This window comes from Zeus faber, assembly GCF_960531495.2.
Source record: "Zeus faber genome assembly, chromosome: 16".
Classification (NCBI taxonomy): Eukaryota; Metazoa; Chordata; class Actinopteri; order Zeiformes; family Zeidae; genus Zeus; species Zeus faber.
This window is the reverse complement of record NC_137202.1, coordinates 2,402,689-2,474,777: the sequence shown is the minus strand read 5'-3', so window position 1 is coordinate 2,474,777 and position 72,089 is coordinate 2,402,689. Positions and strand designations below refer to the sequence as shown.

Below are 72,089 nucleotides of genomic sequence, written 5' to 3'. Positions count from 1 at the left end.
GGTGACCGCATGGGGCCCCCTGCTGGCTGGGTCCGGGTCCTGGCAGCTTGCACCTGGTGCTGGTGCTTCCAGGGCCGCTTGGCGGCTACTCGCTGTTGTGGGTGTAAGATGGGGTGCGGGAGACGGCTAATGGCCTTGCTTGATGGTGGGGGGGCACTCAGGGGTGGAGCATCTGGCTGGTTGCGGTATGGCGGGCCTCATATTTGCGTGGGGTATTGGTGGGGCCCCATCAGCCACAGGACTTGTCCGGCTACAGGCCAGGGGCGGACGCTTCTGGCAGGGTGTCGGTTGGTCAGTGTGGGGCCTGGTTCCGGGCCTGTGGTCTGTGCCTGGGATCCGTCGCCTGGGTTCTGTGCTTCTGGGTGTGTCTAATGCTGCACATGGGGGTGGGTTGTATGTGAGCGCTTCAGGGGTGCAGGGTCTCCTCACGCTCTTTAGGACTGCTCTATGTAAAGCCCACGGCCTCCCAGCGCCACTAGAGGCTGCTCTTTCCTCATCTGCTGCTCCTCCCTCCGGCAAACTCCACACACACACACACCTGAGACCTATTCTGATCATCATCAACCACTGTATTTATTCTCCGGCTCCCCAGTCAGTCATTGCCAGATCGTCAGCTTACTTACCTGAGTTTGTATCTCTTCTGGCTCCTTCCTAGTCTGTAGGTCTGTAAGTCTGTATATCCAATTATCTCGTCCTTGTCCTAACCTGCCTGTCTCCTCTCCTCGTTCAAGTCTTTCCATCCTACATCATCCAGCTCGGTTCTCCGTCCCTCCACCAGGAACCACCTCCACCTGGATCCCTCCTTCCCAGTCCTAACCGGTCCTTTCCTATCCTGCTCCACCTGGTCCAATAATCCCGCCGGCTCGGACCCGTTCCAACCCGACTGGACCCCTCCTGTCGTCTCCACTGTGTCTCCAAATAAACCCCCTTAATTTACCCCTGTCTGCCTACCATCTCTGTGTCCTGCATTTGGGTCCTTCCTAGCCTTGATCTGGCAGTACGATCTGGCCAAAACATATGGACCCAGCTGACACAGGCGTTCCGCTGTACACTCCGGGACCAGGGGGTGCTCTTAGGGCAGCATGACCAGGCTCTCCGGGACATCAGGGACCACCTCCGGACCATCTTGGTGGCGGTGAGTAACCTCCACATCCAGCTGGCACCACCAGCTCCACCAGCTCCCGCTCCACCCCCCACCTTGGCTCCCAGCTCCTCCCCCGTCCCGAGTCCCACGTCCTGAGCCTGACGACTTACGACAGCAACTTTGGGACCTGCTGTGCGTTCCTCGTCCAGTACGTGGTGGTGTTTGAACAACAGCCGTCGTCCTACTCCTTCCGCCCGTTCCTACGAGCTCTTCACCCACGAGATGAGGAGGATCTTTGACCACCTGGTTCGCGGCAAGGAAGCCGCAAAGAGGCTCCCCTCCCTCCGTCAGGGTCCCCGCAGTGTCGCCGCACTCGTCGTCGAGTTCGGGACTCTAGCCGCGGAGAGCAGCTGGAACAACGGAGCCCTTCAGGACATTTTCCAACATGTCCTGAACGATGACTTGCGGGACGTGTTGCCGTGGCGGGACAAGCCTGCCTGATCCGGCCGGAAGGGCCCGACAACTCGTTGGAGGTACGCTCCAGTCAAACCAAGTTTCCAGTCCCCCCTCCCGTCCTTTGATTTCGGCTGCCCTCACCTGGAGGGGACTGACTATTCCACTTTCTGCTCCGATAGACTCCGGTGCGGACGAGAGCTTCTTAGATCAGAGAGTGGCGTGCCAGCTGGGCTTGATGCCTGTTCCTCTCCCCGCACCGCTGGAGGTCAAGGGACCGATGGGGTCACACCTGACCCGGATTGAGCACCAGATGATCCCCCTCAAGCTGCTACTGTCCGGGAACCACTGTGAAACCATGGTGTTTTACCTAATTAACTCCCCCCAAAACCCTCTGGTTCTGGGATACCGCTGGCTCCGGGTCCACAACCCCCAGATTGACTGGCCCACCAGTAGTATTACAGCCACTGCGATTGCCTCGGCCCCCTTGTCTGACACTCCACCAGCTTCCCCCGAAAACCCAGATCTGACCTCCATTCCAGAGCAATATCGGGACCTGGTTCCGGTTTTCAGTAAACAGGCTGCACTGTCCCTACCGCCTTACTGCCCCTACAACTGTGCTATCGACCTACTGCCAGGCGCCCCTCTCCCCTGCAGTTGACTATACAACCTCTCCTGGACTGAGCAGGAAGCCATGGAAACCTACATTCGGGAGTCCCCCGCCAGCGGGATCATCCGATGAGATTCAGATTTTTTCACAGTCCTTCACTGAACATGAGAGGCACGTGTGCCTGGTCCTGCAGCGTCTCCTGGAAAACCGATTGATCGTGAAGGCCGAGAAGTGTGTCTTCCATGTTCCATCTGTGTCCTTTCTAGGTTTCATTATTGCCCAAGGGAAGATACAGATTGACCCTGAGAAAGTGGCTGCAGTGGCAGAGTGGCCAACCCCCAACAGCAGGAAACAAGTCCAACGCTTCCTCGGCTTCGCAAATATTACCGCCGGTTCATCCGGAACTTCAGCCGCATCGCCGTTCCCCTCTCAGCCCTAACCTCCACCACTGTTCCGCTCATGTGGACTCCCACTGCCGAGGCCACATTCAACGCACTTAAGAGCCGCTTCACGTCTTCCCAGGTTCTGGGTCAGCCCGATGCCAATCCAATTTGTGGTGGAGGTGGACACTTCAGACATGGGGGTAGGAGCCGTGCTGACCCATCGCTCGCCAACAGATGGTAAGCTCCACCCCTGTGCGTTTCTCTTGAAAGAAACTATGACGTGGGCAATCGGGAGCTCCTGGCGGTTAAATTGGCACTGGAAGAGTGGCGCCACTGGCTTGAGGGAGCGAACCACCCCTTCGTCGTCTGGACGGACCACAAGAACCTGGCCTACATCCAGTTGGGCACTATTCTTTGGCCGGTTCATTATCTTTGTCAATTTTTCTTTGTCTTACTGCCCAGGTGCCAGGAACACCAAACCCGATGAACTGGCCCGCGTGCTCACAGCAAAGGAGAACAGTATAGACTGTTGACCCCATCCTTCCCCCCAACTGTTTTGCCGATACACTCACTTGCGAGATCCAGTCGCTGGTAACCCGAGCACAGGAGCACCAGCCCGACCCAGGTACCGGACCTCCCAACCGTCTGTTTGTTCCAGACTCAGCACGTTCCCAGGTCTTGCAGTGGGCTCACGCATCCCGCCTCACCTGTCACCCCGGGGTGACCTGGATGTTGGCCGTCATCCAACAGCACTTCTTGTGGCCGACCCTAGTTCCAGACACCCGGTCCTTCTTTTGCCACCTGCCCCACCTGCGCCCGGAATAAGACCACCATCCGACCACCCTCCAGTCTCCTGTGTCCCCTACCCATCCCTGGTCGCCCTTGGTCCCACATCGCCCTGGACTTCGTCACCGGCCTCCCACCATCCAGCGGCACCACCACCATCCTCACAGTGGTGGACCGTTTTTCGAAGGCGACCCACTTCCTTGCCTTGCCCAAATTGCCGTCGGCTAAGAAGACCGCTGATCTTCTGATGGCTGAGGTGTTCCGGTGACGCGGCATCCCACCAACGTGGTGTCAGACAGAGGTCCACAATTCATCTCCCAGGTCTGGCGTGCCTTCTTCTTGGTCCTGGGAGCGCAGGTCAGTCTATCTTCTGGCTTCCACCCCCAGACCAACGGCCAGACCGAGCAGGTGAACCAGGAGGTGGAAGCCATCCTCCGCTGCCTCATGGCTACCAACCCCTCCTCCTGGAGCGACCAGCTTCCGTGGGCCGAATACACCCACAACACCCTGGTCAACGTGTCCACCGCCCTATCCCCATTTCACTGATCCCTGGGCTATCAACCCCCTCTGTTCCCCTCCCAGGAGGAGGATATCATGGTGCCCTTGGACCAGGCCCACATCCACCGCTGTTGAAGAACGTGGAACAAGGTTTGTTCTGCCCTGCTCCAGGCTTCCACCCAGTCCCAGCAGCAAGCGAATCAGCGCTGGGTTCCTGCACCAGCGTACACCCCCGGCCAGAAAGTATGGCTTTCCACAAAGGACTTGCCCCTCAAGGTGGACTCCCTTAAACTCGCCCCCAGGTATGTTGGTGCCTTTGTCATAGGGTCTGTCATCAACCCCTGGGAGGGAGACGAAGACGTACGGTCTTCGTCTTCCTCCCTCCCTCCCTCCGTCTTCACCCCACCTTTCACGTGTCCCTGCTCAAGCCAGTGGTCTCCAGTCCCCTCCTGCCCAGGCCCCACCCGCCCGTTGCACCCTCGATGACCCCCCCGCCTATACAGTCCTGTGCCTGCTGGACGTGCGTCGCCGGGGGAGGGGCCTGCAATAGCTCGTGAACTGGGAGGGGTACGGCCCAGAGGAACCTTCCTGGATCCCTGAAGACACATTCTGGACGCCTCCAATGGCCTCCCAGCGCCACTAGAGGCCACTCTTTCCTAATCTGTTGCTCCTCCCATCAGCAAACTCCACAAACACCTGAGACCCATCATCATCATCATCATCATCATCATCATCATCATCATCATCATCAACCGCTGTATTTATTCTCCAGCTCCCCAGTCCCTCATCATCAGCTAACTTACCCAAGTTCGTATCTCTCCTGGGTCCTTTGTAGTCTGTTTATCCAAGTATCTCGTCCTTGTCCTAACCTGCCTGTCTCCTCTCCTCATTCAAGTCTTTCCGTCCTGCTTCATCCAGCCCAGTTCTCCGTCCTTCCACCCGGAACCCGGATCCCTCCTTCCCAGTCCTCACCGGCCCTGTCCTGTCCTGCTCCACCTGGTCCGATAGTCCCACCAGCTTGGACCCGTTCCAACCCGACCAGACACCTCCTCTTGTCTCCACTGTCTCTAAATAAACCTCCTTTGTTTGCCCCTGTCTGCCATCTCTGTCTGCCATCTCGTGAATTTGGGTCCCTCCAAGCCTTGATCATAACAGTTTATGCTCAGCGGGGCTGTGCATTGGTGTTGCTCCGCGGGCTCCCAGCTTCTCTGGGGGGTGGAGGGTCTTCTGTGGCTGCTGGGCATGGGGCTCGGAGCTTTGCTGCAGTCGTGGAGGGTCTATACGGCTGTGGAACTCCACTGCTTGGAGGCGCTACGATATAATTCCGACCTCATACACCTGAATAATCGGGACAAGTCCAGTGCACTCACCGGTAAACACATCACACACACACACACACACACACACACACACACACACACACACACACACACACACACACACACACACACACACACATACACACGTACACACGCACACTCCAAAGAGGGGGATTAGTGGCAGTTTTGTGAAACAATGTGCTGTCATTCCACAGGTCATCCACAGGACAGAGATAGATGGACAGAGTTATTGCAGCAGTTCTTGATGATTAAATAATGAATAAAGAGTGGCATTTTCAGGTTGAGAAGTTGAACTCCACTTGCAGACTCAGTCTGTCCTAGAAGCAATGGTACTCTGTGTTGTATGCCAAGCAAACAAAAAATAAATGGCTGAAATACATTTCAGATAACAAGAAACAACAGCACGTATAATTATTTGATGAGGCTACATTTGGTAATTGGCACCATGACAGGCAGACCCTCAATTAAATAGGCAATATTTGACAATTCAATAACTGAAAATGATGTGTTTTTAAGAGAGCAGTGTCTGAGTCATAATGATTAGACAAAAAGCATTGTAAGGACAGACAAACAAACGAATAAACCGAATGTCAAATCAATCCCCTGACCCAGTAGATTTCCACCTCCTTCATTCATCAAAGAACATGATGTTTTTGTTCTACTGTCCAGGACTACTGTATAGCCCCTTTCCCACTTGCACTGAAAGCCATAAATCTACTGGCAGCATTCCGTATTGGCGTCATGTGGGAATAGGAGTCAGTCTCAATGTTCCGTAAAAGTCGTTCCGTAAAATTCCCCATTCTCAAGGTAGTATAATTTCTAGCAAATTGCCAGAACGGCTGTGAATGTAGGTATGAGCCGAATCAAGCAAGGACGAGGTCTTTATATTCTTAAATTTTATTATTTTTCTTCATGAAAATATTACTCAGACCCTAGATGTGTATTTTACAATTTGGGTGCTGTGTGGGGAAATCCGACATAAGTACTCCGCTTGCCTGCTGGCTGTACCACAGTGCGGCGCCAGAAAAGGAGTGAGTGGACAGGGGGAGGTAGAGTGGGTGGACAACATCTTTCTCCGGAGGAAGAAAGAGTGTAGGACAGGTTGAAAATGATCACACTGATTTAATAACATTGGGTTCGGGTTATTGCGTCTGGGGACGAGGGTTTTGTCCCCTCTCAGTCAGCGGAGGGAAGAGTCCGCGGGGTGGGGAGTGAAGCGCTTGTCTAAAAACCGATTCTCTTTCTTATTCTCGGGTGATATAGATACCTCTCACGTGAGCATGATGTGATGTATCCGGAACAGTCGTCTAAGTGGGAACAGACTTGATACAGAACTTCTCAGTAAAGGAGTCTATGGGGGAACTACTACCTAATGCCTTTGCCTTTGTTATGGATTCCATGTGGGAAAGGGGCTTAGGACAGTGTTCCAAGAAGACATATCTCTCTATACACTCTATGCAAATTTTACGAGGAAAACTGTCCTAATACTGGGTAGAGTTTGCTCTCAAAACAGCCTAAATTCTTCTTGCCATGGATTCCACAAGATGTAGGGAACATTCCTTTGCGATTCTGGTCCATGTTAACATGCTTGCATCACGCATTATCAGCTGCACATTCATGCTGCGAATCTCTAGTTCTATCACATCCTGAAGGTGTTCCATTGGATTCAGATCTGGTGACTGGGAAGGCCGCTGAAGAACATTAAACTCATTGTCATGTTCATGAAACCAGCTTGAGAAAACTTTTGCTTTGTGACATGGTGCATTATCATGATCAGCAACAATACTCAAGCAATGATTGATTGGTATTAACGGGCCAAAAGTGTGCCAAGAAATAATTACACACACCATTACACCACTGCCACCAGTCTGGACTGTTGAAACAAGGCAGGTTGGATCCATGGATTCATGCTGTTGGTGCCAAATTCTGACCCTACCATCTGTGTGCCTCAGCAGGAATGGAGATTCATCAGACCAGGCTATGTTTTCCAGTCTTCAACTAGTCCAGTTTTGGTGAGCCCGTGCCCACTGCAGCATCAGCTTTCTGTTCTTAGCTGACAGAAGTGGAACCCAATGTGGTCTTCTGCTGTTGTAGCCCATCCGCCTCAAGGTTCCACGTGTTGTGAATTCAGAGATGCTTTTCTGCTCACCACAATTGCACAAAGTGATTTTCCGAGTTACCAAAGCCTTTCTGTCAGCTCCAACCAGTTTGGCCATTCTCTCATCAACAAAACATGTACCCGTCCACAGAACTGCCGCTCACTGGATGTTTTTTGTTTGTCATACCATTCTGGGTAAACTGAAGAGACAGTTCTCTGTGAAAATCCCAGGAGATCAGCAGTTACAAAAATACTCAAGCCCCAGACTGGTCTGGCACCAAAAATCATGCCACGGTCGAAAACACTGAGATCACATTTTTCCCCCATTCTGATGGTTGATGTGAACATTAACTGGAGCTGCTGACCCGTATCTGCATGATATCATGCATTGCACTGCTGCTACACCATTGGTTGATTAGATAATTGCATGAACAGGTGTACAGGTGTTCCAAATAAGTTGTTCAGTGAGGGTAGGTGTTTTTTGCTATCTCAATCATTGAAATTGCCAACATGCCTGTTTCCCATATATATACACTGATCAGCCACAACATTAAAACCAGTGACAGGTGAAGTGAATAACATTGCTCATCTCGTTTCCAGTGGCACCTGTCAAGGTGTGGGATATTTTAGCAAGTGAACAGTCACTTCTTGAAGTTAATGTGCTGGAAGAAACAAAATGGGCAAGCATAAGGATGACGAGTGATTACTTTGACAAGGGCCAAATTGTGATGGTTAAACAACTGGATCAGAGCATCTCCAAAACGGCAGGTCTTGTGGGGTGTTCCTCATGCAGTGGTTAGTACCTACCAAATGTGGTTCAAGGAAGACCGGTGAACCGACGACAGGGTCATGGTTGCCGAAGGCACCCATTATTGATGCACATGGGGAGCAAAGACTAACCCATATGGTCCGATCCCATAGTAGAGCTACTGTAGCACAAATTGCTGAAAAAGTTAATGCTGGCTATGATAGAAAGGTGTCAGAACACACAGTACATCTCAGCTCGCTGCGTATGGGGCTGCTTAGCAGCAGTCTGGTCAGAGTGCTGAACCCTGTCCACCGCCGAAAGCGCCGACAATGGGCATGAACTGGACCATGGAGAAATTGAAGAAGGTGGCCTGGTCTGATGAAACATGTTTTCTTCTACATCATATTGATGGCCGGGGCCAGTCTGATCGAGCATCTGTGGGATGTGCTGGAACAACAAGCCTGATCCATGGGGGCCCCACACTTTGCAACTTCAACCGATTTTACACCAAAATTAGCAGGTTTACCCAGATTTTTTAACCCTAGGGAGCGGAGATGCTCCTCCGGTTCAGAGATCGGCTTGGGGCGGTGCTGGATTGGCTTGGAGCCCGGCGAGGAGTGTGGGGGTTCTCCACTGTGGTCCCCACACGCAAATGTGGTGTATACCACACTGAGCACATTTTACTGTATTCTCATGTTCACACATTGTTACTTGATTCTGTACCATACGTTCACATTTTTCTTAAAAAAGGTTTGCTGTTCTCATCCACTTGCTAGTACACGCTTCGTGACCGTACTTTTTCTATTTCCGCGAATTACTATTATCTGATCTAACCTTGATCTATCACTTTTCTTCTTTCTAACAACACTTCTTTTCTGATTGTTAATTTTTATTCATTATGTCTTTGTCTATTATTTTACTAAGCACGAGAGGGTTAAGAAACCATTTGAAACGTAAAGCTACATTTCTATATTGCAAGTAATATAATACTGACTTTGCTTTGTTAAGAATCTCACTCAACTAAACAAGATGTTAATTTCCACAGCTGGGATGTGATGGCTATATGTAATTATATACAGTATATACATATATATATATATATATATATATATATATATGTTAGCCATGGAGGCAGCAGAAGTTGCTTCGAGGTGGCTGTGGATCAGGAGAGGAGAGCCACGTGTGGGGTAGTGCTACTTGGAAACAAGTCGGGGCTTGATCAACCCCGCCTGGGTTGCCTGGGTGAAGATGTCTGATTGTTGAAAGACCTGAAACACCCAATGAACCCAGGCAACATCACTGATTATGTGTCCAAGTGCATTACAAGACGATGTATGTCACAAGTATATTTATATAATGTGACTGGTGACGTGAGCTTCCTACACCAATTCCACCAATAAAGACTAGCTTGGACTTGACCAATGAGGATGCGTAGATCATAAATATTAATATGACATTGTTATCAATTTTTAAATGCATGGGTTTAAATTATTTAATATTCCTGTAGAAGCCACAAGTCCGTATCATATCATTGCCTGAATGACTACCGTCCGGTGGCCCTCACCTCGGTGGTCATGAAGTGTTTCGAGAGGCTGATTAAGGATAATATCTGAGCCTCCCTCCCCCGCACCTTGGACCCGTTGCAGTTCGCGTCCCGGCAGAACAGATCCGACGCGATCTCCCAGGTACTGCACACCACGCTCACGCATCTGGATGGCCAGAAGGGGGCCTATGTGAGAATGCTGTTCATTGATTATAGTTCAGCTTTCAACACCATAGTCCCCATCAGACTGGCTGTCAAGCTGAAGGAGCTCGGACTGAATGCTCCGCTGTGTGCCTGGATCCTGGACTTCCTCACAGCCCGCCCCCAGGTGGTTAGGGTGGGGAAGCACATGTCAAGCTCCCTCACCCAGAATACAGGATCCCCCCAGGGTTGCGTCCTCAGCCCCTTACTGTACTCCCTGTACACACATGACTGTGCGGCCAGGTCCAGCTCCAACACCATCATAAAGTTTGCTGACGACACGGTGGTCGTGGGCCTGATCACCGACTGCGATGAGAAGGCCTACCGCGAGGAGGTGGCTGACCTGTCCTTCTGGTGCCAGGACAACATCCTCCACCTGAATGTCAGCAAAACTCAGGAGCTGATTGTGGACTTTAGGCGAGGATCACAATCGAGGACGCACGCGCCTTTGGTGATTAATGGGACTTCTGTTGACAGGGTGAGCAGCTTCAAATACCTGGGAGTCCACATCACAGAGGACTTAACATGGACTGTACATACAGACACTCTGGTGAGAAAGGCGAGGCAGCGTCTTTACCACCTCAGGCAGCTGAGGAAATTCCGGGTCTCGGTGAGGATCCTCAAGTCCTTCTACTCTGGAGCAGTGGAGAGCATCCTGACAGGCAACATTACTGCCTGGTTTGGGAACTGTACTGCTCAGGACAGGCGGGCCCCGCAGAGGGTGGTGCGTTCAGCTGAACGTACCACTGGAACTACCCTCCCCCCCTTGCAGGAGTTATACACCAGGAGGTGTAGTAGCAAAGCCCGCAGGATCATGAAGGATCTTCATCACCCCAACAACGGACTGTTCCAGCTGGTGCGGTCAGAGAAGCGCCTCCGCAGTCACACAGCGAGAACAGAGAGACTGAGACAGAGTTTTTTCCCGCAAGCCATAAGAACTGTCAATGCTGACCTCACCAGGGGTCCTAACTGAGCCACACACATAGGCTCCACTACCTTACTGTACTATTATGTAGCATACTGTACCGCATACTGTGTCACTGTTCAGGGTTGTTCGTGATGCCGCTTTGCTGCGCCGTACTATTGTATACTGTGCTGTATTATCCCAAACACTACCTCACTTTATTCACATGCCACTTTAATTCACATGCCACTTTAATGCACATATCTGTATATACATAATTGCCTATTCCATATACATTAGCATATTCCCTCTATCTATTCCATTTTATTTAATTTTATTTTATTGTATTTTATTTTATTCTATATATTTTTATTTTTATTCTATAAGTATTCGACTTACTGTATTACGTTTTAGGAGTCAGTTAGTTGGTGTTTTAGCAAGACATTTTTCCTAGGACATATTGTGTTATCACCGGGTGCGTTGCATTACATTTCACTGCATATATGTATGAAAGTAGGTATATGTATGTGACGAATAAACCTCTTGAATCTTGAATCTTGAATCAAGCTTTAAGAAAAACATGTTTTATTCGCCATGTCATGAAGACTATAATCCTTGTGCAGATCCATAACCCTAAGTGTTACAGTGACCATGTTACTTTAACAATGTTTACTGCACTGGCTCACAGGTACATTATTTCAGGTGCACAAACGCTGATATTTATATAAACTTCAATTGTATCTATGAATGAAATTCATAGTGACGATTTCTATATCCCTTTTCTCGCCCGCCCTTGAACTTAATTGACTATTCAGAGAAAAAGCTTTTCTTTCGTGCTAGTCGGAACTAAATTCCAAATTTGAACACATCCATTGCCCCCCCCCCAGGTAAGTCATTTTGATCTGTGAATATAAAGTTCCCCCAGAAAAATAAAAAAAATGACATATATTTATATTGTGACTAAATGTATTCCTATATCTGTATCTGTATCCTATATCCTAACCCTTAAAATATAGAATAAATGTTTCCCTACCAATGCAAACTTAAGTTTTGTTTTGTATAATATGTAGCTTTTGAATTTTCTCCAAATTTGATAACTACATACAGTATGTGGACAATTTCAGAAGAGGTACATTATGAGTTGATGTCTTTAATATTAATTACAGACATTAATATATTTATTAATATATCTCGTTATTCTGTTTTACACAAAGTGGATCTGGTATCAATATCAAACAACCTTCAAAAAAACTCTACGATTGTTGGATATACAGTATGTTATGTAAAATCTTTGGATGGAGTCACTTAATTTTGTTTGTGATGGAGAACCAAGAAGCAACAACCCACACCCTACACCAATTCATATCCTTGAGGTGAGAGTTCTAATCATATTTTCCACCAGATGTTATTCTATACAGGTCATTCTCTGAAATGTTTATTCGGTTTTATTACACATAATATCAATACCAGCAATATCATGTATGAGAAAACATGTTCTTGCAGTTTGCCTGTCATCTGTTTCGTCTGAGCTGATCCATCGCTTATAGAAAAGTGTTATTTTGCTCCACAATGGGGTGCTGCTGCTCTAAAATCTGTTTGGAGAGTCCTGTAGCGTTGATACAACCTTTTGCAATCAGTCAATGTTATTTGAGTGAAAAACTGCAATCTTTTGAAAAACACTTAACTGTCAATTTAATTGTTATTTCAAAGACCATTTTAGACAACAATAGGTTTCGGTGTCTTTGTTTTTGGTGGACATCTCAAGAAAATGACACATTCACTGTCATCTTCTTCAGCCAGAGTGAATAAGAAGAAAATTCATTACCAAGCTTTATTTTGAAAGATAAAAATCAAAGGTGTCATTTGGAGATCAGTGTGGACTGGTCATAAGGATTAGTCAGAAAGCAATGAATTTGCGCTCAAATTGCAGCACACATCTATCAGAAACATCAAAAAGATTGATCAACAAATACACTATGCCAGGCTTGAATAAATTATAGAAAAAGGCAGTGTCAGTATTCAGTTTTTGTCTCTGCAGAGAGCACAATGGATCCCAAGTATTAAAGTCTAAGTTCTAATTTTAAAACTATTACTGCAATATTGCCTTATGCATTCTCAAAATGCAATCATTATGAACATGTTTTGGATCAAATCAGGTTCGGACTTACCTTCCTTAGATGAGGAGAAAGGATAGAGCGGCTTACTGAAAACCCTGCCAAACAAAATCTCTCTCTCTCTCTCTCTCTCTCTCTCTCTCTCTCTCTCTCTCTCTCTCTCTCCCTCTCCCTCTCCCTCTCCCTCTCCCTCTCTCTCTCTCTCCCTCTCTCCCTCTCTCTCTCTCTCCCTCTCTCCCTCTCTCCCTCTAATATAATTGTAAAGTCAATCACAACATTGCACAGAATATAGATAAAAAATGTAGTAGGATATCACAAAGTGCCCAAAGTCAGGTTCCCCAGATGTTAGAGGAAGAAGGGCAAGCAGTCCATGGACCATTCCAAACCAAGTCGTCATACCTTTTGAGAGCCCAGAGAAGATATTCAGCAGCAACCTCCCCGAAGACGTGGCATTTTGACAGATTTAGACAAGGAAGACAAGGCTTCCTTTGACGATTTAAAGCAATGGATAAAACGAGTGTGGTACTCTGCTGAGAACCCTGAGGAGGAAGCCTCCGCATTGCTCTGTCTCGAGGGGACGGATCCGGGTGATGATGCTGCTTGTGCACATGTGTCTGTCTATCTATCTATCTATTTACTGTCTATCTATCTATCTATCTATTTACTGTCTATCTATCTATCTACCTGAGCTGGGTCGACCATGCAAAGGTGCCTGTTGACCCCCAAGGATAACACCTGAAGGTGTTTCACCATAACTGACCCCCTCTTATTTTCAGGGCAAGAAACATTAAGGCTTTTAGCATTTTTATATACATTATATAGATGCACAGAATACGATTACAGCCTTGAGATCCAAGAAATACAAAAGTTACATCAAAGAATTTCTTAGATCGCAATACAAAACGGTATTTAAAAATTAAACTTTGCACAGCTTTTGCACAAAACACACACAGACATAACCATTGTAGTCAACGCACTCAAAGCATCTACAAAGAGTCACAGAGAGAGAGAGAGAGAGAGAGAGAGAGAGAGAGAGAGAGAGAGAGAGAGAGAGAGAGAGAAGTTATGGTCATAAATTAAAATCATTACAGAGCTGTGATATCTTCTGCTGTTATCCCCGCGTCCTTTGCCATGGAATAAAAGTGTCCGTGTTTGGCGAGCAGGTTGCTAGGAGAGTCGAACTCCACAATCCTCCCGGCGTCAAGCACCATGACCCTTTGTTTTGAGGAGGCGGAGAGAAAACAAAGATATGTTTTGTATTTGAATACCACAGTGACAGATAAATATTGTGTAAATATCGTTGAGCGAAGAAGACGTCAAACAGTGTTGACAGTTACTGTGATCTAAAGAGATAATCCATCATATTATTTTGTCAAAAAATCGGATATTTGACACTGTCAAGCTTTGAATGCATATTATGCATGTAGAACCATTGTTGTGATACTAGACATATTTTACAATTGTACTATTTAGAGGGAATAATCAAGAAGTCTCAAGCTGCCGACTTGGTGCATGGTGCAAGCTGTTTTTCTTCCTTTTGTTTTTTTTAAATTGTTTTTCATTAAACGTCACTAATTAGGATTGTGAATATAAAATAAAAAAATATATAATAACATAGTAAATAAATAAATAATAATAAAAAAAAAAAGAGGGAAAAAAGGGATTGTGAATATAAAAAAGCATATGCGTGTGTGGTTATGCAGAAAACACAATTAGAAAGGGGGGAAAAAAGAACATTTGGTTTGCAGTTTTCTTTTATTGTCATCATACTCGGGAGATTTCTTTTGCTAATATCAATAAAAAGGATGCCTCTTAAAAATAGTATATATGATAAACATTTGTTAAATAAGCCTTACTGTCTCTGTTGAGTCTGAAGGCTAAATGTCTCTTTCCATAACTCTTTCATTTTATTGATCCAGACCTGCAATAAAACTGCCTAAGCTTTCATCAATATTTGGGTTCAGGCTGCGCCCCCCACTTGCATTACAAATTATTTGAAGGTCTCATACTGAACCTGTTACAGAAATATTTTGAAACTACGTTAGTTGAATAAAAAAGTGTAATAAAATACAAAAGAAAGGGAGGAAAATACTGAACTGTCAATGGAGAGATGAGAGTAACCAAAAACAATCCACTCGATAAAAATGGAGACAATTTGATGGGAAATCCTTTTATAGGTTTTTATAAAGGTAGCAGAAGTATCGAGGGAAAAGCACGGTGAGCTGCAACATTTACTGCGATGGGTTTTGGTTCTGCACAGGTGCTGCTCCTTGTTATGTTTCTAGATATTTTATTTGGGCTTTGATCTCTATTTTGACTTGACTTTTTTGGTCAATTTTCTGCTGCTGTTGTTGTGACACTGGAACACTGGGGGGGGGGGCAATAAAGTGTTATGTTATTTTTATGCCTTTGCCTTTACTCTTACTTTAATTTTGGTTTTATCCTTTAATGCTGTGGGAGTTAACCCTACCCTGGCTAGTTGTCTACTGTGCTTAAAGAGACGTAAGAAGGGTGGAGGGCCTTTCGCCGTCCTGCACATGTCAGTGTTTTCCAAAGATGCCGCAGGATTTTGTCCACTGTTTGTACTAGGGGCAGGCGATACCGCAGAACAGTGCAAGAGTATTAGTCACACACCGTGGAAATGCCAACATAAAATATAATATTAAGATGGCCAAACATAAGCTTTCGTAATAATATAAATGCATACATACGGAATTTAAATTTAACTATCTAAAAAATATATATCAAATATAAATAATTTAGAGAATATAAAGATTATTTTGTATTTTACTCTTCTTTCACACTGTCCTCCCGGGTGTTTTCTTTTTCATTCTTTTTTTTTTTCATTATTAGGAACTAAATTAAATCAAATAACAATGATATCTGGTCATTTATAAACAAAGGAGGTCCAGATACAGAACTGGCATCAGGGTGAACGCCATGATGGCAAAACCTGTATTCTCAAAATGTATTTTTGCTTAAATCTCAGATTTCCGACTTTATTCTCAAAACTTAATTTTAACTTTAAAGTCGGAATTCTGACTTAATTCTTGAAAGGTTATTTTGACTTTATTCTCGATAGTTCGATTTTAAACTCTATTTACTCTATTTTTTTATTTGCATGGCCCTAATGCTCTTCTGTAATAATAAAACAATACATAATAATAAAATAATACAAAATCATTAGAATCCAAATAGTAAACCCAAATAGTATTGTTTGAAAGTTTGACCAGATATCTTTGTTGTTAGGTTTCAATTAGAAAATAAAGTGCATAAATCGGAGATTTGAACATTTATAAATAACTGCTTAATGTTTGTGTATTATGCAATGTATATAGTAATTTGTTTTTGTAATTTGTTAATTGTGATTTACTTTCAAATGTTTTGGCAGCTTTTTGAGATGTGAGATTTACTCTGAACCAAGAATTGTTGGTTTTATGTAAATGTTGATTATATTTATTGGTAACATATCATTTAATTAGACTTTGATTTAAAGAATTCCTTTACATTATGTATCTGTCTGTGTCTCTGTATCCTGAATGATACAGTGATAGAGATAAGCCCCTTTCCCACTTGCACTGAAAGCTGCAAATATACTGGCAATGTTCCATATTGGCGTCCTGTGGGAAAGGGATCCGGTGTCGATGTTCCCAAAATCTCCCCACTCTTGACCCAGCATCATTTGGGAAAATGCCAGTGTGGCTGTGAATGGAATTTGGTATGTGGGAATGGAAGCAGTAAAATTGCCGTCAAGTTGGGGTAGGGCCAAATCCAAATAAAGCAAAAATAGATCTTGTAATTATTTTAAGAATATTTATTTTGTACAAATATAAAAAAAAAAATACAAATATATTTGTATTTCAAAAAAAAAATCTCAGTCTCTCTTGTGCAGGAGCGGTGCGAATCACATTGGCTGAATCCAGTAACATCTGTGCATGCTATGACAGACTCCAGCGTTTCTCAGAGCACATTATACTCGCGTTGTCATAGTAACGAGCACACTTGGACTTTACTGACCAGGAGATCGGGTGAGCACAAACGAGACATAGCTTGTGGAGCTGGTTCTGTCAGATAACTCAACGGGGGAACGACCTATTTAAGCAGCCATTCCTCCTGCCCTACCTGCTTTGCTGCCTGTGTTGCTGCACTGCCTCCACCTTCCCTGCCTCCACCTGTTGGACTCTACTCTTCTATCCAATGGTGGAATTCCAAGTCCTGACCAGGGGAAGCCCAGGGTACAGGACCTCACTCCGATATTTCTATCTCGTTTAGCAATAAGCATGCCTGTTTTCTGTTCACCTAGCCGGGAGTGATGAGCAGTAGAGCCCAACGCCCAAACTCAGGCGATGCTCAATAAATAAAGATCATTCGAAATAAAATGTAAGAGTTGTCTGTCAGAATTTGCAACGATTATTTTGAATTGTGAAGCTTGTGGCTATGCTACTGTAATGTCCTGACTTAAGCTAGTACTTTGTTGTTTTAGCTATCTAGTGATCCTCAGATATAAATATCTTCTTAATGAATAATAATAATAATAATAATAATAATAATAATAATAATAATAATAATAATAATAGCTTTATACGTATATATAGAAACCTTTAATTTTAAGTCTAGACTTTGGAACAGCCAGAAGGGACCCGCCTGAGGATCTAAGGCTACACACTGGCTCTTATGGGGTCAACATATCTGCTGTGTAGATTGGAGTCAGACCCAGACCTGCTTTAAAAGTAACCAGTAAAATATTAAAATCGATTCTGAACTGAACAGGGAGCCAATGGAGAGAAGCCTGGATTGGGGTGAGGTGATGTCGTCTTTTGGAACCGGTAAGAAGCTGAGCTGCTGCGTTGTGAACTAGTTGGAGGCGAGAGAGTGATTTTTGGTTGATGCCAAAATGGAGGGAGCTACAGTAGTCTAGTCGTGAGAAAATGAGGGCGTGGATTACTTTTTCCAGGTCGCTGTGTGATAGTATTTGTTTGATTCCTGAAATGGTTCTCAGTTGAAGGAAGCAGGACTGGGCTTTTTTTTTTAAATTTGTTGGTCAAAGTTTAGGCCAGAGTCAAATAGTACTCCCAAGTTTCTTGCAACAGACTTTACATTTGTGGACAGAGTAACAAGGCCACTCTCAATATGACTATCATGAACAATATGATTTCTGATTTTGAATTATTGAGCTGAAGAAAATTGTGTGCCATGTGTTGATATCATTGAGACAATCTACAAGAGCATCTACAAGGTCACCGGGTCTCAGAGGAAGGTATATCTGTGTCGTCTGTGTAGCAATGAAAAGAGACATTGTGTTCTTTGGATATTTGGCCAAGTGGCAGCCTATAGATTGAAAATAAAGTTGGACCTAAAGTTGAACCTTGTTCATCACCACAGGTAATTTGAGGAAGAGTCGTTATCTATGGCGACCACGGAAGTTCTTAGGGAATATAACCAGCCTAGTGCACTGTCTTTGATGCCAACCCAGGTGTTAAGAGGGTCAATTATATGCCGTGATCTACAGTGTCAAAGGCTGCACTTAAAAAAAAAATTAAAAAATTAAGATTGCACTTTCCCACCTGTCTGATGAAAGCTGATAAAAGGATATTGTTGGTTGGCTTTACCATGTAAAGCTCTAAAACCAGACTGGAATTTCTCAGAGATGTTATTATGACACATAAAAGCCAAAAGCTGGGTTAAAAACACCTTCTCTAAAACCTTCGATAGAAATAGAAGTTTAGAGTTTGTTACTGAATTGCTGTTCTGTTCGGTGTTACTGTATTGCTGTGTCGTACTGTTGTATACTGTTCTGTATATCTCCATTCACACTGTATTCACATGCACTTTACTGCACATATATGTAGAAATGGTCTATCCCATATACATAACTCTATTCCCTTTACTTCTATTTTGTACCCCCGCTTTGTATTATCTTTTTGAGTCGTATTTTATTTTTATTTTATTTTATTCATATTATTCAATTCGCTAACTGCATTACGTTTTATGAATCAGTTAGATTCAGTTAGTTAGCTAGGTAGATATTAAGTTAGCTATTATGTTTGGTTTAGTAACTATTGTGCATAATCTCCGGGTGCGTTGCAAAGACATTTCACTGCATATATGTATGAACGCATGTATACTGTATGTGACAAATAAACCTCTTAAATCTCTTGAATCTGGAATTGAAACAGGCCTAAAATTGTTAAGAACAGAAGGATCCAGGTTTGGTTTCTTTAAAAGGGGATGGACCACAGCATGTTTAAAAGCAGAAGAAAAAATGCCTTTCTCCAGCGAGCTATTTATAATAAAATAATAAAATGGATCCAATTGTGTCAATCACCTCTTTAAGAATTGTGGTGGGGATAATATCAAGGCTGCATGTTATGATTTCATGTGGGATAGAGTTTGAAGTTTCAAAATTGCTAAAATTACTGTCAATGTCCCTACTGGCATCTATAACTTGGTCAGGGGGTTTAATTTTCTGTCTTATATTCTCAGCTTTATTCTCAAAAGAGTTTAAAAACTCCTCACACACCTCTGGTGAGGCCTCAGTAATATGGCAGGGGGGGGGGGATGACAGTGATTACCTTAAATAAAATTCTGGGGTTGGAATGGTTTGCAACAATCAGGTTAGAGAAGAAAGTTGCTCTTGCTTCTTTACCCATCCTCTGATAATTGTGCATAGTCTTTCCAGATGTCATAAAATACGTTTAAACCACTCGTCTTCCATATCCGGTCCTTTCTCATACAGTCTCTCTTTAGGTCCTGGGTGGATTCATTTAGCCAGGGCTGCAATGCTTTATTTGACTTTTTGCCTTGTAGGGGCGACAGAGTCCATGACAGTCAGACACGTGTCATTAAAATGTGAGACAAGCTCCTTTGTGTTAAAATCTGGATAAAAGGCAGTTAAAGGTGAAGCGGAAGCATTGAAAGGCTTGGAAAACTTACTCACTGACAAAAATTAATAATTGAAATGTTAATGTTATTTACTGGTAATAAATAGTACAAACATGTACAAACATGTTTGTACTACGTTAAACATGTTCCACGTAATAAACCAAGAGGTCTCGAGCTGTATCATAGACCATTTGGGTCTATCAGGGTCCAACATGGAATTTTTTTCACAAGATCCAGAGTTATTCCTTTCCAGCTGAATTGATACAGATACATACAAAAGCCTCAAGAAATTTAATACTGTAACATTTTGCACGATTGTACATAACTATGTTGCTTTGCAAACAAGATACCACCAAAACTGGGCAAAGACAGAAAAGGTGTGAAAGAATCATTATCGTGATGCCGACTGTAATGAGGCACAATGGGCAATTGCAAGGGTTTGTTGTTTACCTGGAGCTGTCCATGATGCTGTGCAGGCGGTGGGCGATGGTGAGGATTGTACAGTGGGAGAACTGTTTGAGGATTGTCATCTGGATCAGGTTGTCCGTCTCCAGGTCCACGGCGGCCGTGGCTTCGTCCAGGATCAGGATGCGAGACTTCCTGAGCAGGGCTCGGGCCAAACACAGGAGCTGCCTCTGGCCCACACTGTGGAGATGCATTTCCTTTGTAGCTTAATGGGCCATTTCTCTTGTTTACATCAGTCAGTCGGTGTGGCTGTTTATATCTAGGTTTCTAAACCTTCCTCATCAATAGACAGCTCTCTGATAGGCATTAGTTGCTCGTTGCCATGTATCCTCAACTTAGTATGTGTCTGATGAACAAATTAATTTGTCGACTGTTGGTGGAAATTTGCACCATATTAAAAGCTCTCACTCGAAACCTGACAGCATAAGCACAAAACCAAAATAAACAACGGAAGCATAACCTTTACAGCAGCTGGTTGAGCAACAACAAGTGCTGCCAGGATAGAGATTAATTGGCAAAGGTGAAAGCTCTGAAGATCCAGAAGACAAACAAATGAGAACTCTCCAGCGACTGACCCAGAGCAGCCTGGTGTTATAGTCGTGTTAGATTGAACTCCATTCATCTTTACTCAATAGATTGAAGCATAGTACTGAAAATACTGAATATATCCATACAAATCCAGGTGAATCAGAAAATAGTAGAGATAGTACTGACGATAATACAAGTGAATAGACTAGAACAGAGGTTCCCAACCACCGGACTGCGGACCGGTGCCAGAAGGTGGGTGGGATTTTTTTTTGATGCAACCTCCACTCTGCTGGGTAATCAGAGCAATCATTTCTCCAAACAAAGCAAATAAAAACAGTGTGTTTTTATTGTAGATGTTCTTCATTTACTCAGTTTCCTAATTGAATGAAAGAAAAAGGGCCCCTTGCATAACGGGGAATATCACTATACATCATAGAACAATATATCACAGGAAGATCCAGGAAGATCAAGGAAATCTGAAGATTTCAGAAGTTTAGTAATGTCTTTCTTCTCCCTTTCACTTGGATGACTATGATGGACCTGAGTTTTGTTTTTGTGGGTTTTTAGGGGTTATCTGTGGAAAAAAGGGCGGGAACCCCACTTTCTGTTTCACCATCATGGTGATATATACAGTATGGCGCGTATAAGACCAAGTGCGCTGGTCACACTAAGTCCATGAGACTAAATCAATCAATGGAGGAACTTGCCGTAGATTTCAGCACGTCTACATTATGTGGTTTGTTCTGTGGATGTGTGATGTTGGCAATGTGGCATATTGATTTAGGGGGAAAAAAGATATTTCCAAAGGTGCTCTCTTAAGTAGATAATCAAATAAGCCTCATGTTTTGTGCAGGCCGCTACAGACTGCAATACATTGACGTTGGAAGACGAATCTATTCTCATGTTATTGCGAGATTGGTAGATTTTCCCAGCTTGCAAAAAAACTTAAAGAAAAATCACTGAGAATGAGGGAGCTTAACCATTTGATAGTGAGCAAAGTTATAGAAGACCCAGGAGCCACCTAATGGGCAAACCCAATGATGCAACGATGTTTATGTCATGTAGTACAAGTAAAACTAAAAACATCCTCAAAAATTCTTCCATAAGGAATCTGGCCACAAAATTGTATTATACTCCACATTTGTTCATATTTTGTTCACCAACAAACAGATCAGAGCAACACTGAGGTTACCATACCAGAGACAGTATAACAGTTAAATTGGAAAAAGGACATCCTTTCAGACATGTTTGTATACATCTTTCTCAGTATGTTAAATTATGCACAATATGAAGCTTTGAACCAAAAAAATGGTGATTTTGCCAAAGATTTATAATTATGCGTTTGATTACAGTTTACAGTGTGTTTTGTGATTAACCATGCATCATGTGTAATCATTAACCTACAGTATTCCCTACACGGTAACGCTTTCTCTTAAAGTGCTTGTAATAAGCGTTAGTTAACTTCTTTCCATTAATGCTTATTAATATTATTATTGTGTTAATGAGACTATATAAGTGTGAATTATAGCATTTATTAGCAGTTAACTATGCACTTATTAATTGTTAACTATGCACTTATTAACAGATACTTATGCTTTTATTATATGTTAATAACACTACATCAGTGTTTATTACAATTACACTTATCACAAGCACCTTAATATAAAGTGTTTACCCCTGCACTGTATGTTATTTTATTTAGTGACAAACTGGTGATTTTCACCCACCTGAGGTTCTCGCCTCCCTCTGCAACCTTGTGGTGCAGCCTTGCCTCCAGTCCCACAACGTATTCCTTCAGGTGGGAGAGCTCCAGGACTTTCCAGATGTCCTCATCGCTGAAGGTCTCGAAAGGATCCAAATTCATCCTCAGCGTTCCAGAAAATAACACTGGGTCCTGCATCATTCAACAGGGCAGAAATGAACAAGTTTTCTGCTTTGTATGCAATGAATGTACAGTATGTGTTGGGAGTGTGTACATGTGTGTGTGTGTGTGTGTGTGTGTGTGTGTGTGTGTGTGTGTGTGTGTGTGTGTGTGTGTGTGTGTGTGTGTGCATGTGTGTGTGCGCGTGTGTGTGCACACCTGTGGTATAATGGTGAGTCTACTTCTTAAGTCATGGAGGCCTATGCTGGCGATGTCCATCCCATCAATTAGGATCCGTCCCTCTACCGCCTCAATTATTCTAAACAAGCAATTAGTCAAGCTTGACTTCCCGGCTCCCGTGCGGCCCACTATTCCAATCTAAATGGAAAAATGGAGGACGTGGCAAAATCATTTGGCTGACACATCAACTACCTTCCACATCATTAAGCATGCAACATGTAAAGTTTATAATGCTGTTGTAATTACCATGCAAATTTCTGAACATAATTAATTCTACATGACTGAAGTCTATGGACACTTCACATACAAACTGTATACTGTATGTGCACCTAAAATACACCATTTGACATTCAGGCTTTTGAAACCTTGAAACCTGAACGTCAAATGGCGTATTTAAAGAAATTCTTATTTTCACAAGCTCTGATAAAAACTCTGTAGATCTACAAACTTAAAATGTATTCAATTAAATTGAATTATAGGCTTGGGCAGATATTGATTGATATTAATGACGGAGGATTTTTTTTATCTGCCTGGAAAAATCTGAGCATACCTACCTATCTAACCAACATAACTCGTTACCTGCCTACATAACTACTTACCTACCTTCCTAGCAGCCTACCTACCTACCTACCAAAATACCGATGTGGAGAGCCTACCTAGCCTAACCTATATACATCCTCCCTTCAATTATACACACGCACGCGCACACACACACACACACACACACACACACACACACCTTTTCAGTGCTTTCGATATCGCAGGTGACTCCATGCAGGACCAGGTCTAATTCAGGTCTATAGCGGACCTTGTAGTTTTCAAACTGCAGCCTTCCTGCTTCAGGCCATTTTTCGGACAGCCGGGTGTCAGTCACCCACTCGGCCTGTGGAATCACATCCACACAGGTAAACAGATAAATTACAGATCCAGATTTTCACATAATAGTGTTTTTTCATTATTTCTACATAGTGTTGCTATTTATGTATATGAACACCAAATACTCTCCTACAGCTTTGAAATTATGAATTGGAAACAGACAAGAACTGTTTGAGAGAGACAGACTGAATCTCTGAACCTACCTCGTTCCCAAGTGCTGTGTACTCACTAACTCTCTCCACAGCCACAATGTTGGTCTCGAGCTCCGAGGTCATCCTCACCAGCCAGTTCAGGGTCTGGGTGACCTACACACAGCCACAGGGTCTTTCAGCTATTGTTTCTATAATCAAATGTCAACAACCTCATCATGTCATCATGGTCAGCATCAAGGTCAAGAACAAACATGTTTTTCCAAAGGACCAATAATGAATATTGAGATTTTCTTACACCTTTGGCACTGAAAACTGAAGGTAATCAATTTTTCCATTGACTATCTGCCCCTTCACACACAGTGGTCACACAGATAGACAGGAAAAAAGGAAATGAAGAAGTGCATCAAAACTTAAAAACTGTCTAACAGCATTTCTTGGAAAAAAACCCCCACATAATTTAACATTGAAATCAAAATGTGATCACCAGTCAGAACAAGTGATTCACATGTGAAATGAATGTCTTTGCCTTTGTTTTCTCTGGAAAGGAAGGACTGTAAGGTTTAAAAAAAAAAAAAGATGAAAAAAACATTGTTTGTCGCTCATTCTGCCTTCGACAGATTGTTCTCCATATCATTCCTCTTCTCAGACGCTTGTTTTGCTTGGAAGCAATTACTTTTATAGCTGGAAGAGGATGACCAGCAGCATCCTTCCTTCCAATAGCACCATGAGCCCCAATTACAGATCTGCTTGTTTTTCCCCAAATATTGGAATTTTACAGGGGAAGGAAATAATTTTGATGGTGTTTAATGAACGGCATGAGAATGGACCGTGTTATTGTGTACAATTTGACAGTTCCAATATGTGGGCCAACAGAGGTTAAAACATGTACTATCGATCACCAAAGTGCTCTTAGAAGAAGGATCCCATTGTGGTGCACTTTAACACCTTAATCACACTTTATTGATCCCAGAGGCAGGAAATTTGCCAGACCCGCGTTATACAAATGGATACTGTCCAATAAATTCTGTTTGTGGCATAAAATTGTATTGAATTATTTGTATTTTGGAATCCATGCATATCTTAAAACAGTATTTACACATTGTGCTCCACTTATCCGAAATTAGGGATGGCTCCATATCACTTTTTCATGTCCGATACCGATACCACAACCTTGAGTATCTGCCGATACCGACATCAATCCGATACTGTGTTTTTCCCTCTCTTAAACAACTAAGCTGTTAATAATTCATTTGTCTGGATGCACTTTGTTCAACCTAGCCATCTAAAAAACATCATGCTCAAACTGTGAAACAAATATTCTACCCCCCTAAAGGAAGAAATACACAGCCCACAACAGCTTATGGACTTCTGGGACCCAAAACTCATACGCCTCTGTGAACGGGAACACAAGAGATGTAAAATTTGCCACTTCCACTCTTTTAGACAGAGAATACAAAGACATTGGTCTGTCGATCAGTTAAACAAGTTCAATGTGGAATTTCCATTTAAATGCCGTATCTTAAACCCCTTTCCCACCGCACCAAAAATCCCGAAACATCCACTAACATCTGGCATTTGTCATCAGTGAGAAAGGAAATACCCGTGTCTCAGTCCAGGGTTAAATGACCCTGCAATAGACACCGGTTTTAATCGGCTCCACCCTCCACCGACTCTGATGTGAACAGGACAACTGGGCCGACCCACTAATTTTGGCCACTTCACCTCCGTGATGAGACTCGTTGCGATGAGACTTATGCACGTTGGTGCGTAAGTAGACAGGAATATCCATGTGTCATTCAATAATTTATTTTCCGAGTTAAAATCTAAAATCAAAACCAGAAGTTATTGATGATTTTTCCGCATGGGGGACCATGAAATTTTGCAAGTGTGGGGATCACACGGTAAGGAGCACAGCAGAGAAACCCCCACGCTTCCCCCTAAAATTTACGGGTTTACATGGGTTTAAAAACCTGGTAAACCCCCTAAATTTATTGTGAAAACGGTATTCGTCACAAATATCAATAATATGTTTTAGTATTTGTTGTTTATTATAGGCATAATCATTAATATAAGCAAATAGCATAATTTATAGTATCCAAAAGGATGTATTCTTCTGCATGCAAACACTCACTTAAAACACTGACCTTTTATGTATTTTATAATTTCTTAATTTCTGTATTTTTCTATGCTCTTTCCTTTTTATCTATTTGATGTAAGGCACTTTGAATTGACTCTCTCCCTCTCCCTCTCTCTGAGTGGTTGGGGGTGGGAGTAAGCAGGGCGTGGGCGTGTGTGTTGCGGTATCTACGGAGTGAGTGACTTTAAGGGGGGTGTTGGACCTCACCAGGTTGACAGGAAAGCATTGCACAGACGCATAGTGAAAACCTCCCAGATCAATCACACTTCTGTCACCGAATAACTTGTAAACTCTACATTTATTACGAAAAGGGATAGATGAGTTGGAGAAGAAACACTAAAGGCCACAAAAAAGAAGAAAACATGACAGAAACTCAAGATAAAAGTGACAATAAACAACACTGATGCAGAGCATGCTAACAAATACAGTGAAGCTGCTGCAGGAAAGAGGAGCCCTGGAACGAGCATGAACTCCGAAGACAAAATTGGGGCAATAAAGACTAAAAACTGAACTCAAGGGGGACAATGACTACCTGAGACAGGAGATTAACCACTTGGGACAAGAAATCAATGGCAAAATCGGGACAGTAATGCAGAGTCTGTCCGACCGAATTGGAGAAGCGGAGACCTGGGTGGAGCAGGTGGGAGGGTGGGCTGCAGAGGCGACTGCCGCGCTCTGCACCTGCCTAGAACAGCAAAGAGCCCTGCAGCAAAAACTAACAGACTTAGAGTCCCGGTCCAGGAGAGACAACATACGCATCTTTGGAGTGGCAGAGGGAGAGGAGGTACACTCCACAGCTTATTATTTAATTTCTCAGAAGTGAGTTGCCATTACCAGAGGACCTGGATCTGAAAATACAGTTGGCTCACCGGTCAGTCCCTGGCAAACAAACCCCAACCTGAAGCCCCACGAGACCCATCATTATCCACTTCCAGGAATTCGCAACCAAGGAGATACTGAGAGAAGCTTAGAAAAGGGGAAAAATCCAACAGGGCAACAGGACTTGTGTACTTCGACCATGATTATGCCACTGAGATAGTCAAGAAGCGCAGGGAATACAATGATAAAGTCCCGCTTCCACTGGGAAGCGGGTGTTGGAACATACAGCAGTGCACAGGAGGCGCAGCGGGAGTTGAAGCGATGCAGATTCCCCTTGGAAGAGCCGGAGACAGGCAAGGGAGAGAGCAGCCTGGAAACATGGCTTCCTGAGCTGTTGAGATGGCAGCGGACAGCGAGCTTTAGTAAAGAAGGTCTAGCTGTGGCACAGAGAGCGAGGGGAAAACTCGAGGTGTTCCGGACGGGATGCACCGAGCAAATTTGAACAGGGATCTAAAATAAACAAAACCTTATAACTGCTTATATTTCAAAAGCTCTATGATCACCATGATAGTTTTGCATTTTGGCCATGTATTGAGCACTAAGTGCCTGGAAGAGCTGGGTTCATTCTTCTATATAGTACACGTTGGACTCATAGAATGGTAGTTACTGCTTTGGACTCATCAGCCATCCTTAACACTGGGCCCTCTCCTTATGAGAGACTTTACCCTCAACCCACTAATGGGATCACAGTTGAGGAGAAACAAGAACCTCCTCCTAGGTTTGTTCACTTTTGAGTTACATAATTGTAGATTTTGTTCTGATTTTGTTTTTGGGGGCTACGAAGCAATTCATTTTCCGGAAAGTATGATAGGGTCACATAACCTGAGAATTGCTTCCCTAAATGTGAATGGCCTGAGAATCCAGTTGAGAGGAGCAAAGTGCAAGCAAAAATAGGATAGGTTAGGTTAGGTTAAGTTATATTTTTACAAGTCACACATGTCGAAACAAGAACATGACAAGTTGAAAAAGTTTGGCTACTTAAACTTTTTTAAGTAAAAAGGTAGACAATGAGGACAGATATACCCATATATGCCCATATATATATTATCAAATGAAGAATAGATAACCTTCTGGTTACACTTGCTAATACAGTATATACTGTACATGCCTTCCGGAGAGTGACTGGAAACTCTTTAAGTCCCTATTTGATACGATCATTTATGAAAGTAAAGGCATTTTAGTCTGTGCGGGAGATTCTAAACTACTCTATTGATACTACAAATACAAAAAGACATATACAGGTCAGAAGACCTTGTGGTGTGGGGATGGTGTGGTTTGAGCCGCCACAACTGACTTGGATCTACGTGATTGGGATCAGAGTGGCTGCATACCTGTTGCTCGTTTTGTTGGTCTAACGAGCAACCGGTTAAAATCATGACATGTGTCTATCGAAATGTGCTCCTGGCTAATTCCAACTGGCCAACTCTCTTCAATAAACTGGTGTTTAGAACCCCCCGTCTTCTGTGTCTCTGTGCCGGAGGTCCTTGAAACGCCACTTGGGTGGCAGGAGATAGGAGAAACTGCCACAGACCTCAATATGTTATTTAAAGAAACAGGTATGCACATTCATTGGGAACACTCCAGATTTGACTATTTCCGGATGAACATTATAGACAGACACAGGGTGAAGGAGTGCTCAATACGAACAGCAGATGTATCGGATCAAAACACAATCTACTTGCTCAGTCTTGGGGCAGAAAAGGCGTTTGATAGAGTCAGCTGTGCATTTCTGTATAGAGTGCTAGAAAAGCTGGGTTTATATAACCAATTGATTAGATGCATACAACCTCTATATGGAGAACCAACCTCCAGAATAAGAATCAATGGCCCCAGTTTTAAGCTGTTTAGAGGCACTCACCAGGGCTGCTGTCTTAGCCCCTTCCCTTTTGCAATAGAGCCTTTGGCACAAGCTATCGGACAAAACAAAGAGCTGAAAGGATTCAACAAAAAAGCAAAAGAGGAACATAATAGGACTTTTTTGCAGATGATATTATTATCTATCTTTGATGTCGAGATATAAACTGAACATCATGAGATCACGAGTACATCGACACATCTGTACAGAAGGCAGGAATATCAGGATTCTCCGGGTGTTCAGAACATTCCAGCATGATCTGGCACCAGATCCAAACGGCAAAGGTAGAGAGAAGGGACCTCCATGTAGTCTTTCTGGACCTTGCCAATGCCTTTGGCTCAGTGCCCCATGAACTCCTGTGGTTTGCCTTCAAATTCTTCCATATACCAGGCACCATCACAGCCCTGGTTAAATCCTACTTCCAGGACGTGCAGTTCTGCTTCAACACCACTGACTTTACCACCTCTTGGCAGTGCCTAGAAGTAGGCATCATGGCAGGGTGCACTATCTCACCTCTGGCATTCACGATGGCAATGGAGGTCGTCATCCGAGCCTCAAAGTGGGTTGTAGGTGGACAGCGGGTGGACTCTGGTCTGCGCCTCCCTCTGCTCAGAGCTTACATGGATGACATTACAACATTGATCACCCCTGTGCCATGCACCAGGAGGCTGCTCAGGAAGCTAAAGGCCTGGTGCTTGCAGTTTGGACTCCTACCCCGGATGTTGTGGCCCCTCGCAGTTCATGAGGTACCAATCTCAACTGTAGAGAAGTTGGAAAGAACAGTCACAGGATACATCAAGAAGTGGCTTGGAGTTCCACGATGCCTTACCACCATAGGCCTCTACGGAGACAGTATCCTCAAGCTACCCCTCACCAGTCTCACAGAGGAGTTCGAGTGTGCAAAAACAAGACTCCAGATGACACTGAATGAATCCAGAGACATAGTGGTGAGCAACAATGCACCAACCTTAACCACTGGCCGCAAATGGAGACCAGCCAAAGCAGTGGAGGAGGCAACAGCAGCCCTCAAACATGCTGACATTGTGGGCCATGTTCAGCAAGGAAGAGGAGGCTTTGGGCTAACAGCCACCCTCCCCAGCGTGGAGTAAGGCCACAGCACGAGAACGGAGGAAGATGGTGGTGGAGGAAGAACGTCACCAGGAGGATGCTGCACGATGGGCCAAGGCAGTCTCTCTTGGCAAACAAGGACAGTGGACAAGATGGGACAGTGTGGAGAGGAGGAAGATCAGCTGGAAAGACATGTGGGCCATGGAAGCGAGACAGTTGAGCTTCTCCATCAGAGCTACATACAACGTCCTTCCAACACCAGTCAACCTTCACCAGTGGTTTGGTGAAGACCCGGGGTGTGCCCTATGTTCTATGCCAGCCACCCTCAGACACATTCTTACAGGGTGTAAAGCCAGTCTCACCCAAGGACGTTATACGTGGCGTCACAACCAAGTCCTGAAGGTCCTTGCACCCACTCTGGAGGACAAACAAACTGCCACCAACTCCCTACCACCACCAGCATCCAACCAACAATGGGCAACTATCTTTGTCCGTGAGGGGGCTAAGGTAACCAGAAGCTGCTCTACACCATCTGAGCGAGGCCAGCTATGCTTAGCCCGTGACTGGAAGATGCTGGCTGACATTGGCCGACAGCTGGTTTTTCCTCCAGAGATTGCTACAACTACTCTGAGACCTGACCTGGTGCTGTGGTCTCCTTCTCTGAAGAAGGTGTACATCGAACTCACAGTACCCTGGGAGGACGCAGTGGATGAGGCTTATGAGCGAAAACACCTACGCTACGCCGAGCTCGCTGCTGAAGCACAACACCGTGGCTGGAACGCTGAGGTCCGCCCAGTGGAGGTGGGATGCAGAGGGTTTGTGGCAAGATCTACCACCAGACTGTTCGCTGACCTGGGAGTTAGAGGCCAGAACCAGCGCTCAGCCATCAAAGCTGCATCAGAGGCAGTCGAAAGGAGCAGCCAGTGGCTTTTTATGAGGAGGAAAGACCCCTGTTGGGCCCCAAAGTAGCAAACCAGTAGGTATGCGGTCAGCTTTGGCTTGACTCAGGGAGTAGGACGCCCCTGCCATGCATAGTCCCTTGAGAAGTCTGCCATCAATATGGCTTTCTTTCTCGTGACGAGTCTGGACTCATGCAAGCTCAGGTCCGATCAGCCTGTAGCTGGCCACCCTGGGGAGGGTGTATAGTGTAGAGGCCGAAACATCCCAAGATCCAAGGATACACTATTGATGATGCGTATCCAGCTCCCACCATTCACCACCATTCATCACCAAGACGACAAGATGACATCAAGACGTTCTACCATTCATCACGACACTCTTAGGTATGTGCTTGCACGAAGGAATTTACATCTTATCCTGTGTTTGATAAACTCTCTTAACTTATACCAAGTCAGGCAATCAGGCAGAAAAATAAATGGAAAGCAAAATCAACAAAATAACTTGGAGTACTTATCAGTCAGGAGTTGAACAAAATACACGAAACAAACTACAACACAATAAATATTAGAATACAAAAAGATGTAACGAAATGGTCAACACTAGTACTGAACTTTAGCTGAAGAATTGAGGTGGTGAAAATGAATGTGCTGCCAATGTTGCTTTATTGTACCTCTTCTTATCGGAATCCAGAATCACAGTTCAAAGCACGGGTGAACAGATATCCCCATTTATCTGGGCAGGAACAAGGCCAAGGGTAAAATTTAAGAAACTCCAAATTGACAAGGAAAACGGAAGCCTATAAGTGCCAAATTTAAGAGAATACTATTATGCTGCCCAAAAAAAATAGATTGTCTATTGGTTTCAAACTAGGTGGAAACACACTGAGCTAAATTTGGGTCAATCTCAACCTCAGGCCAGCTAGGTGGGAAAGAATATACAGATCAAAGCGGAGAAAACTCCATTTTAGAAGAAACACTGAAAATATGGAATGAGTTTGTTAAAAAAAACAAAAACACAAATGAAAAAACTTGGTCTTCTCAGACCACCAGGTTCACACCTGGAGAGATAGATACCACATTTGTAAGGTGAAGAGAAAAAGCGAGAACAGCGCTATGTACACTCATAGAGGGAAAACACTTTTCAAATCTTTGAAAAATTCAAAGGAGAGTTTAATTTAGAAAATGTTGTTGAGATATTTACAGCTACTGTAAGATATTTCTACGATACAGAAATTTAAATGAGGAATTTCAGTAGAAGGTAATGAACTGCTTGAAGTGTTGATAGGTGCATACAAACAAACCACCTCAAAAATTGTTTCTGAACTGAACAGTCGTTTACAAAGACGAAACGGGAAATTCACTATATGTAAAATTGAAATGGGAACTAGAATCAAACATTAAGCTGTCAAAGAGTTAGTGGCATTCCATGTGTGGAATGCAGTACTCTTCCACCAGCTCTAAAAGGTGGAGGGAATTTGGTTGGTAGAATTTAATCCGTTTTTTTTATTACACCCCCCAATAAAAATGAACAATTGGGTAAACAACATTTAGATTTATAATATAGAGGACTCCGAAATTTGTCAGTCGAAACGGATTTGCACCTGTCTACCTCTCTGATGGTACAGACGATACGCGAGCTAATGATGGGGAGGGGTGCCCGCGATTGCTACGCCAAAACAGTGTTTTTATTTAACGTTGCCTTACGAGACGAAATATGTGGGTATGGAACGAAACCTTGCGTAATGGGGACACTTTCTCCATGATTCTCTCCCCGATCACCCCCTCTCTCCATGTGTTATGCGCAGAAAATAATCTTGACGAGTCTACGGGTCGGGCCACGTTCCCTCCGTGCCCTCTGTACACACGTTTTTTAGTTGTTTTATTTGGAGGAATGGGGCTTGGCTCTCTTTGTTGTTCTCTGCCATCGGGGCCCACAGAGAGCCGTGTCCAGGTCTGTCTACGGATGCGGACGATTCACAGATAGAAAATTATATTTATGATTCCCCTTATTTATAATTTCCACATTGAAATGATATCCCTGTGCATTTTGTAAGCTTCTATCTGTTTTGTCCTGTTATTGTAATGCACATTGACTGACAATAAAAACGACTGCTCGACTTGAATAATCTCAGTCGACTGAGGGGTTCCTGACTGATGATTCCACTTATCGACTTTCAAGGGGCAGCCCTGTTATTTTTTATTTACATTTCCTAATGTTATCAAGTGAGAGTAGTACCCCCCTTACATGTGTCTTATATTTTTAATTACATTTATTTTTATTTTACTCTTGTCATCAATGTTATTTTGATGTCTATTTTGTTACTGAAAAAATATATTATATAAAAAGTAAAATTAAAAATTAAAAAAATAGAGGTTGGGAATAACACTCTTCAGCCCGGAACTGGGTCCTCCAAATCCTGGGAGGAAGATGGTTGGACATGATCACAAGATTAACGGTGGGATATGAGACCACATATGCTGCTTTCACACATGCACTCCAGACAATGTCCGCATAATGTCCCGACCTGATTATCCGGATATTGTCAGGATTTACCCTTTCACACGTGTAGCTCACAAACAAGATTTTCTGTGTCAGACGCGTTTACACTACCTGGAAATAATCTGTTCAGTTTAGATGAGGGGCGGAGCCTGGGCAGGGCGTGCAGGAGGCAGGACGTGACACAATGATGCCTGATGCTGCAGAGTTTACAACACACCCAAGACGGGACAGTTCCTTAACTCAGTTGTGTTTAAACATTTTGTTTCATACATGTAGGAAACAAAGGAAATAAATTATGCAATGTCCGCACAGTGTAGTACAGATAATTTCCTCCCAGTGATCTGCGCTCCCCTGTCCTGCTCCGTTAGGCCAGAGGGGCAGAATGCCTAGAACTGGGGCTGGGGGTCCATGTCCCTTTTTTTTGTCTCGAGCACCTGCCCCTTTTAAAGTGTCTGTACGGGACTGTAGAGAGGGGAAGTGCGATCCGAAGAAGTTTCTCAAAAGCGCTGAGCGGAGAAGGCGAAAACCTCTACCCTCTCTCCGCTCGAGTTTCAGAACCCGGTAAACTGCACTTACACCATGCCAAAGCCCACGTAGCAGCTGCGCTCCTTACACAAAGATGCATGGAGCGATGCAAGAAGGTAGATAACTGGCGCATGATAGAGACGTCATTGACAAGCCCACTCGCTCGCTGTGAATGATCCGGACGATTGCCTACTCCGTTCACACATACTGCTCAGTCTGACATAACCTGGACTTTGTACTTTGTTGGCTGGGTAAAGTCTGGATAATGTCTGGGTCAAATGATTCAGACATTTGCGTTCACACATACAGCTCCTCCAGGTAAAGTCTGGATAATTTCAGGTTTACAGTGCATGTGTGAAAGCAGCAATAGTGACCCATAGGGGGTCAGTTAGCTATAAACCCATCCACCCCCTCCTTCATGCTTCCCTTTTTATTTTATCATGGGAAGATTTCAAAGGCTAGATCTCAGACACTGAGGTCTGAAAATCTAAAACACATAACCACAGAGGTCAATGCATAAATAAGACAAAGGACTATTTCAAATTTCTCAATTTGTAATTTCCCTTGTGGTCCTCTCTGAAAATACACACACAGCCGAAAACACCCACTCTCCCCCTCTCTCCACACTCACCTCTCTCTATACACATCTTGGTGTAACACTTAACTCTGAAACATACCAGATCAAGTCATAAATTAGAACCTACATTCCTGAGTAACTTCTCTACAGTTCCTCTGTGTTTAAGACAAAAAGCTGTATCAATAGGTGTTCCAGCCTGAGTTCCGCATACTTTGACTTAGTGAAACCAGTTTGTTAGATATTTTTGTAGCCTAGTAAGCTGATTTCTCGAGTTAATAAAAAATTCATAATTAGTGTCGAACAGCCAACAAGGATATTTACAAGTCTATTTTTAAACAAATTAGTTATAAACAGAAGAGTTACTGTCAAACGCCAAGCACCCAGGATCAAGACGACTTGCAAGTCACCGGCTGTGATCCGCTATCAAGACGCGGCTGCAACGTTGCCTCAAAGCTGACCACACAAATAACGCCGGGACATCCTGGAAAACACTGCCGTCTGCATTTCTACGAGCCGCCAACACTATGCTCCAGGGGTCTTCCGTGCTGAAGTGCATTGTGTGTCCGGAACGGAGCCAGTCCCCCACCGGCTGAACCTCATCTAATGACAAGGATGTGTGACAGGTAAAACACAGAGAATCTCTCTGCTACGTCTTCTGATTAAGAGTTGGTGGCGGGTAGTGCTTTGAATCTTTAGATCTGGTCTAAGAAAATTAATTTAGTTCCTTTAGTTCATTCATACTATCTCAAATCACATATTCCCTTCATTTCTGCCAAAGCAGTTAATTCTAGATAATGTGGCACGGTGGCGCAGTGCATTGCACTGCTGCCGCACAGCAAGAAGGTCCTGGGTTCGATTGTTGGCACCATGGTCCGGAGGGTTATCTTCCGATTTAGGAGCCTTTCTGTGTGGAGTTTACATGTTCTCCCTGTGTTCACATGGGGTTTCCTCCATCTAACAACAGTAAGGACCCCCACCAAACTCATACTCATCATCTGACCAGCGACGGACATTTGCAACCAGGTCCCCGGGCGCATTGACGAATGCTGCCCACTGCTCCTGGCTGCCCCCCCTAAGAAGGACAAGCCAGGATGGGTCAAATGCAGAGGCCTCATTTCACCGGCCACCATCCAAAAGCATGTGGCATAATGAACAAAGATTTTTTTTCTAATGTGGTTTATCTTTTGTTCATCCTAAATTTTAAGTGGTGCCCCATTGATAATGTCATATATTATGATAGTTTAATAATTTTATAAACCATATAACGGTACCTTTTGGTAACATAACAAGTGGAATTTTAATTTCTAAAATAGTTCATCAGTATGCCTGGGTATTACAATATTACAATTATTTAGTCATTTAGTCATTCAAGATGCCAATATCGGTAGATTTCGCTTGACTATTTACAAATAGCCACTAGTTTACGATGTAATTAGATGGTTAGAGAATGGCAAAGAAACAAATAAACAAAAAAAAAACAGTCTAACATGAACAGTGTTCATAATAAGGCCAATTTGATTACCAAACAGATTAAAACAAAAACATAAACATATACCCAACTTTGACATTATATGAACATTTGATCCCGTAGGATCACCACTGTCATATTGTATTTTCATCAGTGGAAACACTTTTCTCCAGATGGTAATATTTCTGGAACTGGAATTTGTTTATTTCTGGCTTAATGTTGTGCAAATTTCAACTGTAACTATGATTTAAGTAATTAAATGTAATCCAAGCTTTTTCAGATTGCTGAAATTGAAATTTGTGGTGATCCTGGGGTTTACATGAAATATTACAACCATTGCTGTGTAGTCTGTATTCAGTAACTATCTACATTTCAAATTGATACGACCCAACCCTGATGGCCACCACCACCAGTAAAGGGCAAAATAGTAAACACATATAGACTTTTCTGTTTGTGTGTGTGGGTCAGTCCATATTGAAAACTTACATTGAGGGCATAGGAAATAGCAAGGCCGACGAGGCCACTATCCAGCGATTCTCGGGAAATTACAGCAAACAGAGCAGCAAAAAATACCACCAGGTTGCCGAGGAACTCGAGGCGGATGGCCAGCCATCTGTAGCATACACAGAATCACAGACACTCATTATAGTTTAATCTACAGAGTATCAAATAGAAGGTGCATGAGCAGCAGTGTGCACTGCCTGCTGAAAGGCATTTCATGTTATGTTCCAACCTGTTGGACACTATCCATGGGTAAACGCTCTTCAGGTTTTCGTCAATGGTTTTTTCATTGTGTTTCAGGAACCTTTCCTGGTGGCCATAGGCTCTGATCACTGACAGACCCGACACTGTCTCTCCAAAGTGTGAATAGATGGGGGAGCGGGAGACAGAGTCCAGCCTGCGCAGCTGCCTGGAGGACGCCACATAGAAACGCTGGAGACGGGGAAAAGTTGAAAATAATCATTCAAGTGTGAAGACGAATTTCCTATTCCCTGGCTTGAAGAAAAGCTGAATCATGCCCCTTCCCAGGGCTGGGCGATATGATGATATACTGTATATCATAAGATGATAGAGAAATGACCATCGTATATATCTTTTTATACCGTTTCTATTGCTATGTCACAAATCAGCGGCAGAACCACTTTACGGAAATACTTTATGTCACGGTGCTTTACATTATCTGCATATGGGAGAGAGTGCAAACAAAAATGGCGGAACGTCACGCTTCGGGAAATTACTCATTGGATGCAACATTTGCTCGTCTGCTACCACACCGCGACAACATAAGGTGAGGGAGGGTGATGACCGAGCCGAACCAAAGCAGCTTTTTGTCTGTCGATTACGTTTAGGCCAAGGTTTCAGTGAATTAAAGATTATATATTCAATTTTGCAAATAAGCTTGATTTTGATATACACAGTATGTCGCTTATTTTGCCTCCCTGTGAATTTGAGAGCCTAGACAAGTGCCTCCAGTGCTGTGCCACATCACAAAGAGGCTTTACAATGTATTTTTATTTTTTAATATAAACTATTTATGAATTGAATATACAGAATTGTGCTATAAGGCAATATACAGTATATTGTTATCAAGATATAAAATAACCTATATCGGGAAAGAAGATTTTGGCCATATTGCACAGCCCTACTCCTTCCTATTCCATTTTGTTTCATTGTCCTCCAGTTTTAAATCCAGTGTCCTTCCGCTTACCTGCACAAAGTAGTAGACCACGGCCAAAGGAATTATGATGATGGTGAAGAACGGCGTGGCCAGACAGATGACAAACAGTGTCCCCAGTACGCCAAGCAGACACAGGATCCAGGAGCGAAAGGATTGGGGGATGGCTTCATCCACTGTGAAAATGTCCTTCAGGACAGACAGCCACCGTTAAAATTGAGCAAGTAGGGTAACATGTAAAACCCAATGACTTGAGTTGTGTCAAACATATCAAGCTCATTATGTTTTGGCTGCTGTTGTTGTGCTCTCACCATCTCCCCATTATCCATCCATCCACCTCCCCAGCATCCATTCTTATTTGAGCTTATCACTTCCGTTTTCCAAAAATGTGATCTATGCCGTTGGTGGCAGTTAATGAGAAGTAGAGCCCGGATGCCAAACCCAAATGTTACATGTATGATAATATTAACAAAGCATTACTTCCCTTCTATGATTCATCTATATCGTTCATATAAAGGAACTGTATATGCTCAGCATTGCAGCAATAGAAATAACTACTTTCTGACCCTCAACTCGTTGACAAAAACTCCATGTTATGAAAAGGTATAACAGCCCCCACCTTTGCAAAGCGGTTGACCAATCTTCCTGTGGGTGTGGTGTCAAAGAAGACCATGGGAACTCGCAGGATGTTGTGCAGCAACTTGGCGTGCAGGATGCAAGAGGCGGCCACCGAACCATTGGCGAGGAGCAGAGTACCAATGAACACAAAGACGCCTTTGAAAAGAGAGATCACTCATTTCATCCCCACACTGTGGTCAGCATGAATATCAATAAACAAACAATAGAATACACTGCAGGGATGGTTTTCTCCAGACATAGCAATGCTTTTACAAGTGAGAGGCACAAATTTCCAAATGAACCAAAGGAGAAAAAATGACTAACTATTCACAGTAATGGGAGTTTGAAGAGAGAAGCCTTAGTTACTTTAGAAGTTAAATTAATTACTCATTATAATATGTATTAAGTATGACACAAACCTCATCCAAGGCAACATATTTCCCTAACACATGAATTATATCATGTACATCTGCCCTAATCCCCAACAGGAAGTGTAGGAAGCTCTGTTTAGTCAGGCTGTGTTGCTGAGATCAAGCATCTGTACAGGATATCATCATAATTATGTACACAGAAATCTGCTGTGTACTGTATATAACTTCCTGGGTGGAGCTTAAAAATAGCCTCAAGATATCATCATGTACGAAGATAAATTAGTTTGCAGATGGGACATTCCAGAATTGGGGGACATTTTCTGTTCCACCCATGAAATTTCAAATAATCCGTGCACAAAATACTAAAACTTGCACTTGTTGTGTAAATTATACTTGTCCTGTAATAAAATGTAAATATAGTTGTAGAAAAACTGTTTCGAAAATATTATTTAAAATATCAAATAGCTCACGAGCACCCCCTAAAATGATATATTTCTCTTGTCCCACCTTCTTGATGACCAACTTGCATACCAAATATAACAGTTGTTTTAAAATGTTTTAAATCAACTTTTTTTTTGGTATGATTTGTTTGATATGTCTCTTGTAATTGTTAAAACAATTTGTTTAATCATGAACATATTTAAAATAATAGTAAGTATGCACTGAAGTCGTGTCCCGCAACATGCACTCGACCCTGTTACTGAAACCTATTTAGCCTGGCAGAGGAAGAGAAAAAAACTGTGAAAAATAGAACAAAAACACAGGACACAGAGGAAATGACATCATCAAGCCATTTGCTTGATTGCTTGCACAATGAAATAGGATGACCAAAGGTAAGTCCTCCCTTCTATTCTTCATATTTTTGAAATCTTTTCAGCCTTGTTTGAGTGTGTCACTCTAACTTATTCAACCCTGTTACTCATCTTATCAGAATAACACAAATTAATTTCAAATAATTCTTGTTTTATTAATATATATACTTGTGACATACATCATCTTGTAATGCACTTGGACACATAATCAGTGATGTTACCTGGGTTCATTGGGTGTTTCAGGTCTTTCAGCAATCAAACACCTTCACCCAGGCGACCCAGCCAGGATTGATCATATATACAGTATATATATATATATATATATACATTTTTCTCTCACAATATCTATATATATATATATAGATATAAAATGCTTACGATCATAAAACATTGTCTCTGTTTTCCCATTGTCTCTGTTTTTATGTCAAGAGAAATGTTCTTTCTCTCTGCAATGTCAATTCTAACATTGAAGAACCAAATCACATTTCGTCCTGTTTACCTTGTATGGAGATGAGGAATAACCCCAGGGGAGCCTGGAGGTGCATTGTAAGGGATTGTAATCCGCGTTTGCCAGGTCATTTACAAGATCCTGTGAATTCACTTTTTGATGTAACATCCAGGGAGACAGTTGAGGGACACAGACTTGTAAATGACTTCTGACACAAGCCACACCCTCTGTTGTTGTACAAAGCCCTCTTGATCAGAACACTGCTTTGGAGCAGTACTGAACCTTTCTCTTTATTCTGCAGAATAAATAATCTTGAATATTCTCAGTTTTTGTTTTCTTGTAGCGGGCAGATTAACCTCACCGATCATTGCAGAAAAATTTCTTCCACAATATATATATATAATTTTCAATGCAAGAGCTTTGGGTCCATGACAAGCATGAGAAAATAGTACACAGGGTGTTCCTGCGTCAAAAATAGACCAAATAGAATGAGATGAAAGAGACACAGCCATTCATGTGGAAACCAGCGATGTCATGGCTGAAATTGTGAAGGGCTTTTTGTGATACTGATTTGATGTTTTTGCATTCGTGCTAGAATTTATTTGACTCACAATACTTACTTATACTAAATATTGTGTAGAAATAAAGGTAGAGGCCAAAGGATAAAAAAACCTATTTTTGGTTGATATAGATAGATAGATAGATAGATAGATAGATAGATAGATAGATAGATAGATAGATAGATAGATAGATAGATAGATAGATAGATAGATAGATAGATAAATAGATAGATAGACAGATAGATTCAATGGTTAATTAAATCAACAATTTGAGGCTAAATTAGAACAAGGTAACAAGGTTCCGAGTGCTTACCCTGAGCCACGCCCAGGGCCCCGAACACCCCGACCCGGGTGTCCCTCTTCCAGGCGGGGTAGGTCATGTTTAAGTAGTCCTCCGCGTCGTTCGTCCAGAGGCTCAGCCACAGGTTTTGCCCAATGAAGGCGATGTTCTGGATGAAGTAGGCCACGAAGACCATGGTGGAGGTACCCCAGCCCATAGCCCGCAGGTACTGCAGGTACACCGAAAACTTCACCTGCAACATGAGCCCAGGCATAGAGGTGTTACAGCAGCTCAAAATTCATGTGTTTGTATGTAGTCTGTATGTGTATGTGTGTGTGTGTGTCTGTGTGTGTGTGTGTGTGTGTGTGTGTGTGTGTGTGTGTGTGTGTGTGTGTGTGTGTGTGTGTGTGTGTGTGTGTGTGTGTGTGTCTGTGTGTGTGTGTATAGCGTGTAGGAGCTCCGGGATGTTACAGCTGCTATGTGATGCACTGATGTGTCTGTGTGTGCTGACTGAACTTACCTTTCCTGTCTCCATGGTCTCCTTTTCGATCAGCCTTTGGCCTTTTTTGGAGTCTCCAAGGTCCTCAAGTTTTTTTACAGAGTTCGTCTTTCTTAGCTTGAAACTGCACTCAACAAGAGAGAGATAGAGGGAGAAAGAGAAATAGAGAAAGAAAGAAAGAAAGAAAGAAAGAAAGAAAGAAAGAAAGAAAGAAAGAAACATGGAGAGTTTTGTGATGTTTAAATGTAACTATTGTACTTCTGACCCCCCATATTCACTTTAATTTCTAATCTTGAATTTGATCTTAATCATACTTACAATATTTTATGGCTCCACTCTTTAACTTTAGATCTACATTTTACTCTGTCTTCAGCTACTTATTCGATTATTCTTATCATTATTATTATTATAATTATTATCATTATTATTATTATTATTTTGTCAGCATGCTTGCCATACAGCACAGAGTATTTGTGCCAATGCATCTAGGACAGAGTTAGTCTGCAAGTGAAGTTCAACTTCTCATCCTGCAATGCAACTCTTTATTCATTATTTAATCATCAAGAACTGCTGTAATAACGCCCTGTAGGATGACAAGAGCACAGCTTTTTGTTGTACAGAACCACCACTAATCCCCCTCTTTGAAGAATGATCTTAGCATGTTTTGGTCTATAAGCAACGAATCATCATGACGACTCCAAGAGGGGGGAGTCACCACTGATGAGACAAATAAACATAGAAACATAAACATGTATCGACAAGATATGGCAGTAAAGGAGGGAGAAAAAGAGGATGTAATCAAGAGGGTCTTTGTGTGTGTGTGTGTGTGTGTGTGTGTGTGTGTGTGTGTGTGTGTGTGTGTGTGTGTGTGTGTGTGTGTGTGTGTGTGTGTGTGTGTGTGTGTGTGTGTGTGCTGTGTCCACCTGTGAGTGCAAGAGGCTTGTCTGAATTAGTTCTGGTATATGAGGTCAGAATTATATCATTGCGCCTCCAAGCAGCAGAAAAGGCCCTGCAGCCACCGCTGAGAATAGACACTCCATAACAGCAGGAAAGCTCTAAGCCCCATTCCCTGCAGCCACAGAAGACCAGCCCCCAGAGAAGCTGGGAGCCCGCAGAGCAACACCCAAGCACGCACGAGGAGCATAAAGCGCGAGGAGACCCTGCACCCCTGAAGCGTACACATACAACCAACCTCCACATGCTAGCATAAGACGCACCAGCAAGTGCAGAACCAGGGCCCCTGGAGCCAGGCACGGACCACAGGCCTCCAGCCAGGTCCCATGCCGACAAATCGACACCCTGCCAAAACCGCCCGCCCCGCAGGTGAAGTTCCCCGCAGTACCAGCTAGATGCCTCACCCAGTCACAAGCCTGGGCGCCCACTCACGTAAACAAGTACCCACAGTGCAGGACAGCCAGATATGAGGCCCCTCCACCACTGTGGGAAGCCGAGGCACCCGGCGCAGAGAAGCAGCGGAAGCAAGGCCAACAGCCAATTCTGCACCTAAACCCACACCCACGATGGTGAGCACCCTCATAGGGGCCCTGGAAAGCACCCGGCGGTGCAACCTGCGGCCCCACCTGGTCGCAGCAGGCCAGAAACCATCTGGCACCAGGGAAGAAAAGCTGCCAGGAGTCTAACCCAGCCAGCAGGGGGCCCATCCGATTGCCCTCCCGGCCAACCACACCCCTGCACCAACCCACCAGCGCTATCCCAGAAATCCCAGCGCTCAATGTGTGCTGTTGGTAATTGCATTTAAAATTGTGGAGTGTGAGGGCGAGGGTCCTCCAAGCACATCGAACCCCAATAATTCAGGTGTGTTATTCGGAGTAAGATTTGTGTGTGTGTATACAGTACATCTAAGCTAATATGAGTGGTATTAAAATTGCAGGATAGACGTGGAGCATGCTAGGCAGGAGGGTGACGGGCAAGATCGCAGCCTCCTGCCACAACCCTATCCACATAGCCCGCACCCCTCCCATCCCAGAAACCCTCGGCCTACTGTATGGTGTAGGTAATGGGTTTTTGCACTTGGAGATAGGCAAAGCACATCAGATCAATACAGGGGAGCAGTAGGCTGGACAGCATTTCCTCGGACCCCAACTGGACCAGACTGTGCCCCAGCACCCCCCCCTCCTACGTTTAATGCAAACCCCTACCATACTGCACACCACCTATCCAGTAACCAGACACCCACCACCCAAACTGCACACCACATATCCAGATAAAAGACACCCACCACCCAAACTGCACAGCACCGATCCGGTTACCAGACACCCACCACTCAGTGTGCAGTTTGAGTGGTACATGACGCTCTGTTATGCTGCATAGTCAATTAAGATACAAATCATGAGACAAACACGAAAGAGAGAAATGAGGAGCATAGATCCCTCTAGAACATTAAAACCGCCTGTCAAACACACAAAATCTCTGTCTGTCTGTCTGTCTGTCTCTGTCTGTCTGTCTGTCTCTCTCTCTCTCTCTCTCTCACCTGCCCTTGCGCTGGCTGCGGCGGATGCTGCTCTCTCTCTTGAGCGTCGCCGAGACGGCGTCTTCCAGAGCGCAGTCGGCCTGCGGGTCCTCTCCGTCCGGGATGAGCTCCACCACTCCGCCCTCCTCGCAGAAGTCTGCGGAGATACTTTGTCAACATTATCTTTCCACGACGGCTAACATGGATAAACAATTGTAAAAACGCCGACATACTGTTGAGATCTGAGGCACAGGGCTAAGTCTAAGGTTTTAAAGAGGGAAGGGCACAAATACCAAATAATAAATCTTTTTCAGGCGAGTACTGAGTAGACTGAAGACACTGTGTCAATTATTTTCAGTAATTGATTCCTGACTGCTTATATTAAAGTGGAGCTCGGCTGCAAAGACGAGAAACTGAAACACATCCAGTCTCTGCGGAGACAGGTCCTTTTCTTCTTAGAAATACCACTCAGACACTGGCCGCATCTTTTAGAGTTAGGTGTCAGTGTGACTATGTGGTGACATCGGGCGCAAGCCCTTTGCTCGCCCACCAGCTGAACAGCAGCGCGGAGGGAGCAGCGGACAGGGAGAGGTAGAATGGGTGGAGAACGTTCCTTCTCCAGAGGCAGAGAGTGGAGGAGGTTGAAAGTGATCACACTGATTTAATAACATTGGGTTAGGGTTATTGTGTCCGGGGACGAGGGCTCTGTCCCAGCTCCATCAGCGGAGGGAAGAGTCCATGGGGCGGGGAGACAGGGAGTGAAGCGCTGATCTAACAAATAATCTATTGCCTTGTCTCGTGTGATATTAGACACCTCTCACGTGAGCATAATGCCAAGTATCCGTAACAGTCGTCTATGTGGGAACAGAATCAACACAGAACTTTTCCATAAGGGAGGCTGTGTGGGAATTACTACGTACTGTACTGCCTTTGCCGGATATTTTTTATCCAGCAATGTTAAGGATTCCATGTGGGAAAGAGGCTTATAAAGCAAAGAAATGAGTAAGTGAGTTCTTTACCTGACTTATTGTTCTCCTCTTTGGCGTATGTGTCGAGGAACTGGGAGAAAGCCCCTTTGCTGGCTCGGAGGCTCTGGTAGGAACCCACCTCCGACACCACCCCGTCCACCAGGACCATTATTTCATCCACGTAGGGTAGGAAGCTGATGTTGTGCGTCACGAGGATGCGCGTCTGTGTGGACAAAACACAATCTGAGACTCAGCAGTTAACCTGATTATTATAATAATTAAAATAAATAAACTAAAAATAAGAAATGAACAGGAATAAAAAGTTGTGAGTTCTGAAAAAGGAAATACGAGCAACCACAAGCTGTTGATTGTTTGAAAGAAAATAATATCATATAGGTCAATAAGGCTCAATAACAGTATGGATATATAATATAGTTTGTGAGTTATTTTTACATTTTGGGCAAAAAAGATGCTAATGTATCATTAAGAAATGTGGTATGTTATGAATGCAAAAATATTGGTACCAGCATTGGGTATAAGATCTGGTATATTGTTCAAGTAAACATAGTCATAAAAATGTTCAGATACCAACTACACAAATATTGTTGTTGCTGCTAAAAGCAAGATTATATTTTAATTTTCGAATAACTGAATAAATCAATTACTGAAAATAACAAACCTCAAAATGAGTGATCCACCTATTTTTGTAGCTAAAGTTTTCAGTATTTGTATCGGTAAGCAGTATTGTCAATTACCAAGAGTGAGTACTCAGTACTGGGACTTGGTTTAAAAAAAATGCATGCATTTGTGCAGCCTCAATTATGTGTTCTATGAATCAGTTAATGTGAATCCTTTAATATAGGAAATATTTCGGGATTGGCTAACCTTGTCTCTGAGAATCCCACTGGGTCCAATCACCCTGTCGAAAAGGTGTTTGCCCACGTGGGAGTCCACGGCAGACAGAGGGTCGTCCAGCAGGTAAATATCAGCATGGCTGTATGCTGCTCTGGCCAGGCTGACACGCTGCTTCTGCCCCCCTGAGAGGTTGATGCCCTGAGCGAGGAGGAGAGGAGAGGAGAATAGACAGGAGAGAATCCAGGATATAATAAGCTTTAAAATGATCTCTTTCCCTTTATTTGTTAGACTGTAGAGTGAGTGTAAACAGAAAGCGCGCACACAGCACAAACACACACACACACACACACACACTCACACATTGCCACACAATGCCACATTGCCTGTATTCTAAAAAGGAATTCACCTTTCACTATTACAATAATAGTGAAATCCCAGATTTTGAAGACCCCCTGACTTTATTATCTTTTGTTAATTTGTTCAATGCAGAAATCCGATAGAAGATGGAAGTGTCACTAAGTTAAGATAAAACATGGAATGGGAACTCAATGCAGATATTTCACATCACATTGGTATTAGGTTTAGATATCCCAGAATGTTTGTGGTAGTGTGAACACAAACCTCAGAATTAACCACTGTTTGGAAACACACACACATTCAGGTGGACTCATCACAGTCACACACACCACCAGCACCTGCTTCAAACACATCCCAGGAAGGACACCCTCCTGATTACATCCCTCTCCTTTCCTCCCTCATTTACTGCCATAGCTATCACAGGAAGAGGACACGTGCTGAACTGCTGTTCCAATTTTCCTGGACTTAATTAATCATATTTTGTTGACACATGTTGTCATCTGATGTCTCTATGTTTATGTTTTTCCAGGTACATTATGTTGTTTGATTTTAAATGTATTGGTCTCACCCATGGTGATTGTCTCACTGGTGGTGATTCTCCCCCCTAGTAATGATGAATAGTTGTTTATAGATCAAAACATGGTAAGATCATTCTTCAAAGAGGGGGATTGGTGGCAGTCGTGTGTAATAAAAAAGCCCACACACACACACACACACACACACACACACACACACACACACACACACACACACACACACACACACACACACACACACACACACACACACACACACAACCATAATCATTTTAAGCTCTAAATGCTCAAGGTCAGTCAGACCTTCTCCCCGATCTCTGTGAGCTCTCCCCCAGGCAGCAGCTCCAGGTCCGGGGTCAGGGCGCAGGCATCCACCACCTGCTGGAACCTCTTGCTGTCGTTGGGGGAGCCAAATAGAATGTTATCTTTCAGGGTGGCATTTTGGATCCAGGACTGCTGCGGAACATAAGCAACGGAACCCTGAAGAAAAAAATAAATAAATAAACATTATAAAAAGACATTAAAGAGCGGATTGAAAAAATGTTCTGAAATGGTGGATTGATGGTTTTGGTATTTTACCCAAGTCAAAATACCAATATGAGCCCAAAAGAACATTGAACAATTACAGATGCATTAAAACCATGTGTGGAAATATCACCTGAATGTTGACGAAGCCTTTGACACTTTGCATTTCACCGAGTAGCACCGATATGAGAGAAGATTTCCCAGAGCCCACGGCTCCTACCACCGCCACCAGTCGACCTCGACCAATATCTAAAGAGACACTGAAAAATAAACAGACACACACACACACACACACACACACACACACACACACACACACACACACACACACACACACACACACACACACACACACACACACACACACACACACAGAGTCAGAATCCATATACTGTATAACAATAATATGTTCAGGACAATGTGACCTATGTCCAAGGGTCAGGGTTTCTTCAAAGTACACATACTGAGCATAAAGAAACGCACTTACTTCTTCAGAATCGGTTCTGCTTTTCTGTCCCAAGTGAACGTACCATCACAAATGCTAATGGCGGTATCTGGCAGGAAGACAAATACATGGAAAAGGAAGGACAGACAGAAACAAAAGAGCAAATGGTAATTTCATTGCAGGTTGAGAATCACTACTGTTCGGGGTCCAGACATGCCTGGACTTACTAAAGCTGGAGTCATGGTGCACAATGTTGCTGTCCAGGTCATCGCCTCCCAGGAACTTCTCCAGGCGCTTCCGGGACACTGCTGTCTGGACAGATAAACAGCCAGGTCAATACTATATGTAAATTATAGATATATTGTGCGAAAGATTTGTCTATGCTGCATCTGTCCTCCATGTAACAGGACAGATAAAGCCATTCATGTTGGGATTGTGGGATAGGGATGGTTCAGTTGTTTCAGTGTGTGAGTGTGCCCCCTACCTGCACCATTGAGGCGATGAGCATTGGGAGCATGGCGAGGGGAAATCGAAGGATGTTGAAGAGGGAGATCGCAGTGAAAGCTTTCTCTGCGTTCAACACGTTGTCGGAGCTCACCCCGACGAAGACAGCAAAGGTGGCCAGGGAGACCTAGAGAAGATAAGAGAGCTTCAGAAAATAACTTGCACAAGTCAAAATGTTGACAAGTGATTATCACATTAGCACTCACAAGAGATGGAGCGCAGGAGAAGATGAAGGTGGAGACGGAGGTGAGGTAGGCAAACTTCCTCATGACCTGAAGCTCCTGTCCCCTGATGCCCTCCACCTGCGCCTGGAACGACGGCTCCCAGGCATACAGCTTCAGGATCTGGAGCACAGAGGGGAGGAGAAAGGGTGAGGCAGAGGAGGCTCTGGGAAAAAAAATTACAACTGGAGGAATATGGTGGGTGTCAGAAAAGTGCAGCTCCTCAAATCTCTGTAGTCGTTGCCAATAACCCACAGGTGGGGAACACATTACAATAAAGGCCAAGCAGGGCTGACTCTTGAACACAAACAGCTTTCTTCCGCCATCCTGCTGGGCCAAAACACTTTTCGAATACCAAAGAAAGTAAAATCCACTTGATGCAGGAATAACTACCCTGACTATTGTTGTCTACCACAGTTAGACGCACAATGAGCACAATGGGACAAACAGCTTGTGCACACTCACCTTTATGCCATTTAGGATTTCATTTATGATTTTCATTCTTTGGTCCTTGAATTTCATGTTCTCAATCTGAAAGTCAGTGAAGGAGAACAGCTTATTTTTCAACCTTTTCAATGCGGATCACAAGCTCACCCTAACAACATCAGCTGCAACAAAATTACGATTTTTAAAATGTGACATCCACAAAGACAGCTTATAGTGAAAAGGACATCAAAGGAAATTTATGAAATGTGGGTGGGTCACGGTGTGGCCTTTCTCCCACTGCGCAGCTTTTCAGGAGTAGCTCTACCTCCTCGGTAGTAGAGCAGGCCCAGCTCTGGGCATCTGTTCTGTGGGCAGTGCCTGCAAAATATAGTTTGGCAGCGGCGTTGCCTTTAATGCTTATTTCACACACATGCATGCATTTTAAGTTAATGTGTGCAACACTGCAGACAGAGCTGAAGCCGATAGATGCCCATGTTTACTGCAGAGTCATTGTCCCGGGAATGAATGATGATTGTAACCTTTCCCACGAAAGACAAAATCCAGACGTTAGCGGGTGTTAGTGGGGTTTTTTTTGTACAGTCAATGGCATATAAGTACTCAGTGCTGTATGCCAAGCCTGCTGACAGCACATAAAAAAATAAATGAATGAAATATGAACCATAAGTCACAGTATGAACACCTTTTTCTCCAGATGTTTTCATGCAAGGCTTTGAGCCCTGCATGGCTGCCTCCATCGGTGTATGAATAGTTGTTGAACAAAAGGGTTTGCTAAATGACCAATGTAATGGAAACAAGAAAAACTGGCAATATATGCAATAAACCAAAAAATTGACCGAAAAATATTGTGTGTCTGCCCTTTTCATGATTTCTCTTCCTGTCAGATATCTCCTCTCATATTATTGACGTCTCCTTCGGAGACTGTGACTTCTGGGAAATACGGAGCCTACAGTGAAGGAGTAAGCTCACCTGCAGGCTTCTGGCCTTGGTGGCCAGTAGTCCGTTGATTGGCACCATCATCACCATCACTGCGAGGCCGGCAAGTACGGAGGGCCCCAGCTCCAGCCACAGGAAGGCGATGGAGAGCGCGATCTGCAGCGGGCAGGACCACAACAGGTGGATGAAGTTGGTGACGTCGTTGAAACGCTGGGCATCTGCGGACATCAGGTTAACCGTGTCCCCCACTGTGGACTCCTTCCGGGTGTCGTTGGACACCACCAACGCCTGCAAGAGAGCGAGGGAGAGAGAAAGAGAGAGAGAGAGAGAGAGAGAGAGGGTGAGTTTTGAGTTTTAATAGCAACTTATCTGGTAATGTATCCAGCAAACATAACTTCACAAATACAGTAAGTATAGATGTATTAAAAGAAAACAAGAAAAAATGCACATAATACTCCACAGACCATACAGCAATAGAAAACACTGAAAAGGGTTAAACACAGTAAATGAAGGAGAGTGAAAAGAAAAGAGGAGGAAGAATATGAGATTTTTAAAAAGCTTTTGAAATGAAGTCCTGTTTCTACAAAACTGGTGGCTGGGGCCATGATATGACCTGTGGTCGACCCTCAAACTCCCCTAGGTGGGGTCATAGCACACCTAGGGGTCCATATATATATATATATATATATATATATAATGGACATTTTTATTAATCTACACAAAAACCCCTCACTTACCTTCTTGTACACTGCAGCCATGATGGCGGTGCGGACCTGCATCCCCATGACAAAGCAGCGCTGGAAGTACTGCTGCAGGAAAAGCGACTGCAGAATGGCAACCAGGAGCAGCAGCACGGCGTACAGATAGCCTCTCCAGGCGTGCTCAGCTGAGTCCGACACGAAGGAGATCATCATCCTGGAAGTGGGTTTATTCCACAGTTTAGGGGGGCTCTAATTACAGGAATAATCTTGGATTATATTGATTGGATTATATATGATTAAAAATGGATTATATGGCTCCCAAATTGATGCCCAGTCTACATTGTCCTGTAAAAGGAACGGTACTCAACCCCCTAAAAGCCGCGATTCAAAATTTGTGTTGATACTGAACTAATTGAGTGTGAAATGAGTCCTCAATGGCAAAGCGCTAAAAGTGTCCTTTAATTCTCAGTCATTATTCTGCCCCCCCCCCCTTTCTCTCTCTCTCTCTCTCTCTCTCTCTCTCTTTATCTCTCTCTTTCTATCCTTCTTTCTCTCTCTCTTTCTTTCTTTCTCTCTTTCTATCTTTCTTTCTCTCTCTCTCTCTTTCTTTCTCTCTCTCTATCTTTCTCTCTATCTTTCTCTCTCTCTCTCTTTCCCTCTCTCTCGCAGTATCAGTTGCTATTTAAGTTGGCAACTGAGGGAATGGATAGGGTATTGTTTGCGAAAAGAGGATTATGAGTTCCTGTCCTTGGATTTACAGTATGTAGGTTGCTCCACTAAACCAATTTAAAATCCTACCATCCTATTTTTCTCACAGATTCTACAAAACAAGCGTTTAAATCGGCCTAATTATCGATCAAAGTGATGTAACTTCTAGGGGTCAACCAGCCGTAAACAGTAAAAGGTACTAGAACAACTAAAAAACTACTCTGGTACAAGTGAAAATCATGCATTAGAATACTACTTGAGTAAAAGTAAAGCAGCTGATATTAAATATACTCAAGTATCAAAAGAAATTATATGGTGGTCAATGTTCTTACGGATCAAAAGTAAATATCAAATTAAATGCTGTGGAGAAAAAAAAGCCACTTTTTTCTATGATCTTCATTGTTTTTTTTTTGTTTTTTTTGCTTGGATTTTATTCTGGTTGTAAGTATTTCTCTGTTTTTGGTAAACATTAGAGGCACTTCATTTGGAAAGACGCATATTTCACTCGACATAAGAAAAAACAATACTGCAAAAGTTAAACTGAACATGGGCAGTGTTGCTAGGTCTCTATGACAAACCCAGCCACATCCCAACGGACAAAAACAAACAAAAAAAACAAAAAGCATTTCAACACTTCAAAAGTAGCCCAATTCCTCTGGAAAACAGCAGACCTGGCAACTCTGAACACAGGCTACAAAGTCAGCTTGCGTCTCAATGAACCTTGTGATAACCGGCTTCACTAACATCATTGACTACCAGTTTTCCTCCCATTTTATTTTGTTGCCACTAACAAAGCTGTTCAGGTGAAATGTATTGGAGTGAAAGGATGCTATTTTGGGTTAAATGTGGGTTAGTAAAAGTAAAAGTTGAGAAAGATATTTAACTCAAGTAAAGTACAGATACTCCCAAAAAATACTTAAGTACAGTAAAAAAAAGTATTATTATTTTGTTACTTTACACCACTGGTACTCTGATCACTTATGTGATTGAACAGAACAAATAATATGAGATGCTAAAACAAATGTAGTCTTAAAGAATGGATTGGGATTTTTTTTGCCTAAATGTTGAATTAATGTGCAATTCTTCTCTGAATACATGAGCGCTTGAATAAATGAGATGTTAAATCCATGACCCACTTTAGGAGTTGAGGAGAGACGAAGGCGAGCAGGTCTTGTAGCAGTTTGAAGCAGGCCGATTCAAATAGAACCCCCTTGAATGACTTGTAGATGGTCGGTATGAGCCACGACTGAGGGTAGTCCTCCTCTTTCTTCTTATCATCCTTCTTCCCCTTCTTCTTGTCTTCTTTCTTATCCTTTTCCTCCTAAAATTACATTTGTACAGCATGAATTTTTAAAATGCCATTAGATTACATATATTACATTATGTTTACTAAATGTATAAAACGTTTAGAGGTAGAGTAGAGTAGAGGAAAGGGTAGAGGTAGAGTAAAATAGAGGCAGAGTAAAGGTAGAGTAGAAGAAGGGGTTGCGGAAGAGTAGGGGTTGAGTAGAATAGAGGTAGAGTAGATAAATGGAGATTAGAGGAAGAGGTAAAGTAGATGAAAAGTAGATGTAGAGTACAGCAAAGATAGAGCAGAGGTTGAGTAGGGGTGGAGTAGATGTAGGGGGAGGTAAAGTAGGGGTAGAGTAGAGATAAGGTAGAGGTAGTGTAGAGGTAGAGCTGAGTAGAGGTAGAGATAGAGATAAGAAGAGGTAGAGTAGAGAAGAGGTTGAGGAGACACCTTTGTCCCTCTCTTCTGGAGGAATAACAGATATCCTTTCCTAAAAGTATAACAGTTATCTCTGGGTTTAGGGCTCTGATGTTCATATGTGATGTCATTGCACATTCCCTCATCATAAGGCTGGCCGATAAAACAAAGTTGATAATTTCCACGACAAAAACGTATACGATAACGATGATAAATTAATGAGATTTATTTTTCGATAGTTTTTTGAGTCCGTTTTCCTCGACCTACAAAGACGCAACACGAACAGCCAATTGCGCAGCAGGAACCTCCGGGGCTTCCTCTGCTCTCTTCCCGGCCATGTCACTCTAAGGCCGGGGAGTCAGGGGCACCGACATAAAAAAAACATATTGTGAAAACATTATTGGCTGTATCGTCCAGCACTACCTCATCGATCCCTAAGGTAATCATCATTACATCAATGTAAATGTTGCAACTTGTCAATCAACAGTTCTTTGCATAAATGCCCACACTTTGCTGTATTCCCCAAGACCAGAATTCACTGTGTTCTCACCATCATGAGAACATGCTGGCTGACTCCTTTCACCAGGCCGTTGGAGAGCTCAGTCTCCGGGGCAGCATCCTCTATTTTCTTCTCCTCTATCTGTTGCAACCTCTTCCGCAAGGTGGCCCTGGCCTCTGTCAGCTTCACCTGCATGTGGCTGTGGAAGCGTTGACTTATGTGCTGTGTGCCGTCGGCCTCGTTCAGCTCCCACAAGTCTTCCTGAACCAGAGGCCGCTTGTAGCCGTTCACCACAATACTGCGAAGTAGTGGGGACCATGGACATCAGTAAGGATACACACACTACCAATGAAATTGACACTTGGATGCGTTTGTGTGTGTGTGTGTGTGTGTGTGTGTGTGTGTGTGTGTGTGTGTGTGTGTGTGTGTGTGTGTGCGTATGCATGTGCAAGTGTGTGTGCGTGTGTGTGTGTGTGTGTGTGTGTGTGTGTGTGTGTGTGTGTGTGTGTGTGTGTGTGTGATATTGCTGTTATTGGATGGACCTGTTGACTTTCTTTCCAAAACGCTGATTTTCACAGTTTACCTGTTGAACCAGGTGAAGGTGATTCTGCTTAAAAACGGCGCCCCTATTTCAGGATTCTGTATCGCAAAAGCATTGAAAGAGGTTTTAATAAGTATGCATAATTTTAATGCAGTCAAAGCAAAAAAAAAACAACAACTGAAAATTGTATATTTCTTTCAGACAACGTGTTGCATTACCTTCTTTACGAGTTCCTCTGTTTCCGGAGGGATATCGGCCCAGGAAGAGAGGATGAGTGCGACCACTTTGAGTCCAAGTGAAACGTTAAAAAGGCAGAAACGAGGAACATTCGGGATCTCCTCCTGCGGGGAAAAAAAAAGAATGGTTGAGCAGATTTGAGCAAAGGCTCATCCACTAGAGTATCCTCAGTTGTGAACAGTCCCAACCTCCTGATGCATACCATGAGTGCCTCTCGTAGGAGCGTCTGGAAGGGGAAGATGTGGCAGATCACCAGGAGCAACCAGAAGAGAAAGAGTGTGGCAGAATCTACTCTTCCCTCCCTCCGCCTCACCCCTTCCTGGCACAGGAGGACCAGGATCTGGGCAGGAACATTAGGATCTTACGCTCAGGCGTTTGTTTTTCACAGAGAGCCCCAGGCAAAAAAAACCAGAAACAAAAATAAATAAATAAAATGTAATTTAAAATCTATTATTTACCCATGACACAGCGTACAGGATGGGGTTTGCGTAGAAAACCCCGGCCTTCCTCTTTGTGTCACCGTCCTCTCTCCCCGGGCCGTTATCCTCTCCCAAGGTCACTGCCAGGCCTGCGACGGCCGTCAGGAGCAACAGGCCAACTACAAGCTAGAAGAAGGATGAAGGAAAAACATTGTTTTATCAATGCACGCAAAACCTCGGTCAACGAACTTACACTCCTGGGGCAATTTCAGGCATATCAAATATAAATTGTATCAAAAATCTATAACTATATGTTCCAATGTATGGCACGCCCTATAAACCCTTGGTCTCTCTATAAATGAAAATAGAACAAATTCAGACAAAGACACCAGAGGCCTGCTAATAAATACATGGAAATTAAAAAGCGTTGCAAGTCAGTGGGGTCGGAGGAACCTGCGCACACAGCTGCTCGAGATCTGCAATCTAACCACTATACATGCCTCTTTCACCAGTCACCCATTGCCAGATTGTCTTCGATGCTTGCACCAGACTCTCCAGTTCTCCGGACTGATTCCCCGCTACCGACTCTGCCTCGCTCCGACCACGTATCCTGCCTGCCCAGTCCCGTCTGTCTTCTGTCTGCACTCCTCGTTATCGAACCTGCCTGTCCCTGACGACGTATCCTGCCTGCTCCCTGCCTGTCCTCCGTCTGCTCAACAAATAAAAGACATTACCAAATATCCCTGCCTGTCTTTGCGCTGCAATTGGGTCCTAACCACAATCTGGCCAACAATGGACCCAGCACACAACCCCGAGTTGCTGGCACGCCTGGGAAGGGTGGAGTCACAGCTCCAACACCAGGAGGCTGTCCTAGCCTCCACCTCAGAGGACGCTCTGCTAGCAGCAGGCTGGCATCATGGAGCTTGCTTCCCGTATCGACCGACGCATCCAGGCCCGGCAGCGAGAGAGGCGTCGGAGGCAAGTGGAGTGCCGCCCAGCAACCCGTCTCCCAGGTTCCTCCGGGCCGCCAGCTCTTCCGGCCCGTCAACCCACGACTGAGGCCCCTCCCATGCAGGTTGGTCGGGCCAGCCTCACACCGGAGGAGAAGGAGAGACGCCAGGTGGGGAACCTTTGTCTCTACTGCGGTCTAGCTGGACACTACATCTCCGGGTGTCCGGTAAAAGGCCGGGCTCGCCAGTGAGGGAGGAGGTCCTGGTGAGCCACACCTCCAAACCCTCCTCCAACCCACGTCCCCTGTGTCAGGCTCGGCTGTTGCTGCCCCAATGCTCACATTCCCTCGCCATACTTATTGACTCTGGTTCCGATGGGAACATCATCGACGATAACCAAGCACGGCAGCTGGGTGTTGGTCGAGTTCTCCTGCCTTCTCCGGTTCCTTCCACTGCCCTGGATGGCCGCCTCCTGGGGACAGTCACCCATCAGACGGTGCCCATCCGCATGCTCCTGTCCGGCAACCACCACGAGACGATACAGTTCTGCATCCTGCACTCACCTCGTCACCCTCTCCTCCTGGGGTTCCCCTGGCTCCGGCGTCACAACCCACACCTCGACTGGACCACAGGGGCTATTCTGGGATAGAGTCCTGCGTGCCATCAGATCTTCCTGAAGCAAGCCGCCGCACCTCAGCCACCCACCAGCTCCAGCTCCGCACCTGACATGTTGGGGGTCCCGCCGAGTACCTCGACTTCAGGGAGGTCTTCAGCAAGGCCAAGGCGACATCCCTTCCTCCGCACAGGCCATACGATATTGCCATCGACCTCCAGCCCAGCTCCACCCCCCGCAGAGGCCGCCTGTACTCCTTGTCCGCCCCGGAGAGAGGCCATGGACACTTATGTTAACGATGCCCTGGCGGCGGGCATCATCCGTCCCTCCTCATCCCCGGTGGGTGCTGGCTTCGTCTTCGTGGAGAAGAAGGACAAGTCGCTTCGCCCCTGTATTGACTATCGCAGTCTCAACGACATTACGGTCAAGAACCGCTATCCCCTGCCCCTCATCTCATAAGCCTTCAAACTCCTGGAGGGGGCCACAGTGTTCACCAAGCTCGACCTACGCAACGCCAACCATCTGGTCCGGGTTCGAGAGGGGGACGAATGGAAGACGGCATTCAACACTCCCGGTCACTACGAATATCTGGGTTTGCCCTTTGGTCTCACCAACGCCCCCGCCGTCTTCCAGGCCCTGGTCAATGAAGTGCTCAGGGACATGCTTAACAAATTCGTCTTTGTGTACCTCAACGACATCCTGATCTTCTCCCCATGCCAAGCTGAGCACGTCCACCACGTCCAGACGGTCCTGCAGTGCCTCCTGGAGAACTCACTCTTTGTGAAGGCAGAGAAGTGTGAGTTTCACGTCCCGTCCGTCTCCTTCCTGGGGTACGTCGTGGGGAGGGGGACCATCCAGATGGACTCCACCAAGGTCTCCGCCGTCACCACCTGGCCCGCCCCAGACATCCGCAAACTCCAGCGCTTCCTCGGTTTTGCCAACTTCTATCGGAGGTTCATCCGAGGCTACAGCACGGTGGCTGCCCCCCTCACAGCCCTAACCTCCTCCAAGGTGCCGTTTCTGTGGTCCGCCGCCGCCAACAACACCTTCCTGGCCCTGAAGGCACGGTTCACTTCAGCCCCCATTCTGGTATTGCCTGACCCCGAACGGCAGTTCGGGGTTGAAGTGGACGCCTCCGACGTGGGAGTCGGAGCTGTTCTCTCCCAGAGAACGTCCTCCGACCAGAAGCTTCATCCCTGCACGTTCTTCTCCAGGCATTTGACCCTGGCCGAGAGGAACTACGACATCGGGAATAGGGAGCTTCTCGCCGTGAAATTGGCCCTGGAGGAGTGGCGACACTGGCTAGAGGGAACCCAGCTGCCCTTCCTGGTGTGGACTGACCACAAGAACCTGGAGTATATTCAGTCCGCCAGGAGACTGAATTCCCGTCAGGCCTGTTGGGCGCTCTTCCTTACCAGGTTCAATTTCTCCCTCTCTTATCGGCCGGGGTCATGCAATGTCAAACCTGACGCCCTGTCCTGGCAGTTCCAGGAAGAGGAGGAAGACGCTGCTAACCCTGACACCATTCTACCGTCCTCCCGTCTAGTTGCCACACTCACCTGGGAGGTGGAAGAAAAGGTCAGAGGCGCCGCCCAGGACCAACCTGGACCCAGCGCATGTCCGCCCAACCATCTGTTCGTCCTGCCTGAACTCCGGTCCGAGGTTCTTCAGTGGGCCCACAACTCCCGACTCACCTGCCACCCGGGGATCCAGCGGATGAAGGAGGTCGTCCAGCGTCGCTTCTGGTGGCCCTCCCTGGGTGAGGACGTCCGAGGGTTCGTCAATGCCTGCCCCACCTGTAACCAGCACAAACCCGCTCTTCTTGCTCCTGCGGGTGTCCTACACCCACTGCCGGTTCCTCATCACCCCTGGTCTCACATCTCCTTGGACTTCGTCACCGGTCTGCCACCGTCTAGCGGCAACACTACCATCCTGACCGTGGTGGACCGGTTCAGCAAGATGGCTCACTTCGTGCCTCTACCGAAGCTCCCGTAGGCCAAGCTACTGTTGTATCACGTCTTCCGCCTCCATGGCATCCGGGTAGATGTTGTATCCGACCGGGGTTCGCCTCTATCCGACCGGGGTTCCCCAGTTCGCCTCTGTCTTGTGGAGGGAGTTCTGTTGGCTCCTGTGGGCCACCGTCAGCCTGTCCTCAGTCTACCACCCCCAGTCCAACAGTCAAACGGAGCGGAAGAACCAGGAGATGGAGACGGCCCTTTGCTGCATGACGTCTCAACACCCGTCCTCCAGGTCTGAGCAGCTTTTGTGGGTGGAATGTGCCCACAACACCCTGACCAGTTCGGCCACAGGCCTCTCCCCCTTCCAGTGCGCCTACGGCTTCCAACCGCCTCTGTTCCCGTCCCTTGAGAGGGAGGCTTCCTGCCCGTCCGTCCAGGCCTTCATTCGCCGCTGTCGCAGGACCTGGACCCGGGCCCGGGCCGCCCTCCTCCGAGCCGCTGGCTGCAACGCCTCTGCCGCCAACCGTCGCCGCTCCCAGGCCCAAGAGTACCAGCCGGGCCAGAAGGTCTGGCTCTCCACCCGGGACCTCCCCCTGAAGGTGCACTCTAAGAAGCTGGCTCCTCGGTTCATCGGCCCGTTCAAGATCGAGAAGGTCGTCAACCCGGTGGCAGTGCGGCTCATGCTCCCCAGGTCCACGCGCGTCCATCCCACCTTCCACGTGTCCAAGGTCAAGCCAGTCCTGGAGAGTGCTCTGGTCCCCTTGGAGCCTCCTCCGCTTCATTGACGGGGGTCCTGCCTTTTCTGTCCGCCGTCTCCTACGTTCCCTCCGGCGTGGGAGAGGCCTGCAGTACCTGGTGGATTGGGAGGGTTAGGACCCGGAGGAGAGGTCCTGGGTCCCTGCGAGGCACATTCTGGACCACACCCTCATCAGGAGGTTCCATCAGCGCCATCCTGACCAGCCCTCCAGACCGGGTCAACCCTCCCGACCGCAGACCCCACCACCTCTCTTGTCTGCGTCCTACAGCAATGTTTCAGAGGCGGAGGATGTCGACCCTGGGGGTCCCTCCTCCGATGAGGTCGTGGCCCATTCAGCGGAGGACGAGGAGATGGACGGGGTCTCCAACTACTCCGATGAGGATCTTGTGGCCCATTTAGCGGAGGACGTGGAGATGGATGGGGTCTCCGACTAGTACTACAAATAAAAGACATTACCAAATATCCCTGCCTGTCTTTGTGCTGCAATTGGGTCCTAACCACACCGTTACAGTTTCAATGCCTAAAAACATGACTACCCCTGATCTTCTATACATACATTGAATACATATCCTATTATTAGATACATTAAGTACACAACAATTTCATTGTATATGAAAATGTACTTTGACGAATAAACAGGGGGTGATCGTGATCCGTCCTCTGACCCACCGTGTTCAGTATGCATTTCACGTGTACTGTCGTTCAAGCTTATTCATGCTACCTGTTTGCAGAGGTAGAACCTGGACAGATGCTGATGTTTGCCGTGTCCTCTGCAGAGCACCAGCAGGTGCCGGGGGGCGCAGAGCCACAGGAAGCCCAGCGGGATCCACACCAGCACCGTCTGCTCCACACACACTGGGAGGTCCGGGTTCGCGCTGTCCAGGAACGACGCATTCTGTGACACCAAGGAAGGACGGGCACACATACACACACACACACACAGACTGGGTAAGCAAAATTTAATGATCAAATACATTTACATTTACATTTAGTCATTTAGCAGACGCTTTTATCCAAAGCGACTTACAAGGGAGAATAACATTCAGCTACATTGCGACAGAGATTAGTGTAATAACAACATTGGTATAACAATAAATACTGCAAGGTGGTGCTAAGTAACAAATACCTAAAAATAAACTAGAGTCATTTAAACACATAACGCCCGTCTTAATCCTGTATAAGACTGGACAGTCACACTGCTGCCAGCTCTGGACCCTGGATGCCCACATTATATTAAAGCATGGGGACTGTCAATCCCCCCCCCCCCCCCCCCCGATTAGAAATATAATTAAGAATGACTCAGGTGTGATCTAAGTGCAGGTCCCTCCTCACTGCACTTTGCACTTAGTAAATCACCCGGTTGAAATAAAAAAACATGTGTCTGGAGAGTAAGAAAACGAGCGGTGGAGTGAAAGAATTGCTGGAGAATTTGTTTTGAAGTCACTAAATAACATTCCATTCATGAACTTAATGAACACAATGAATCATCCCATCATTAAGATTTTATTAACATCAAAAACCTTTTGCCATTGAAACATTGAACACTTATTTATTTTTACTTTTAACAATGTATTAACCCTTCTTTCATTGATTAATTTATCACAAACTTGTTTATCAGGCTACTCATTCAATAAATTCCTGCATACCACAGGCCTGGTGCTCTGGGTTCAAAGTGTACAGCACAACACACTGACAGGATCTCAAACAACGAACAGTAAATCATACAGAATGCTAAGTAGATCAACATTTTCATATAAATACATATATACATATATATACACACATATATATACATACTGTGTATATATATATATATATATATATATATATATATATTTGTGTATATGAGGGGAAAATAAGTCTGTTCAGAATTGTCACGCATATCATCTAACACTAATGAACAATGCGTCATGTACATGCTAGTCAATGGTGAGTATGAAACCAAGGTATTAAAGTTATATACAAATAACATAATAGATGAAAGGAATAAATGTCTGAACAATAACTACATTTATCAAAAATTTAAAATCGACTTTCATTTCAACTTGATTAAACTTGACATTGGTCTTGACATAGAGCGTTAATGTTGTGTAATGCTTCGCTTAAATTAGACAAATCAAATACTTCATGTATGACAAAATATCATAAATAGAGACATATATATAGACACGTAAACAATATAAATATTGACATGAAATATATTTACATTACGTGAGTTCACACACTCTAAAGATGTTTAGGTTCATGGTATTAGTTTTACATAGTAATGATTTGAGTGTCAACGTAATTTAATTCAATTTAAAGTTGAAGCCTCAAAAACCTAAATTTCCTGTCTTTGAGACTGAAAAACAAAACAAAAAAATTATGAATTCAGTCACACTCCCAGAGATCCCAGCTCTAGTTCAATGAGGACCATGCTTCCCGAGGTGCCGGTCCCTCTGTCCCAGACACACAGAGCCCTGACATCCCACTCACCCAGAACACGGAGCCACAGTATTCCTCCAGGGCAGCAGCGGACATGGTCCCCAGGGGATCTGCTCCAATCCCGTTCCGACGACTAGAGAATCGGATCCGCCACTCCGCTCCAACGTTGCTTATGACGGCTTAGAGACAACCGCAAACTCACCTCAGACGATTCCGTGGCTTCAAAGACATTTGCATGAGTGTGTGTGTGTGTGTGACTGTGGAGAACTTTGAGCTATGAGGTTTGTAAACAGACAGAGGACCTTCCAAACTCTATATTCATACACGAGACACGAGTATCCCACCGCTGGATTGGTTGTCAGTGAAGAGGCAAAAGGTTAATGTTTAGCCCGAGTTCTGTCTTTGCAAATCCAAGCCTTCCCTTCTAGAAAATATTTTTCAAGGCTTTGTCTTCTGTCATTAACGATGAAGTCATTAGTCACTTCACTAAAACAACACAAACACACAGACACAGACACACACACACACACACACACACACACACACACTCGGCAGCCGACCGACAACCCTCAGTGTTTTGAACAGACCAGCACAAAATGCAGTCTTTTCATGCTTGAGCATGAAAACAGAGCCCTCCCCTTCCCTGTCCTAGTTCTGTTGGTAAGCGGGAGCTCACCATAAAAGGAGAGGGGCGACCTCAGCCCCCTTTTCCTGGGTCACTGCATATCCGTTCACCCTCCTCACTCTCTCCCTTTCAAACTGCAGCCTCTTTCCAAGTAAAACAAAATAAGAGTCACCTAAATAAAAGGCACCCAGCAAGGGGATGTGAGTGAAACTGAATTGGGAAGGCCATTTGGAGAGCTAGGCAAAGAATCACTGAGGACAAGGTTGTTTTTAAGTTTTGCAGAACAATGGCCATTGAATGGCTTTGAGGAAGAAAGATGGTTTCCTGCTGGAGGGGTGCATTACTGCTCTGCATCTGTTTCCCATTGTGATCCCACCAACCCCCCGTAAAACAGACCTGGTCTAACTGTAAACCAAACAACTGTGTAGAAGAATGAGATGTTGTTTATCCGCTGATTAGATCTCTTTGCTTGCTTTCTGCTGTGATTTGGGTGAAGGTAAGGGCCCACTCCATGGGAGTGGGCAGCGGGGAAGGAAAGGAAATCTCAAATGAGAGCGATGCCTTGCTGTGCAATAAACCAGTGGGGGCTGGAGTGGTGAGACAACTCTCGTCAGACCTCGGATCAATCATGTTCAGATTACATAAATGTGTGTGTACGTGTGAGTCTGTTCATTAGTGCGCAGCCCACTTTAATTCCCAGGGCTCCCAGCAGGATGCCCAGTGTAAACACTGCCCACTACCTGGCTTGTGTCACTGTATAAACCAAATAAACCAACTAGCAAAAATACTCTGAGAATTATTCAAACACAATGTAGGTGAATGGTTTAATCTACACCAATGGACCACACTGGCTGCTTGTTTGGCAACATTATATGTTGAGAAAGCTGCAAAGTCATCTTTGCGATTGAAAAACATATGATGCAGCATGATTCAGCATTCTGTAGCCTGAGGCCAGTGCTTGACTCACAGTATTATATTACCTTCCACCTAGAGGCAGTGGATGTGGTTAATCATTACATCACATCTGACAACATCACATGGCCCACAGCGTGTGTCCCCAAGGACAGTAGGTCGACTCTTGAAAGGTTTTAGGGCGCAGAACCTGCCAGAGGATTTTGAACACTATCTAGGGTCAGCATCTGAGGCTGGCAGGAAAAATGTGATGTCGTTAACATTGCCGAACACACCGTATACATAATGATATAGTGAAGGAGAGAGGAGGAAAGAGAGAGGGAGGGTAAAATTATATCTTACAACAAAAGGCCATATTACAGCAGCCTGCCATCAAAACAGGTACTGACACATCTGAGATTCTGCATTCCAAATGCACAAAACATTAACTGTGGAAGGAGAAATAAGGTCTCCAAGGAGAAGTAAAACTAAAAACCTGAACTTCTGGCAAGCTAACAGGATAACAGAAGTGGAAGAAAGAATTGGAAGGGCTGAGGACAATTTAATCACCATACACAGAAACTCAAAAAGCTACAGGAGATATTTGCCACATTGGAAATGAATGTAGAAGACCAGGAAAACAGTTTTGTTTTCCTTTAACGGGCAGATTAACCTCACTGACCATGCTGGAGAATTTCTCTAACAGCCCTCTGAGAGCATTAAAGATATTTATTCTGCAGAGTAAAGAGAAAGATACAGTCATGTTCCAAAGCAATGATCAGTCTACCCCTATTACTGATGAAGAGGGCTTTATAGCAAAGAGAGGTTGTGTGCCATTGGTCAGGTGTCATTTACAACACTGTGACCCTCAACCATCTCCCTGGATGTCACCCTCAAACAGTGATTTAACAGTCAAACTCTGGTCACAGCCACAATCCTACTATGCCATAAAACAAAAACACAATGCTCTTTTAAGCCCTACTTTGGGTTACCCTTAAATCCACACAAGGTTGGTTAAGTGAGGATGGAATGTGGTCTGGTTTTTCCAATACTACAATTGACGTTTTTTTAGAAAGAACAGTCTCTTCATATAAACTCTGAGATACTCATTAAAACCCAGAGACAATGTGTTTTAAAACTACGTAACATACAAAAGGCTATTTTCCTATATCAAACATGTAAAACATAATTCAAATAGTTGATCATGTGCATTTTTTGTTTCACAGGGTGTCGCAACAATTTATATTCCATAGTCTATGGTTACCTAGGGGGTTACATTCTTGTATTTCATTTGGGGAGATACATTGGGGATATCAGGGTCTTTTGTTTATTGTATATATGGGATTGTTTTTTTTCCTTCATAAAAAGAGCAGTTTTGTTGATTTTATGGTGTTGTGCTTTATATTTGACTTAATGCTAAATGGCAATTAAATCAGAAATCAAGATCTGTGAAAGAAATTCTTCTGCAATGATCGGTGAGGTTAATCTGCCCGCTACAAGAAAACAAAACTGAGAATATTCAAGATTATTTATTCTGCAGAATAAAGAGAAAGGATCAGTACTGCTCCAAAGCAGTGTTCAGACCAGTCTAATCCTATTTCTGATCAAGAGGGCTTTATACAACAACAGAGGGTGTGGCTTGGGTCAGAAGTCATTCACAAGTCTGTGTCCCTCAACTGTCTCCCTGGATGTTACATCAAAAAGTGAATTCACAGGAACTTGTAAATGACCTGGCAGACGCAGATTACAGTCCCTTACTAGATGAGTTATTCCTCATCTCCATACAAGGGAAACAGGACGAAATGTGATCTGGTTCTTCAATGTTAGAATTGACATTGCAGAGAGAAAGAACATTTCTCTTGACATAAAGTTGGGTGGTCCCTGGGAAAAAGGGGGACAATGTTTTAAAAACTCCTCCTCTGGAGGTAGAGGCCTTTGTCCTCATTAAATATAAATGATCGTAAACATTTTTCTCTTACAGATCACATCCTGGAGTGTCAGCGGATTGAATAAGCTTGTGAAACGAAATCAGGTACTAAGCAGAATCAGACTTCTAAATTCCTGAATTATCTTTCTGCAGGATCACATTTGACTGATATTATTAAAAAAAAAGGCATATTTTTGCAGCTCCATTTAACTCTCAAGCCCTCAGGATTATTATTTTTATTCACATATCAATCCCATTCAGGCTTAGCCACGAAGTCATTGACCCGACAGGCAAATGCATTATTTTGCAAGGAACAAGATTAGAGGCCCAAATTACTCTTCTCAATGTTTATGGACGTAGTCACACATTTTCTCCGAATTTAATTCTTACTGTCTCTTGTATTTCTGGACAACATATAATAGGCGGTGATTATAACTGTGTGCTTGACCCACTGAATGAGTGCTCCTCAGGCATTGACGTTCCTCATCTGCAAGTTAGAAGAAAGGTTTTGCTTCAGTCTATAAATTATTTCAATTGATCTCGAAAGTCTGGAGGAAGCTTCATCCTAACAAAAAGGGGTTTTCATGTTATTTAAGTACTCATGAAACATTGTCATGTATTGATTACTTTCTAATCTCCATTAGTTTATTATCCCATGTGAATGTATGTGGTTGTGATAGTAGAGTGTTATCTTATCATGCTCCCATCTCATTAACCCTTGATGCTATATACCTAGGCTTGTCCGTTTCCCCCCTGGGTGGCGCCTTCAAACAAAGTGACTGAGTGAATCAAAACCCCAAATTTGTTGAATTCCTTGGTGATAATATTGACACTATATTTTCGTATGAATACAGATCCGACTAGTACAGGCGTAAGATGGGATGCATTAACACATATTTTAGGAATGTGATGATAAACTGTACAAGCTTTAAGTCAAAGACTCACTATTTAATTAAAGTGTCCCTTTATTGATTTATCAATTAAATAAGTCCCTTTATCGATCATAATATCCAGATAACACACAGCTACAGTCTGAATGTTTTGACCAGTTTAACGTCACAAATATGACGGACCAAGGTAAGACTGAACTGGATAAACATTTAACTGTTGAGGGATTGTCGGAAGCTGTGCGGATCATGAGAAGTGAAAAGACCCAAGGACTGGATGGGATTCCTATAGAAATTGCAGATAGATTGCTCCCCCCTTTACTAGAAATGCTTGAAGAGGCATATAAGAGAGCAATCCTGCCACCGTCTTTACGGTCTCACTAATCACCTTTGTTCCAAAGCCTGGCAAGCAGTGGCATTGTTAGGAGTGGGCATCTGGGACTTCAGCTCTGAATGTTTTATGAATACCCCTCAATCTAAAATAGCCCCGCAGTGTTGGCCCGATTGCTCCCTCTCTGACAGTACCGACTGTGCCCATAGCGGGCCAGCCTTGGTGCGCCCGCACACTGAGGGTACTGATTGTTCGACAGATTGCCTAGAGCAGCAAAATGGCTTGAGGCTGCTGTGGCTAAGCCCCTGATGTCTTTGCATCCATGCAATGTCTCTACTGGCAAGCCACCTACAGAAAGGGGATCCTATCGCCCCATATCCTTAATGTGCTGTGACACTAAAATTCTCTGTAAGGCCTTAACAAACAGGCTAGAGACATATTCCATCCCTAATTTCTAACAATCAGAAATACTTTGTTCTAGGGCATCAAGCATTTCATAATAAACAAAGAGTATTGAATATACTATATGAAAGATGCAATACTAAAGATAACACAATCCTGTCATTGGATGCTGAAAAGGCCTTCAACAGGATTGAATGGAAATATCTGATGGCGGTTTTGGCAAGATTTGGGATGGGTGAAAATTTTCTCAAATGGTTGAAGCGCCTCGATTCAGATCAGACAGCTATGATATTGACAAAATAATAAGCTGATATCCAAACCTCTTAGTCTACACAGAGGCACGCGATAAGGCTGCCCCCTATCCCCTCTTATTTTGTTTACAATTGAACCACTGGCTTTGGCTACCCGGCAGCATCCAATAATCTGGGGTGTGAAAATAGAAGGATCGGAGCATATTATTTTGCTATTTGGGGGTGATATTATTTATCTGTCCAATTTGACATCACGTATCCCAACACCTTTGGGGAATTCTCCGAATATAAGGTTAATAATTCCAAATCCACCATACAATCAATGCACACACTCCCTTTTCAGCCTCTCAGGAGCATTTTATATACTTCAGAGTCAAAATTATCCTGGAAATTTACCCGATAGTACAGTCCGTGACTGAATCTCTGAATAGATGGACGCCAATGCCCATCTCCATTTTAGGCTGTGTTAATATTTTTAAAATGTAAATTCTACACTGTGGCATTTTCGCCAACTACATGCCACGCAAGTGGCATTGTCAGGGACCTCCGGCACAGATACAGATAACGGTGTTGTAGACACACCAGTTTATTGTAGAGTGGGCTTGTTGGAATTATCCCAGGAGCAGATAGACATGTGTCATGACAAAGGCTCCTCTCCTGAGTGTGTAGGGATGGGGGTTTTACCTGTTGCTCGCTAGACCAACCAAGATCCAAGATTTAAGAGGTTTATTTGTCACATACATACAGTATACATGCGTTAATACATAAACTACTCACAAAAAGTTAGGGATATTTGACTTTTGGGTCAAATTTATGGAAAATGTAAAAAGCTCACGCTACAGTGATATTATATCATGAAAGTAGGGCATTTAAATAGAAGCATGCAATCGTGATTTCCTCATCTCAAACAATTTATTGAAACAAAAGCCAACAACAGTGGTGGGTATACCACAACAAAAAATGTCAATGTCTCAATAACTTGTCATGTGCCCTTGAGCATCAATTACAGCTTGACAACCACGTCTCATGCTGCCCTCAGGTCATTGAGGTTCTTGGGTACAGAGTTACGAGCCTCTACACAGTGACTCAGCTGATCCCATAGGTTTTCTATGGGATTCAGGTCTGGAGAAAGTGCAGGCCACTCCATTTGAGGTACCCCAGTCTACAGCAGCCGTTCCCTAATGATGCGACCTTGATGATCTGGAGAATTGTCGTCATTGTCGAGCAGGTCGTCTAGCACGCAGACCACGCTGATGTCAACGGTTTATCGAATGGTCTGATATGACACTTGGGTGCCTCTCACCTCCCTTAAATGTGCCTGGAGTTGAGTTCACAATGAAGCGGTCATCAGTGTGGGATGTGGCCAAAGGACGTCCACTTCTATGCCTTTCTGTGACTCTTCCAGTCTCTCACACTCTGTGACACTCTAAGCTCAGTGGCCACTTCCTTCTGAGAACATCCTGTTTGAAGCCTCGTACGACGAGGTACTGTTGATCAGTTGTTCGGTGTCATCTTGGTCTCATGATGTCAAAATGTGAACAGCATGATGAAGAGGACTGTTTAAATACCAATTCTAATTAAACCAGGAAATGTATTGGTCGATTCATGGATCAAACACCTGTTTGAATTTTGCCGTTCAGCTCCTTGTTAGAGAACAGCAAGTTGTGCAAAAAGTACTGAAAGATTGAACAGTTGGACATGTGCATTCAAAAGTTTAGAGAAGGTCAAATTAAGTTCATCTGTAAAGGTTATAGTATAACTTTTTGTGAGTAGTGTATATGCAGTAAAATGTCTTCAACGGAGATTATGCATAATAGTTACTAAACTGAACATAACAGCTTACCTAATTCCTGCCTAGCTAACAAACTGAATCTGATTCATAAAACCTAATGCAGTAAGTAAATAGAATAATATAAATAAAATAAAAATAAAATAAGACTCAAAAAGATAATACAAAGTGGGGGTACAAAATAGAAGCAAAAGGTATAGAGCTATGTATATGGGATAGACCATTTGTATATACATATATGTGCAGTAAAGTGCATGTGAATAAAGTGTGCATGGATATATACAGTACAGTATAACACAGTACAACATAGCAATACAGTAACACCGAACAGAACAGTAATACAGCGCAGTATGCAGTAACCCAGAACAGTGATACAGTATGCAGTACAGTATGCTACATACAGTACAGTAAGGCAGTGGGGCCTGTGTGAGTGTCTCAGTGCTTGTTGTTAGGACCCCTAGTGAGGTCAGCATTGACAGTCCTTATGTCTTGCGCCAAGAAACTCTGCTTCAGTCTCTCTGTCCTTGGTGTGTGATTGCGGAGGCCCTTGCCCGGCCGCAACAGTCCATTGTTGGGGTGATGAGGATCCTTCATGATCCTGTGGGCTCTGCTACTACACCTCCTGGTGTACAGTATAAGTCCTGCAGGGAGGGGAGTGTAGTTCCAGTGGTACGTTCAGCTGAACGCACCACCCTCTGCAGGGCCTGCCTGTCCTGAGCAGGAACAACAGGTATTCAGCCACTCTGATCCTGGGCCCCCAATTACCTACACCCAGGTCAAGTTTGGCTGCTCAAACCATACCACATGCCCAAATTTCTTAATCTAATTACAACGATTCCGCTCCCACTTTCACAAACATTTTATTGCAAACTTAGAAAGTTGTTCTCAAATTTCATATGGAACAACAGGTGTCCATGACTACTACTCTCCCTATTGCATGGAACTTATGATAGAGGGGGGCTTCAAGAACCTAACCTACAATAATATTACTGTACAATAATATCCAGACCACGGGTACTACTACTACAACAACAACTGCTTCGGTTACAGCAGTTACCACGGCTACTGGTAAACATGACATGGACTAAGGACCACAGCGCACAAATTAATTTGATAACTATATTTTTACCAAGTGTTCAATTTTGAAAAACTGAAAAACTTTGGCACATGCCAAACAGGAGATGCACCCAGACTCTTCCTGTTTTACCTGATGTGGGGTAATGATAATTTTGCCCACTGTCAAAGGTTTGAGTAACGTAACTGACTTGTATATAGAGGGGAATGACCTTTGATCAGCTGGTTCGTAGATACACCATTCCTAGAAACCACTTCTTTGAATACCTACTGTTAAGGAGCTTCATAACATCACAGAGCTTCTTCTCAGGGAAGCCATCCATTTCAGCTATAGAGAGGACCACTATAAGTTGTATGGATATTCAAGGCCAATTGTCAGTAATTTATGTTATGCTGCAATCCAAACCAAAGGACAATTCACATTGAAGACTCAACGCTTGGAGAGATTATTTAAAAGTAGCTATTATAGACAAACACAGAAAAAAAAAAGCACAAACACAGACTACAGTTACAAAACAATAACGATATTTTCTGAGGGCAGCCGCAGAAAATGATAAGGCACGACCCCCAGACAGGGGACTTCTGGGGATCTTCAAAGGCAGGAACAGGACAGATGGGTAGTGGTCTAGCCGGCTTAGGACTGGAGGCTAGATGGGCTAGAAGGTTAGGATGGGAATCCAGGCAAACAAACCCGATTCTAATTGACGGACATTCAGGAGGGGGGCGAACAGTCCGGGATGCCTTAAGGCAGGGTTGTCCACTCTTTTTTGGCTTGGGAGCTACTTTCAAAATGACCAGGTCAAAATGATCTACCTTCATTAAAAAATGCTAAATATATTTATTTATATGTATATACTGAGTATACTTCATATATACAATATATGTTGGCGTACCTTGCATCCCTGCATGAACCCTTACGGCACAATAGCATTAAATACATTTATGGTCACTACGTTACTCTGATGACTTGCACTGAATGGAGCTGGCCGGGGTTGCATAGTCTGGACAGTAGCTGCTGGTAGCCAGCCTCAAGCAGGCTTCCAAATGATCATCAGTCATGGTGGAACGGTATTTCGACTCAATAATCTTCATGTGGGAAAAGGCTGACTCACAAAAATAAGTAGAGCCGAATAATGCAGTCAAGGAGGTAGCACATTTCCTTATGTTTGGGTAATGATGATGTTGACACTACAGGCTGAATGTCAGCCTGTAGTGTCAACATCATGCTGGGAAACCTGCTGGCGGCTAATTGGCCAAAAGCTGGCAGACTGCCGGCTAGCATGACCAAAGCTAGCGGACTGGTGGCTATCAGGCTGGTAGCCTGATAGTTACATTTTGTCCAAGCCAAGGAAGATAAAGTGCAGCAATGAATCATGCACAGGGTTCATGATGTGCTGTTTTGCCAAGGTCATTGGTTACACAGCTTATTTTTGTACAATAAATGCAGCTTATTAAGTCATCCTCTACTTGCGATCACTTTGTTTTAATTCTTGAATATACCGAGAGAACAAAAATTTGAACGCACATAAATTGTAGACTGCCCGCTGCGCCCTCTGACCGATGCCGACCGCGACAATATGCCATCCTGCGCGCCTCCTCTGTTTGAGGCATTTTGCCTAAAATAAATTTGAGGGGAAACACTGCAGTGGGGTTATGACGAGACGAGACACAGCTGAGGGGAAAGGCTGGGAACACGCTGAGGACATCTGCTAGACAAACAAGGGAACGATGGATCTGGAGGGAAACAGAAAAGTGAGAGACAGAGAGAGAACACAAGACTACACACATTAGGGAGAGAGACAGAGATAGAGGGAACAGAATAACTTCTAACAATACAGGGAAAAACCATGACACATTCAGTTGTTGTGTGTGTATAATGGTTTGATGCTTCTTGAATAGAACAGCCGTTGAGGTCAAGTTTATTTACAAGGGGTCAAAAAAGGCATGATTTTTAATACAGCAAATGAGAAATGTTTCTTATGACCTGAGAGACAAATACTACACCTGAATGTATGTGACAAATAATCTCTTGAACTTGAACATGATATATATATATATGGAATCGGTCTCTGATGAAAACTGAGGATTTGAGAGAGAGAGAGTGTTCACGGAAACATTTTAAGCGTGATTCTATGAAGGTCATTCTTTTGCAAAATACAGTCTGAGAAAACCAACATTTGTGAATTAGAAATCATGCAGTTTGTTCACATAACAAAACTTTCCATGTTTTGTGAACCAAAGGAAAATATTTGAAGATCAACAAACAATTCATTTGTTTACTTTATACCTTTTACATCATCCATTTCACTAAATGTTATGTGCATAAAATGTGTCGCAAAGGACCAGGTTGTGTCCCCCAAAAGGCTGCACAAGGACAGCTGGAGCTTTACAAAGACAAATGAATCACACAAATTAACAAATTAAAGTAACAGTTTCTTTCAGGGTTAGCATTTGTCCTCTATTCTTCTGGGATTGAATGAGTTTCATTATCTCGACACATCGGCCCTATTATTTGTGTTTCTTAAAACAAAATGATCCTGAGCGTCTCACAGGGTGTTTTTTGCAATTGCATTGAGTATGCGGACCTTGCTTACATCTGCCATCTTCAGGCCATACTCAGGTGCTGAGAAAGAGGCTCCCATGGTTACACAGGTATTCCTATGAGGCGACAAAAAAAAACAACAATGGTTGCTAGCCACATGTATTAATTAAATAAATACAAGGGTGTCTAGTCACGTGGTTAAAGAAACTGTTAGAATAAGTATCAAACCGTTCCTTGAAACCCACCTGAACTTCATGGCAGAGTCTCTACTGGAGCGAGCCGAGCAGTGGAACTCCTGTGCTCCTGACCCCTCAAGGATCCTCTGGAGGTTCCTCTCTGTGATACCACCTCCTGAGTATAAATAAATAAATACGGGAGCAGGAAAAGAGAATCACTTAATTTACATATAAATAGGTATTTTTGGATGTATGTAATTGAACAGCACCCACCGGGCATGACGATGATTCTGCCTTTAGCCTGTTTTGACGCAAACATAAAGAAGAGTGGTAGAAACGCAGATGGACAGAGAGGTAAACACTACTCATAACTGAGACAGAGGAAAAAATGTATAGGTTAAAACGGCGTATTTACCTGCTCAACAAGCCGCTTGATGACGGGGAGTCCCTCCAAAGCAGTGCAGTCACTACCACTTGTCAG

General features: G+C 44.1%; 2 protein-coding genes across 4 annotated transcripts in view; both read right to left on the bottom strand.

The window, feature by feature from the left end:
- Positions 1-13,460: 13,460 nt before the first annotated feature.
- On the bottom strand, positions 13,461-61,212 carry abcc2 (ATP binding cassette subfamily C member 2). Its single transcript, XM_080016118.1, has 32 exons — positions 60,765-61,212; positions 59,011-59,184; positions 54,051-54,197; positions 53,795-53,932; positions 53,574-53,696; positions 53,398-53,453; positions 52,866-53,112; positions 51,744-51,928; positions 49,936-50,113; positions 49,232-49,486; positions 48,284-48,349; positions 47,804-47,941; positions 47,578-47,724; positions 47,321-47,405; positions 47,136-47,202; positions 46,782-46,908; positions 46,427-46,603; positions 45,261-45,428; positions 44,427-44,598; positions 43,429-43,564; positions 40,959-41,061; positions 40,472-40,691; positions 37,969-38,123; positions 37,383-37,538; positions 36,408-36,607; positions 36,161-36,287; positions 23,818-23,919; positions 23,478-23,621; positions 22,718-22,876; positions 22,365-22,531; positions 20,095-20,289; positions 13,461-13,977 (listed from the first exon to the last, which is right to left on the bottom strand). Exons 1-32 carry the CDS (start codon positions 60,807-60,809, stop codon positions 13,848-13,850), a joined length of 4,689 nt encoding a protein of 1,562 aa, XP_079872244.1. The 5' UTR covers positions 60,810-61,212; the 3' UTR covers positions 13,461-13,847.
- A 10,202-nt stretch (positions 61,213-71,414) lies between these two features.
- The window catches only part of cutc (cutC copper transporter homolog (E. coli)), a 6,702-nt gene continuing 6,027 nt past the window's right edge, over positions 71,415-72,089 (bottom strand). For all 3 annotated transcript variants that reach the window (XM_080016739.1, XM_080016740.1, XM_080016741.1), the window contains exons 6-9: positions 72,024-72,089; positions 71,882-71,909; positions 71,678-71,783; positions 71,415-71,548 (exon numbers count right to left, since the gene is read on the bottom strand). The exon at positions 72,024-72,089 is cut by the window's right edge and continues 68 nt beyond it. In XM_080016739.1, coding sequence (XP_079872865.1) covers positions 71,437-71,548; positions 71,678-71,783; positions 71,882-71,909; positions 72,024-72,089 — 312 coding nt within the window. In that variant the 3' untranslated portion in view covers positions 71,415-71,436. The remainder of the gene's footprint in view (positions 71,549-71,677; positions 71,784-71,881; positions 71,910-72,023) is intronic.

What these genes read in the sequence shown, in the direction of transcription:
- abcc2 (XM_080016118.1), bottom strand. Translation starts at nt 60,809, where the DNA reads ATGTCCGCTGCTGCCCTGGAGGAATACTGTGGCTCCGTGTTCTGG. An exon ending in TGGTCAACCGCTTTGCAAAG is followed by an intron (nt 37,539 to 37,968) that starts GTGGGGGCTGTT and finishes TCTGTCCTGAAG; the next exon opens with GACATTTTCACAGTGGATGA. An exon ending in ATATCGAAAGCACTGAAAAG is followed by an intron (nt 22,877 to 23,477) that starts GTGTGTGTGTGT and finishes TTTTCCATTTAG; the next exon opens with ATTGGAATAGTGGGCCGCAC.